General features: G+C 45.7%; 2 protein-coding genes across 3 annotated transcripts; both read left to right on the forward strand.

Moving 5' to 3' along the window:
• The first annotated feature begins 5,313 nt into the window (after positions 1-5,313).
• Positions 5,314-37,398, forward strand: LOC120037448 (histone acetyltransferase KAT6A-like). 2 transcript variants are annotated; one of them, XM_038983522.1, is made up of 17 exons: positions 5,314-5,426; positions 7,423-8,795; positions 22,143-22,251; positions 22,576-22,691; positions 22,917-22,998; positions 23,355-23,469; positions 23,956-24,290; positions 24,703-24,845; positions 25,878-25,993; positions 26,130-26,271; positions 27,109-27,270; positions 29,178-29,271; positions 29,773-30,004; positions 30,237-30,420; positions 30,535-31,242; positions 31,414-31,669; positions 31,819-37,398. In XM_038983522.1, the coding sequence occupies exons 2-17, from the start codon at positions 8,124-8,126 to the stop codon at positions 35,058-35,060; spliced, it is 6,708 nt and encodes a 2,235-aa protein (XP_038839450.1). In that variant the 5' UTR covers positions 5,314-5,426; positions 7,423-8,123; the 3' UTR covers positions 35,061-37,398. The 2 variants fall into 2 exon arrangements, with proteins under 2 accessions (XP_038839450.1, XP_038839509.1); XM_038983581.1 differs by having other exon boundaries at positions 24,733-24,845.
• Positions 37,399-41,299: 3,901 nt separating this feature from the next.
• On the forward strand, positions 41,300-52,731 carry LOC120038950 (AP-3 complex subunit mu-2-like). Its single transcript, XM_038984516.1, has 9 exons — positions 41,300-41,390; positions 41,886-42,163; positions 43,549-43,720; positions 44,002-44,139; positions 44,278-44,363; positions 47,646-47,779; positions 49,862-50,069; positions 50,294-50,438; positions 51,195-52,731. Exons 2-9 carry the CDS (start codon positions 41,891-41,893, stop codon positions 51,293-51,295), a joined length of 1,257 nt encoding a protein of 418 aa, XP_038840444.1. The 5' UTR covers positions 41,300-41,390; positions 41,886-41,890; the 3' UTR covers positions 51,296-52,731.
• Positions 52,732-71,738: the final 19,007 nt, after the last annotated feature.

Raw genomic sequence — 71,738 nt, forward strand, 5'->3', positions numbered from 1 at the left:
GGAAGCGGCGCAGGTCCTAATCCAGGCACTTGTCATCTCCCGTCTGGATTACTGCAACTCGCTGTTGGCTGGGCTCCCTGCCTGTGCCATTAAACCCCTACAACTCATCCAGAACGCCGCAGCCCGTCTGGTGTTCAACTTTCCCAAGTTCTCTCACGTCACCCCGCTCCTCCGCTCTCTCCACTGGCTTCCAGTTGAAGCTCGCATCCGCTACAAGACCATGGTGCTTGCCTACGGAGCTGTGAGGGGAACGGCACCTCCGTACCTTCAGGCTCTGATCAGGCCCTACACCCAAACAAGGGCACTGCGTTCATCCACCTCTGGCCTGCTCGCCTCCCTACCTCTGAGGAAGTACAGTTCCCGCTCAGCCCAGTCAAAACTGTTCGCTGCTCTGGCACCCCAATGGTGGAACAAACTCCCTCACGACGCCAGGTCAGCGGAGTCAATCACCACCTTCCGGAGACACCTGAAACCCCACCTCTTTAAGGAATACCTAGGATAGGATAAAGTAATCCTTCTAACCCCCCCCCCCCCCTTAAAAGAGTTAGATGCACTATTGTAAAGTGGTTGTTCCACTGGATATCATAAGGTGAATGCACCAATTTGTAAGTCGCTCTGGATAAGAGCGTCTGCTAAATGACTTAAATGTAAATGTAATGAAAACTTAGGACACTAAAGAGGCCTGTCTACTGACTCTCAAAAACACTGAAAGAAAGATGCCCAGGGTCCCTGCTCATCTGCGTGAACGTGCCTTAGGCATGCTGCAAGGAGGCATGAGGACTGCAGATGTCGCCAGGGCAATAAATTGCAATGTCTGTACTGTGAGATGCTTAAGACAGTGCTACAGGGAGACAGGACGGACAGCTTGCAGTGGCAGACTGTGTGTAACAACACCTCCACAGGGTCGGCACATCCGAACATCACACCTGCGGGACAGGTAAAGAATGGCAACAACAACTGCCCGAGTTACACCAGGAACGCACAATCCCTCCATCAGCGCTCAGACTGTCCGCAATAGGCTGAGAGAGGCTGGACTGAGGGCTTGTAGGCCTGTTGTAAGGCAGGTCCTCACCAGACATCACAGGCAACAACGTCGCCGATGGAAACAACCCTACCACTGCTGAACACAGTGTCTGTGTTCTTTTGCCAATCTTAATCTTTTATTTTTATTGGCCAGTCTGAGATATGGCTTTTTCTTTGCAACTCTGCCTAGAAGGCCAGCATCTGGGAGTCGCCTCTTCACTGTTGACATTGAGACTGGTGTTTTGCGGGTACTATTTAATGAAGCTGCCAGTTGAAGACTTGTGAAGCATCTCTTTCTCAAACTAGACACTCTAATGTACTTGTCTTCTTGCTCAGTTGTGCACCGGGGCCTCCCACCCCTCTTTCTATTCTGGTTAGAGCCAATTTGCGCTGTTCTGTGAAGGGAGTAGTACACAGCGTTGTACGAGATGTCACATGGAATAGCCTTCATTTCTCAGAACCAGAATAGACTGACGAGTTTCAGAAGAAAGTTCTTTGGTTCTGGCCATTTTGAGCCTGTAATCGAACCCACAAATGCTGATGCTCCAGATACTCAACTAGTCTAAAGAATTACATTTTTATTGCTTCTTTAATCAGCTCAACAGTTTTCAGCTGTGCTAACATAATTGCAAAAGGGTTTTCTCAATTAGCCTTGTAAAAAAAATAAACTTGCATTAGCTAACACAATGTGCCATTGGAACACAGGAGTGATGGTTGCTAATAATGGGCCTCTGTACGCCTATGTAGATGTTTCCAGCTAAAATAGTCATTTACAACATCAACAATGTCTACACTGTAGACTGATCCATTTTATGTTCTTTTAATGGACAAAAAAATGTGCTTTTCTTTAAAAAATAAGGACATTTCTAAGTGACCCAAAACTTTTGAACGGTAGTGTATGTGGTTTTTTGTGGGTTTTTTTGCAAAACAGGTGGGGCTCTACCCCACATGCCCTGAATAACGGTTCGCTACTGCTTATGCACATACACTTAGCAAAAATAAAAACACAACATGCAACAATTTCTATGATTTTATTGAGGTCCAGTAAGGAAGTGGAAATCAGTCAATTGAAATAAATAAATTAGGCCCTAATCTACGGATTTCACATGATTGGGAATGCAGATATGCATCTGTTGGTCACAGATACCTTCGCATAGAGTTTGATTAGGCTGTTAATTGTGGCCTGTAGAATGTTGTCCCACTCCTTGTCAATAGCTGTGTGAATTTGCTGGATATTGGCGGGAACTTGAACATGCAGTCGTACACGTCGATCCATGCTCAATGGGTGAAATGCCTGGTGACTATGCAGGGCATGGAAAAACTGGAACATTTTCAGCTTCCAGTAATTGTGTACAGATCCTTGCGACATGGGGCAGTGCTTTATCATGCTGAAACATGAGGTGATGGCAGCAAGCTCCCTAGTGGCACAGCGGTCTAAGACAATGCATCTCAGTGCTAGAGGCGTCACTACAGACCCTGGTTCGATTCCAGGCTGTATCACATCCGGCCGTGATTGGGAGTCCCATAGGGCGGCGCACAATTGGCCCAGCATCGACAGGGTTAGGGTTTGGCCGGGGTGGGTAGTCATTGTAAATAAGAATTTGTTCTTAACTGACTTGCCTAGTTAAATAAAGGTTACATTTAAAAATTAAATCAAATGTTATTTGTCACATGCGCCGAATACGTAGAACCTTATAGTGAAATGCTTACTTAAAGCCCTTAACCAACAATGCAGTTAAGATTTTTTTTTTTAAAAGGTAAGAAATAAAAGTAAGAAATAATTAAATAGCAGAAGTAAAATAACAATAGTGAGGCTATATACAGGAAGTACCGGTACAGAGTCAATGTGCGGGGGCACCAGTTAGTTGAGGTAATTGAGGTAATATGTACATGTAGGTAGAGTTATTAAAATGACTATGCATAAATAATAACAGAGAGTTGCACGACTGTCTTGGTGTGCTTGGACCATGTTAGTTTATTGGTGATGTGGACACCAAGGAACTTGAAGCTCTCAACCTGCTCCACATCAGCCCCATCGATGAGAATGGGGGTGTGCTCGGTCCTCCTTTTCCTGTAGTCCACAATCATCAAATTGGTATTGACAAAATGCAGATGTGTTCGTTGTCTGTAGCTTATGCCTGCCCATATCATAACCCCACTGCCACCATGGGGCAGTCTGTTCACAACGTTGACATCAGCAAACCACTCACCCACACAACGCCATATATACTGTCTGCCATCTGCCCGGTACAGTTGAAACCGGGATTCACCAGCATGCTTCTCCAGACTGCCAGTGGCCATCGAAGGTGAGCATTTGCCCACTGAAGTCAGTTACAATACAGAACTGTAGTCTGGTCAAGATCCTCGTGAGGAAGATGAGCATGCAGATGAGCTTCCCTGAGACGATTTCTGACAGTTTGTGCATACATTCTTAGATTGAAAGTGTGGGTATGCACATCAGCTGTCCGAGTGGCTCATCTCAGACCCCCCTGCAGGTGAAGAAGCCCGATGTGGAGGTCCTAGGCTGGTAGATACACATGGTCTGCGGTTGTGAGGCCGGTTGGCCATATTGCCAAATTCTCTAAAATGACATTGGAGGCGGCTTATGGTAGATAAATTAACATTAAATTATCTGGCAACAGCTCTGGTGGACATTCATTTAGTCAGCATGCCAAGTGCACGCTCCCTCAAAACTTGAGACATCTGTGGCATTGTTGTGTGACAAAACTGCACATTTTAGTGGGCTTTTATTGTCCCCAACACAAGGTGCACTGTGTAATGATCATGCTGTTTAATCAGCTTCTTGATATGCCTAAATGACTTACCTTTCAGAATAATATGCAAATAAAAAATATATTGTTTCAAGCAGGGTTGAAAGCAGCCCCCTTTCTGAAATGCAGAACATTCATAGGTGGTGTTGATATGGTACCGAGATGAAATTAGTTTTATATTGGATATTCGGGTTTCTCTCGTCAACAGCTTTTGAACCACGCATGTGATGACTATGAAGAAGGTATATTCTGAATCGGGTGGATGGAGAATAATCCACACCTAGAAAAATGTTTTTATAATAGATTTTGGATTTCAATCTTCAATAGCTCTTATACAAAGCATTTCATGAATCTGATAATGATATATTCTGAATCAGGGGAGGATGGACAAGAATCCACAGCTTTTTTTGGGGGGGGGGAATAAAATAAAAAAATATCTTCTGGCTTTCAATCTTGAATAACTGTTACACATAGCTTGCCATGACCATGAAAATTATATATTCTGTGTCAGGGGAGGATGGACAAAAACCCACTAGAGAAAATAAAATATATTAAAAAGCTTGCCATTTGTGTAAGAACTTTATGTAAGAAATATTAAAGATTGAAAGCCTGAAGAAAAACATGTATAATATTTATATTTTTGTCCATCCTCCCCTGACTCAGAATATATAATTTCATAGTCATGGCACGTTTGTGTAAGAGCTATTGATGATTGAAAAAAAAAAATTAAAGAAGAAAAAAATGAAATTCCAACAAAAAAAATCGGTGTATTTTTGTCCACCCTACCCTGATTCAGAATATATAATTGCCATAGTCATGGCAAGCTTTGTGTAAGAGCTATTGAAGGTTGAAATCCGAAATCGTATTATTATGGTGTGGTTTACTGTTGCTTGGCATTGCGGGCAATTTACATAATCGTTTTTTGTGGGAGGATAATAGCTGCCCACGTATCATAATCTGACTGGCGGGGAATAAGCGCTCAACATAAACAGATAGGCTTTGTCAAGTGATAGCCTACTAGCATGATCGGATACATAGTAACAAGCCCTCAACATTTAGGCCTATTTCGAGCACTGTATAAATTGCTGGTTTATTCTCCTGCTCTAATAAATAACAGAGCTGCTACAATAGATTGTAGAACCTATCTGGCTGTGTGGAGGGCTCTTGTTTGATCTTTAAATACCCTCTAACATTAAAACCACACTCAGTTGCTTTGATTTCTCTTACGAGCCAGCTGTAAGGCATAAATTCAGACGTTCCCCTAAACGCCAATATCCGTGTGCGCGCGCCCCAGTGGAGAAAGCAAGAACACCTATCCCTTCACCATCTGTCCCTTTCTTCCATTTCATGTGTTCAACCAATATCCACCCCTCACAGCTACAACGCCGTTGTCCCCCCTCTCCCCTTGCAGTGTATTTTCCTGTCCGGTCCACTCGGGTTTGCGTTTGAACGATGCAGACGGTCCCTTGCCCCGACTGTTCCCCCCTCCCCCACTAGCTGAGCTCCTGTTCCACTCAAAGATGGCGTCAGCTTTGGAGCCTCTGGTCTCTGGCTGCATTTTTGGGCTTGTTGTTGTCTCTGATTCGAATGATTTTTGGCACATTCTACTCGGCAACTCGACACGAAATTACGGTGAGTAGCGGCTAGTGGGAAGAGGATATTACAAGTTCTCCGAGCTTCCCTTTAAAACCCGAACTGGATCCGTCCTAGCTTTCTGGGAACCGCGAGAGGTAGAGGGAAAGGGGTACGGGAGATGGAAGATCGCGGGGGGGGGCCGTGGTTGGTTGGTTGGTTGGTTGGTTGGAAGGAAGGAGGGGGCGAGTGAGTGAGCGAGCGAGCGAGCCGAGGCCTACTTCGCTCCAACGGCCTTGTCTTCACCGCAGGCACTAGGTGGGCGGGTGGGTGATGGAGGAAGGAAGTAGGGAGAGGTGAGGGTTATCTAGCGGTGTGTAGGGACGCGTCTTGCGGGGAAATATTTTCACCCAGAGCCGAGGCGGAGGAGGAGGCCGAGCGGCCATAGAACATGTCATGTTAATGGAACATTCTTCAGCACTTTGAGATCTTCATTTTTGCACTTGCCCGATAGCGGTTATTGCCGTTTGTAATTTACATTGTGCCTTGGCTTTGTAGGCCGTGATCTCACCGTGAATATCATACATGACATTCTAAATGGGATTATTCCCTGTGATGGCTGCGTGTTATTGTTTGAAGCCTCGGGCGTTGTAGGAATCTGTCATTGTTGATTGTGTCAAAACACAGTTTTCCTTCACCGAGACTACATGTTGTTACTATTTTGAGCTATTTCGTCACTACTCCCAAGCAAATAACTACAGTTCGCGGGAAGGTTTGTAACAACATAATTGCCTGACAATTCATATCAGTACTAGAGTGACGTAAAGAGCCAGAGCAGTAAATGTTGAGAAAGTTAGGCACTTGGGGCTGTTTCTTGGATCGCTAACGTTACTGTAACTAGCTATGCTAACGGTAACGTTAACCACCAATCTGTTTTGACCGACATGGCTAACGTTAGCTAACTATAGACACATGCTCAATGTTAGCCAGATAACGAACACAGCTACTAGGTCACGGCATAGTTTTTAAACGATTTATCTTCATCAGTTACTGACTGCCATACATATGTAATCAATGATCATGTTTATGTTGAGCATGGAATTGAAAGCTAGCTAGCTAACGTTTGCATGCTTGCTGATATATGGCACTGAACACAACTAACGTTAACTAGCTAGCCAAAGAATATGAAGTGGCTTGCTGGTGTTCTGTGTTTTTTTTTGCTATTTCAGTTGATTTGTTCTGCTATGCAAAGTGACAACCATGTTGCTTGGCAAAGTCATAATAACAAGTGTTCCTCACATGTGGCTAGTTTTCCCATAATCTGGGAAGTTGTGTTATTACCTGCGATCAATCTCTGTTCTGACCCAATTCATGATGTTGTGAAAAGTATATGAAGATACTATACTAGTTATATAGCATGTAAATGTGGTGTGGCCTTCTCCACTAGTGTTTATGTTACTATCATCACAGTTATGAAAGTTGCTGTGGTTTTGGGGATTAGACAAAAACATAGTGAACCAGACTTTGTAAAGTTACCTCCATTATCACAGTTGGTGATGTTTACCTACTCACAGACACTAGTCTGGGACTGTCCTGAGCTACTGGTGAAGGAAGACAATGTTTAGATCTTGGTTTATGCCCTCTTTGCTCAGGGGTTTCTCTTCCCCACCTAAATGTGTTTTGTATCTCGAATCTTTAACCTTTATCTTTTAGCTTTTAACTTTGCACATGTCCTGTAATGTTGATCTAGACTTCAGGCAGTATCCATCACATACAACGCATGTGGGTTAACTGTGTTGTGTTGTTTACGTGCTGCTGTTGTTTTGAGGAGTGTGTTTGTACATGTGTTCTGAGGGGTTGCATTCAGTAAGCACTAAAGGAAGCAAATGTTTTGAAACAGCAGTATTACCTGAACTCCAATATAAAACTAATTTTAAGACACTTTTTTTTTTTTTTTTTCAATTTTTTGTCTACCGATTGTGACCCAGTCTTGCTGCTGTCCCTCTTGCACATTGTTTCTCTGACCCTGCCATATGTGTGTCCTTTTTTTCTGCAGAGTGCGTTTCCTGTTGAAGCACAATTGGCATGAAGGTGATTAGCCCTCGCTGCTCCATGGGGTGTGATATCTGTTCCCTTCCAGACCTTAGAACAGGTGGATACCGCTAGAGAGAGAGGAAAGAGAACAACTGGAGCCGCGTGGCTGAAAGACTTTTAAGTCCTCCTGGACTTCCCAAACACTACAACTGATCTTCAACTCAAGATGACGGTCACAGTTTCAACATCACATTGAGAGCCTGTTATTTACATTGATTGGAGACTGAATCAACAGGTTTCTATCTGTTTGTCCCTCTGTCCTTTTGCAACAGGCAGTAGTTGGAGATACCTAATTGTTATTGTGAAAGCCCCCGTAGTGTGCGAGTCAGTCCTCCACAGCTCCAGAGTTAGTCTAGTATCTGGTGCTCCACGACACTGCTCTCCCTCAGGCTAACTGACCCTACCGGGCGAGGGTAGTGGGTGGCCAGGTTTTATTTTTTTGGGGGGGGTGGGTGGGGTGGGCTATGCTATGGTGAGCTGCTCCCTGCCGTGCTGCTCGTGCTCAGGCTCTGAGGGACTCTGTGCAGCCCCGGGACAAAGGATAGTCCTTGGGCAGAGGGGCGAGGAGGAGGAGGAGGCGGCGGCTTAGGCCGCAGGACTCTTACCTTTTGCCCGCCACGGGTGTTAGCGTGTGTGTCGTCATCGTGACCTCCAGCCACAGCCATGGTGAAGCTGGCCAACCCGATGTACACCACCTGGATCCTGGAGGCCATCAAGAAGGTGAAGAAGCAGAAGCAGCGGCCGTCGGAGGAAAGGATATGCAACGCTGTGTCCATGTGCCACGGGCTGGACCGCAAGACTGTACTGGAACAGCTGGAGCTCAGCGTCAAGGATGGAACTATCCTCAAAGTGTCTAACAAGGGGCTCAACTCCTACAAGGACCCAGAGAACCCCGGCCGCTTGGCCTTCCCCAAGCCCTGCATGGGCAGCGGTGAAGGGGAAGGAGGCGGAGAGGATGGTCATCATGAGGATGGGGGTCATGGGGGGAGCCACCATCACTCTGGGAAGAAACCAGGACTGGACTGGAACAAGCTGATCAAGCGTTCCCTAGAGGGGCTTCATGAGCCAGGGGGCTCCACCCTAAAGAGTGTTGAGCGCTTCCTCAAGTGCCAGGGTGACGTGGCGGCCTACTTGTCCGGCAGCGGCTCCATGGGGCCCGGCCTGTTCCACCAGCAGCTGAGGGTTGCGCTGAAGCGGGCGTGTGCCCACGGTAGAGTGGCCAAGAATGGGCTGCTGTTCCGCCTCATCAGCCGCAGCTCCCAGTCAGATGGGACGGGTACTGTGGTGCTGGACTCCCTGCCGCCCGTCCGCCTCCTGCCACACGAGAAGGACAAGGTAAGCCACACACCGTCCCATACATCTACATTCTCTTCCTCAAATATGAACACAATGTAATGTCTCTATGTAAACATGCAGTGTAAGTGTAAGAGGTTAACTGTTAAAAGAGCAATTGGTAATTTATTTGTCCTTTGTGGGAAGAAGTAAACAATCAAGGCTGAAGGCAGAACACCCACCACACGATCAATCTTAGCAGAGCTCAACCTTTATTCTGAATAGTAGATCCCATGTTGTGGTAAGGCTGCCAGGGAATACGTAACGCCTAAAATGTTACTTTATCACGGGCAATTAGTAGCCAGGTCAGGCAGCCAGGCAGTAGATTTTGGCAACCCACAATGCCGAGCCTGGAACGTAGTTTCATTTTTACCCAGTCAGTACACTGTACTCTCACAAAATCCCTTGCTCTTTTTTAGGGCAATAACTTACAGATTGCATGATCAATATGTTTCCACGTTGTGGGTTGACTGATAATGTCGTTGCTGGAGTGAGTGGTCACTGGTGTCAAATGGTCGAATCATTATCGTAGATAGGAGTGTGAATATAGGCAAGGGAAGAGACGAGATGTGTTGCATGTCTCTGTGTTGCATGTCTCTGTGTTGCATATCTATGTGTGATTAACATGACCCTAAAGCCACACACTGTTGCTAAATTGACTCCCGATTTTGAGACGCTTGACCCGGAAGACGGTCGGAGAGCTGTGAAAGAGAGACCTTAGACAGCAGTCTGTTTTAATCCCTATGTGAGCGTACAAGAGGTCGGTCCACATGTAGCTCCATGGGGGGGGGGACGACAAGCGTATCATCGCTGTGGCAGTCAGTGGGTTGATTCGACCTGTGTGTATTCGGAGCCCTGGCTTGGGCACAGAGTACCAGGGCTTTCAGTGTCTCTTTCAGTGGGCCAGCCCTGGGTTTGGGCGTAGTGGTGGCGTGTCGCGTGCTCCAGGAGGCAGCAGGAGTGAGTGGAGTGGAGTGCCATGCGAGGCGGATGAGCTTAGTGCTCTGTGGTCGGCTGCCAGGGGTAAGGGCTGCTCTCCAACCTTCTGTCTCAGGCATGCAGCAAGAGGAGAAAGAGAGGGGAGGAGGAGGTTAGGGAAGATTCACGTGGCGCCATAGCGAGCGTCCTGCTGGGGCGAGAGTGACTGGCGACCAGCTGCAGGGCTGCTCCCTGTCAGGAGCTGTCAGGAGATGAGAGGAAGAGTGTGTGTGTGGGAGAGAGAGAAAAAAAAACAGGAAGAGCGGAGGAAGAGGCCTGGCTGACGCATGCTCTGGGCCACCTTACCCAGTCACGAAGAGGGAGAGAGAGGGAGGGAGGGAGAGAGAAAAGAGACTGAGACAGTGGCAGAGGAGCAGACACGCAGGCCAGGACGGTGCCAAAAGACACACCCACAGGGTAACCTGACAGACCGCAGCCGGATGGGCACTAACCTCTCCTACTACCCAGGGGCCGGACCGCACATAGCTAACATGCATAACACCCATTGCATGCGTTCATGCACACATATAAACGTATGGCATGTGCTGTGAACAAACACAAGTGCGTGCAAGCTGACATACTGTACACACACTTGCACCCCTACACAAACACATACAGTACACACACTTATCAGCCATCAGTTGGAATTGTGGGAGGGTGGAAATGTAACTTTTTGTCCAGCTGCTGCAGTGGGTGATAGCAGACCAAATGTTACCAGCCACTCACATTTTTTTTTTCTCCTGCAGGTGAATAAATCACTGAAAACGCACGTGTTTTGTAACGTTAAAACAACAGTTAATGAATGGTTTTTAAATGGATTGAAAGTGATTTCAAAGGAAAACCCAGAACATGACAGACAGAAGTGGATATCAGTGTGTGTTATTGACCCATTTCAGTGGGTGAGATCGCCACCTTTCTCTCTCTATTGTTTGAACCAAATATTGAACCTATGCTGCAGCTGTACCCCACCCCGCTTTCACCACTGTACCATTTGAGATTCTCTCATCCAGAACTGACACACACACTTTTTTTTTTTTAACACGTGGGCTTTGCATAATAAGAAAATGATAAAATATCTGCGCCCAACTGCTCTGTGTGACCACCTGTCAGTGTGGCTGGGAGGAATAGACATTCTACCAGGGTAATGTCCCACCCAGGATGTAGTGTATAGTGATTTGAAAGGTCCTGGCCTTGCCCCTCCAGACAGACTTTGTTGTGACTGGGGGTGTTGTAAATCTCTGCTCTACTCTGCCGTTCTGCAGGGTTGGGTCCCGATGGCACCCTATCCCCTACACAGTGCACTGCTTTTGATCAGAGGCCTATGGGCCCCGGGTCAAAGTAGTACCCAATAAAGGGAATAGGGTGCCATTTGGGGACGCACCATGGGATTAGAGTGGTGGGAGCAGCCAGGAGTCATATGCCTGGCTCACTGATCGGCTGGCTTGCTGGCTCGAGGGCTGTGTAGGCTAACGCACTACCGACCCTCTGGCCCAGATGGGCCTTCGCTGACAACTGTGATCCCTCTTTGACTTAACTCACTATGAACGTCATTGAACTAACGGGCTCTTTCGTTGTGGTGTTCATGTGTTGCTTGGAGGCGTTGCATGGTGAACCATGGGTGTACTGCTACTACAACAGCTGCCAGTCTGGCTGGGAGTGATTTGAATGTTTCTCTTTGGCATTCACACAACCTCCACTCCAGACAGCTCTGTTCCTCTTATGCTGCTATTTGCAGTATTCAAGTAGCCGTCTCTCCATATCTCAGCTATAGAGCCTCTCTCTCCGCCTCCTGTCCTCTAGCTAGCCCCACTTTTGTGTTTGTGTGTGGTTGGTGGGGTGTGACGCGATGCTCACTCTTCTCACTCTCTCTCACTCTCACTCAGGCGAAGTCTCATCAGTGCCATATTGCCTGCATGATTGCTATGGGTTGTGATTTAGAAAGGGAAGGGGTGGGTGAGGGGAGAGGAGGAAAGGAGGGGAAATTAAGCAAAACAAATGAATAAGCCCCGGCTTTGACCCCATTGCAGGGGAGATTTGTGTACTCGACAGCCGAATGACTGTGTCGCCCAGCTCCATTCAAACAGGATCGCAGACCCACTCACTCTCCCTCTCCCCCTATTAGGAGGTCACTGGCGGGCCAGATTGGGGGAGGCGAGGGGTGTGTGGAGTCATCCAAGGGTCACGGATATATACATGGGAAACCTCTGCTTTTCCTGAGATGAGCCACCCGTAGCTGGCCATAGTTATGAGCCTAGTGGGCCATTAGGAGGCTAGTGGATGGGGACGGGGATATGATGGGGATGGGCCTGAGTCTGTTGTCGGGAAGAGCGGTGAGGTGAAGAGCGATCATGGCCCTGTGCTTGCCCTTTTCACAGCAGCTGGACCCAGGAGAAGCAGAGTTCTCCTCACTGACGTTGCCGTGTCGCGGGAGGGACGACAACTGAAACGACACTGACCGGGGTGATGGTGTTCTGTGACCTTGTGGGCTTTGTTCTGTCAGCTAGCATGGTGGCTGTCTACCTATGAATGAGCTGTACTGTAGTTAGGCCTAATTGGAGCCTAATTTTATCTTTATCCCAGTCTCTTTCAAAATGTAATGTCATACACATGTACTGCTCGCCCTGTGTAGGTTAGGCTAATTACTGAAACCTCTCGCATAGATGTTAGCTGTCCTTCGCCTTTTTAGCGAACATTACAACCATCTAGTGTTTTCTTTCTGCTCAAGGTGAAGGAAGAGCGCTACACAGGACATGAATACAAAATACCAGTAAACATTGATTATGTGCCCTGGGTCAGTGCAGTCTCCCCACTACTACGTCATTGTGTGTGTGTGTGTGTGTGTGTGTGTGTGTGTGTGTGTGTGTGTGTGTGTGTGTGTGTGTGTGTGTGTGTGTGTGTGTGTGTGTGTGTGTGTGTGTGGCCGTAGAGAGGCGCCGGCCAGGTCAGAGAGGTGGCCGGGCAGAGTATTTTATTCAACCTTTTATTTAACAAGGCAATTCAGTTAAGAACAAAGCCATTTCTCTTAGTAGTGGACACCACTGGGGTCAAGAGAGAGGGCCATCTTTCAGGGCCATGATGGCAATGTCTTTGATGCCTTTTGGTTGACAATAGAGCAGCTATATTAGTAGACTACTAAACCAATGAGGAAAGCATTCACAGCCTATACAGGGCTGATATTTGGTAGTGGACGAAACCGTCTTATAGGGAGGGGTATGGAGTCTAGGGAAGTTTAGGTTGATTTACTTTGGAGGCAGCCATTGTTTACCTTTTCAACCAACGCATCACCTGGTGTCCTTAGATAGGAGACATAACTTTTTTTTATTTTTTACAATATTTTATTTTAGCAGGAAAGATATCAATCCCAGTAAATAAATAAAAATATCCCCTGTTGGAAAGGTTTGAATTTGTATGTGTGTGTCTAACAAACACACACATACATCTACACACATACCTGCTTATATACACAGCAACAGCACAGCCTCCGTATAATTCATTTCAGAATATTAATGTAGAGCTCTCTTTACTTGCTCACAATATTGCTTGGTCGCCCCGCCTTGAGCCGTAATTTGAATATGCTTCTACTCTGTGCTCAGTCCACGTCCATTGACCTCTACTTCACTCGGGCAATGATATTTCCTTATGGACGTATTCAGCCTATGCTTGGCCTTTTAAGTAGGGGTTTAATATTATGAACAGGTTATTAGTGATGGTGTGTCACTAATATAATCTAACAGAGCTCATGTTTCACTGCCTAGTTTTTCCCACTTTCCACATTCACACCAGAGGTGCTGAAATCAACACCCAGACACACATCATCGGGACAGTAGTCTGGTGAAGTGCCATTATCCGGCTGACTGAAGATAAAGTGGCTAGGAAGGGCGAGAGTGATGAGAATGTTTGTTGCTGTGAGAATGACTGGAACTGTAATCCAGCAAATGGGGTCAATGTGTCCTCCATCTGGAAAGTGTTTTGCTGCCACACACACACCCACACATGGCCAACCTGTACCTTTTTGATACAGGGATTTACCCTTGTTACCTCGTTAATCTCACTACTGTACGGTGCCCCACTGCTTCCAACAGCTAGACTGGCAGGAAGCATGTCTATTTCAACTGAAACGCCAACATGTGTAATAATATGGTCATGTAGTTCATTCTAATGGATTTAGTCAGTATTACAGCTGTTCAGAATGTGGTCCACTGGTCCGTGCAGAAGTCAAACCCACTACTCGGGTGTTCCTAACAGCATTCTCCACTCAACCAACTGAGCCCATCGAACCATGTTTTATTACTCCACCGTCAGTTGAAGTCGGAAGCTTACATACACTTAGGTTGGACTCATTAAAACTTGTTTTTCAACCACTCCGCAAATTTCTTGTTAACAAACTATACTTTTGGCAAGTCGGTTAGGGCATCTACTTTGTGCATGACACAAGTAATTTTTCCAACAATTTTTTTACAGACAGATTATTTCACTTATAATCCACTTTGTCACAATTCCAGTGGGTCAGAAGTTTACATACACTATGTTGACTGTGCCTTTTTAAACAGCTTGGGAAATTCCAGAAAATGTCATGGCTTTAGAAGCTTCTGATAGGCTAATTGACATCATTTGAGTCAATTGGAGGTGTGCCTGTGGATGTATTTCAAGACCTACCTTCAAACTCAGTGCCTCTTTGCTTGACATCATGGGAAAATCAAACGAAATCAGCCAAGTCCTCAAAAAAAATGTTGGACCTCCAAGTCTGGTTCATCCTTGGGAGCAATTTTCAAACGCCTGAAGGTACCACGTTTATCTGTACAAACAATAGTACGCAAGTATAAACACCATAGGACCACGCAGCTGTCATACCGCTCAGGAAGGAGACACGTTCTGTCTCCTAGAGATGAACGTACTTTGGTGCGAAAAGTGCAAATCAATACCAGAACAACAGCAAAGGACCATGTGAAGATGCTGGAGGAAGCCAGTACAAAAGTGTATATATTTCCACAGTAAAACAAGTCCTATATCAACATAACCTGAAAGGCCGCTCAGCAAGGAAGAAGCCACTGCTCCAAACCGCCATAAAAAAGCCAGACTACGGTTTGCAACTGCACATGGGGACAAAGATCGTACTTTTTGGAGAAATGTTCTCTGGTCTGATGAAAAAAAAAAAATAGAACTGTTTGGCCATAATGACCATTGTTATGTTTGGAGGAAAAAGGGGGAGGCTTGCAAGCCGAAGTACATCATCCCAACTGTGAAGCACAGGGGTGGCAGCATCATGTTGTGGGGGTGCTTTGCTGCAGGAGGGACTGGTGCGCCTCACAAAATAGATGGAATCATGAGGGAGGAAAATGATGTGGATATATTGAAGCAACATCTCAAGACATCAGTCAGGAAGTTAAAGCTTGGTCGCAAATGGGTCTTCCAAACAGACAATGACCCCAAGCATACCTCCAAAGTTGTGGCAGAATGGTTTAAGGACAAGAAAGTCAAGGTATTGGAGTGGCCATCATCACAAAGCCCTGAGCTCAATCCTATTGAATATTTGTGGGCAGAACTGAAAAAGCGTGTTCGAGGAAGGAGGCCTAGAAACCTGACTTTGTTACACCAGCTCTGTCAGGAGGAATGGGCCAAAATTCACCCAACTTATTGTGGGAAGCTTGTGGAAGGCTACCTGAAATGTTTGACCCAAGTTAAACAATTTAAAGGCAATGCTACCAAATACTAATTGAGTGTATGTTAACTTCTGACCCACTGGGAATGTGATGAAAGGAACAAAAGCTGAAAAATCATTCTCTCTGCTATTATTCTGACATTTCACATTCTTAAAATAAAGTGGTGATCCTAAGACAGGACATTTGTTACTGGGATGAAATGTCAGGAATTGTGTAACTGAGTTTAAATGTATTTGGCTAAGGTGTATGTAAACTTCTGACTTCAACTGTATGTTAAGTAGTCCTCCTACATTCCATATTCCTGCTATGGCCAAGTGGGCTTGTGTTTCTCGTGTGTGTGTTTCTCGTGTGTGTGTGAGGGTGTGTGGGTGTGTGTGCGCGTGTGTGCGCGCGAGCGAGCGAGCGAGCGGTGTGTAACAGTGATCAATGAGTTTGTGGTAAGAGGTCTGGGTCTGTATTGGGGAGGGGGCTGCTCGGCACCACCTGGTTGGACATTGAGATGGGTTTCACATGTTAATGAGAACCTTGACTTCAGAGGAGACAAGGACAACAGGACAGCTTTTCCCATTCGTTCTCCCCCCCTCTCTCTGTTGCACACTCGCATCCTATCCCCCCCCCCCTTCATCCTTATCCTCCCGTCCTCTCTTCATTGCTCTCTCTTTCATTATCTCCCTCCACCTCTATTACACCCAGTACCACTGCAAATGGACAAGGAGAAACCAGGCCACTCTCACAGTACATCTCTCAGCTAGTGTATTGTACACCCCGCACATCTGCCTCCGTAGCATGGGCCAGTGTATCTTTCACATCTAATCTGTGGAAAATGTAGTCCTACACCACAAACCTTTCTATCAGATAGGCTCTGTTTTTGCTCAAGTGTAGGCCCTTAGTGATACAGAGGGTTAGACGTGTCAGGATAGAGACGGAGACTCTTCCTGCCCATCTCAGTATAAAGGACCTGAGCCCTCACTCTAACCTGAAGGGCGTGTTTTGGCCTCTGTCTGTAGTTGTTGTTCAAGTCGAGCGGGTAGATTACTCTGTTGGCATGGTGAGACGTTATAGGCGTGTCTGTGTTGTGACTAACTGGTGTTTCCTGTTGAAATCATCTCTCTTAGCTAGTGTGCATAGTAGCTTAGAGGTCAAAAACACACACACACACACAGGTTAAAAAATATGCCCAGCAGTAGTCCGGTGCTAGTAAAGTAAAAAAGGAGGGCAACCTAAGACTAACGTGACAATAAATGTTGGCTTTTGAAATAAAGAAAGCAAGAGGATTTTAAAGGAAATGTTGGCCTATTCCATTTCTCCCACACATATCTTGAAAACGATTAGCTCTTTTGTGTCTTTGGGATTATTTTAGTCACAGTCGGACAGTAATTGAGTCATGTCACAAATGAAACCCTGCACTGTAATGTTTGTATGAAACACGATGCCTGGACTCGGCCTGTGCTAGTTACTTGTGGAGAAAGCAAACGTGTGTGTGTGTGTGAGAGCACACACAGACACAGGTCAACCCCTTCCCTCCCGCTGAACTGGCAGGAATGATTGGGAGGCTGCACAAAGGGGTGCTGCCATATTTTCTCTCTTCCTCTCGCTCTCTTTCTCTCTCTCTGTGTCTCTCAGTGTGTCTGTGGTGTGATGAGAGGTGTCCCTGTATGGAAAGCGGGAGCCTGAGTCCGAGGGAAATGAACTCAATAAATCAAGCTCTTCAGCCCGTCTCTCCTCACTCCCTGCCTGGACTTGCTCCTTCCCTCTTCCCTCCCTGTGTTGAGCTATGTGCAGCCAGCCAGGAATATCTTTGCACCTGCCCCAGCCCACCGAGCCCCTCCCACCCTACCCCACAGCCCCAACCCCATAACATAGCGCCAGCCCTATAGCCTAACCCCAGCCCCAGTCCAGGCCCCCTACCTCCCAGCCCCCTTTAGTCATCAGCAGGGCTCGAATTTCTCAGCGGCAATGGCCATCGATGCCGCCTTGTGTGGCCGTAATGCCCCCCCCCCCCCCCCCCCCCCCCAAAAAAAAAGAATTTGCGGCAAAGTGGCCGTTGTTCCCTTGGACTGGATATTATATTCATAATTCCCTTCTCCTGGCTGCCAATCGCCGTAGCCTACTCCGAAGCACCTCTCACTCGCATGGCTCTCTCAGATATCTCCATTTTTATTAGCCAATACCCATCACGTGATCGGGTCCTTCTCACAGGCATTGCAGCTCCGAAGTAGGCTACAAGTGAAGCCAGACACATTGGATGGAACGGTGCACGTCCTTATTGAATTTCGAGGCGCATGTTGAAGAAGTTAGAACTGTCCACTTTTACTTTTCTTCAGCCAATAACATGCGTAGGTCTAACAAACAGTAAAAACACTAGCCTATGTCAATCTACTATCCCACACAGTACAAAAGTTGACCTATTCTATTGGTCAGCTTGTCCTTCTGTGCGAGAAATAAATATTCCAAACATACACTGGGACAATTGTGGGATGCGATAGATCCCAAATTAATACAACCACTGTACATAAAAAAATAAAACAATTTAAAAGCAACAGATCAGAACGTTTAGCTTAAAATGTTGCTAAACTATTAAGCTATTTGTTCACATTTATAAACGTAGCAATGCGCACATGGCAGTAGGCTATAAGCGTGAATGTTCCCAAATGCAATTAGCGGGAAAATACGGTTCTCAAAAGTACACCGCAAATGCAAGCGGTTTGATATGACCAAGATGAAATTATCAAAAAGAAATGTAGAAAGAGGGAGACGCAACCACAAGCATGGCTTGTTAATATGACTAGGATTGTGTTTTTGGCTGCTGGACAACGAAAGAAAGTTGAGAACATGAGAGAATTTCTGGTTTCAATGGCATATGAGAAAGTGTTTATAAAATAATACTTTTAACGTTCCTATGGCCGGAACATGGTAAGACATGCCTCATAAAATGACAAAACGTTGAGGTTTTAAGTAATTACGTTTATGGTTTAATAGTTTCAAAATGTTGACTGCCTCCGCTCCGATTGCAAGGTGGGGGATGTTGCAATGCATAACAGGCACTGGCCTTTCTATCCTATCGGAACGAACAGTGTCTCAAGTATATCACAGAATCGAGCCTTTACATATTAATAATTATCCTACATTATTTTTGTAAAACATGACTGGTGTTTAGCCTATAAAAATATAAACGCAACATGCTTCAAATTCAAAGATTTACTGAGTTACAGTTCATATGAGGAAATCAGTCAATTGAAATACATTTAATTAAGTCCTAATCTATGAATTTCACATAACTGGGAATACAGATATGCAAAAAACTATTTGCCTCACAAATTGAGATGGTTTGGGATGAGTCGGACCGCAGAGTGAAGGAAAAGCAGCCAACAAGTGATCAGCATATGTGGGAACTCCTTCAAGACTGTTGGAAAAGCATTCCAGGTGAAGCTGGTTGAGAGAATGCCAAGCTTGTGCAAAGCTGTCATCAAGGCAAAGGGTGGCTATTTGAAGAATCTCAAATGTAAAATATATTTTGATTTGTTTAACACTTTTTTGGTTAGCACATGATTCCATATGTGTTGTTTCATAGTTTTGATGTCTTCATTATTATTCTACAATGTAGAAAATAGTAAAAATAAAAACCCTTGAATGAGTAGGTGTTCTAAAACTTTTGACTGTGTGTGTCAAATCAAGTTTTATTGGTCACATACATATGGTTAGCAGATGTTAATGCGAGAGTAGAGAAATGCTTGTGCTTCTAGTTCCGACAGTGCAGTAATATCTAACAAGTACTCTAACAAATTCACAACGACTACTTTATGCACAAATGTAAGGGATGAATATGTACATGTAAATATATGGATAAGCGATGGCCGTGTGGCATAGGCAAGATACAGTAGATGATATAGAATGCAGTATATACATATGAGATGAGTAATGTAGGATATGTAGACATTATTAAAGTATACACGGCTGTGACTATAATTGAAGAGAATTCTCTTGGTAGAGAATGCAGTTGGCATTTGATTGTAAGGAATTCTAGGTCAGGTGAACAAAAGGACTTGAGTTTCTGTATGCTGTCATGATCACACCATAAGGCATACACCCCCGCCCTTCTTCTTACCAGAGAGTTGTTGCGCGAAGAAACCGGGTGGCTGTACCGACGCTGACAACATATCCCGAGTGAGCCATGTTTCCGTGAAACAGAGAATGTTACAATCTCTGTCTCTCTGAAATGTAACTCGTGCCATAATTTTGTCCACCTTATTGTCTAGAGAGTGGATATTGGTGAGTAATATGCTCGGAAGTGGTGTATGACGTGCTCACCTTCTGAGTCTGAGCAGTAGGCCGCTCCGTCTGCCTATCCTGCGGCGACCGCGTTGTTTTTGGATCGGCCTCTGGGATCAGATCCCATGTCCAGGGTGGAGGTCCGAACAGAGGATCATGCGTGCGTATGTATATGTAATGACAAAGTATGTGGACACCTGTTCATCGAACATCTCATTCCAAAATCATGGACATTAATACGGAGTTGGTACACCTTTTCTGCTAGAACAGCCTCCACTCTTCTGGGAAGGCTTTCCACTAGATGTTGGAACATTGCTGTGGGGACTTCCATTCAGCCACGAGCATTAGTGAGGTTGGGCAATTAGGCCTGCCTCGCAGTTGGCGGTCCAATTCACCCCAAAGGTGTTCGGTGGGGTTGAGGTCAGGGTTCTGTGCAGGCCAGTCAAGTTCTTCTACACCGATCTCGACAAACCATTTCTGTATGGACCTCGCTTTGTGCACGGGGGCATTGTCATGCTGAAAGAGGAAAGGGCCTTCCCCATGCTGTTGGAAGTACAGTACTGTATTTTGTAGCATTAAGGGGCATAGCCCGAGCCATGAAAAACAGCGCCCAGACTATTATTCTTCCTCCACCAAACTTTACAGTTGGCACTATGCATTCGGGCAGGTAGCGTTCTCCTGGCATCCACCTAACCCAGATTTGTCTGTCGGACTGCCAGATGACGAAGTGTGATTCATCACTCCAGAGAATGCGTTTCCACTGCTCAAGAGTCCAATGGCGGCCATCTTTACACCGCTCCAACCGACACTTGGCATTGCGCATGGTGATCTTAGGCTTGTGTGCGGCTGCTCGGCCATGGAAACCCGTTTCATAAAGCTCCCGATGAACAGTTCTTGTGCTGACGTTGCTTCCAGAGGCAGTTTGGAACTTGGTAGTGAGTGTTGCAACCGAGGACAGAAGATTTTTACATGCTAAGCGCTTCAGCACTCGGCGGTCCTGTTCTTTGACCCTGTGTGGCCTACCACTTTGCAGCAGAGCCGTTGTTTCCACTTCACAACAGCAGCCCTTACAGTTTACCGGGGCAGCTCTAGCAGGGAAGAAATTTGACGAACTGAGGTGGTGTCCTATGACGGTGCCACGTTGAAAGTCACTGAGCTCTTCAGTAAGCAACAGGTGTCAGCAACAGGTGTACCTGAAATTGCCGACTCTACTAATTTGAAGCCACATTTGTCCACATACACACACACACACACACACAGACACATTCTATACAAAAGTATGTGTAATTAAGTGTCATTATTGCTAAAATATACCATAAGGTAAGGCTTAGCTCTTGCAGATAATTTTTTTTCAAGAATGGGTTATTTTAACATTTTTCAGGCGCCTCCCTCATGTCCGCATAGGTCTGTACATGACAGACTGTAGCCAAAGGCTATCACCTACACTTCGACATTTACGCTCGTTCTTTATGTACATTTACATACACTTGTGTTTTTCTTAACAGAATAGCTACTGTTTCGGGGTTTTCAAATCAATTTAATTGGCTATTTTGGTTAGTGGCCTTGGTGCCCTAGCAGATTGGGCCTAAAAACGGCCTAAAATCACAAAATTCCAGGCCTGGTCATCAGCCTCCCTCCACCACTGGCTATCCCCCTGGGCTCTGTGTAGCTGCCCTGCGAGAGGGAGAGTTTGTGTGTATCTGTCTATGTATGTTTGTGTGTGTCTCAGAAACAGGTTCATGGGTGGCTCTCCTCTCCTCCTGCTCCATGCTAAAAGATTTATGGTGCCCCAGAAGTGAATGTCAAGATGGCGTGCTACAGAATAAGCATCGGAACACAACAGGGCCTTTAGTGGTGCTCACGCCGCAGAGCTGATCTGGAAATGATATGGGAATCCAGTTGAGTGGAACAAAGACCTCTGGGTAGTGTAGTAACTATCACCTCTGGGCTCGTATCAAGCGTCTCAGTTGGCGTGCTGATCTAGGATCAGGTCCCCGTGATCAGGTCCCCGTCCCCGTTCCAATCTAAAAGGCAAAACTGTTCCTAGATCATCAGTTATAACCTGAGAGTATAGGCAGGTTTTCATCATCATCATAGCCTTTAATGGTCATCTGTTAGGTCACAACGTCATCACCAGGGAATAGTCTGCTGCCTCTGCCATTCACTTAATCTGACGGACAAATTCTGTATTCATTTTCTGTCTGAGTGAACTGTAACTGCTGTTTCTGTGGCACATTGACAGTTATCTGAATGTGGACACGCAGCGATTACTGCCCCCCCCCCCCCTCCCCCTCATGTCTGGTACAATGGAGCTGTTTTGTGATTGTCTCTTTCTGTGTCCCTCTCCTTCCTCTCTCCAACCCCCCCCTTCCTCTCCTGCCCCACCCCCCCGTCTGACTCCCGTTTATCTATATATCTCACTCTGTCCGTCTCTCTCTCTCAGCCTGTGGCAGAGCCCATCCCTATCTGCAGCTTCTGCCTGGGGACCAAGGAGTCGAACCGCGACAAGAAGCCAGAGGAGCTCATCTCCTGTGCAGACTGTGGCAACAGCGGTGAGTAGCACTGTGGCAGCACGGTTTATATATGCTGGGACGTCAATGAAGCGCTGCCTGCTACTTCCCCCCCCCCCCCCCCCCCCCCTGCCTGCACCTTGGATTTATGTCTCGGGTTTCATTTGAATACTATGTCAGATGTAGTTTTTGATTCGTCGAACTAGGCTAAACGTGTGTTTCGACAGGCTGTTCTGTTAGATGTTTGAGTCTTTCAGTTTGTCGTCATGGTTGCGCTGGATCTATACGGCTTTCGGAGTGGTGTTTTGATCTTGTGTAGCTGTCAGGCTTGTGAGTGTTTCCACGTTGTTGATCTGTGTCCCCTAGGCCACCCGTCCTGTCTGAAGTTCTCACCGGAGCTCACGGTACGAGTCAAAGCTCTGTGGTGGCAGTGCATCGAATGCAAGACCTGCAGCAACTGTCAGGATCAAGGCAAAAACGCGGTGAGTGCTTGTTGTGCTTCGGCTCAGTACGTCGGTACTCGGATCGTTTTTTGTGTTTTTCAACTGACTGAGAACTAATTTAGACGGCTGCTACAGATGGTTCTCTCTCTTCTGAACGTCCAAGTACACTACAGGACTGGTTGAAGGCAAATGGTGGAAATGTAAGTTCAGCGTAAACATGATGTGCAGGGAGTGACCATATATTTACTGTGTGTGTGTGGGTAGGAGAACATGTTGTTCTGTGACTCCTGTGACCGGGGCTTCCACATGGAGTGCTGTGACCCCCCACTGATGCGGATGCCAAAAGGTAAACCCCGTCCTCTCTCCCACCCCTGACCCGTCTAACGTACCCAATAAAACCCACTTAAACATACACAGTCCCTGGAAAGACCTGCGCCTCTCTGCAGTAAATGGATCCACTGTACATCTGAACGACTATGGCCACGAGGTAATTGGTAACGAATGACAGAGCTCAGAAGGACCACAAACCCATTTTCCGGCAGTGTAATGAAACATATCCATTTTTTTTTCTTCTGTTCTCATGCTGCTGGTACTGTGTGGCCGGTGCATGTCATAGAATAGTAGTAGTAGTACCGAAGAGGTTTAATGCCAGCTAATCTAATACACAATGTTCTGATCGGTTCTGCTCTGCTCTCCCACCAGGCATGTGGATCTGTCAGATGTGTCAGCCCAGGAAAAAGGGCAGAAAGCTCTTACATGAAAAGGCGGCACAAATCAAACGGCGCTACAACGCACCACTGGGACGACCCAAGAACAGGTTGGTAACGTGACGGAGAGGGCGGCTGCACTGTCCGGGAGCCAGCAGCTCGGGCACGGCGTGTCGCTGGACCCGTGAAACACAGCAGGCCACTTCAGATCGGCTCCGCTACAGTTTCACTGGCCGGAGCAGACCATTTCCCATGACCACAAACTGTTTTTAATGACAGGGTCTAATAGCTACAAAAAAAAAGTTGGCTGTGTTTCATGCTGGAAATGAAGCTTTGTCGGAGCATAAGAATCTAAATATGAAACTCACCGATTGACGTTTTAATGTCGGGAGTGAAGGACCGAGCCTTACTCATTTGTAGACACTATTCGATCATTGGAAACATGAATGCCAATCTGTACAAGTGATCATTAGTTTAGTTGTTACGTTTTGGCTGTGTTCAGTGGCTCTTGTCGCTTCCAAATGACCAGGCCTTAGTTTGTATAGTGTGTTGCTTTTTCCTGCTGCGTCTCTGACCAATCCTATCTCCCGTTGCAGACCATGCCGGCCATTCAAGAAGCTGCGTGGGCCAGGTGGGCGTGGCCGGCGGAAGGGGGACCGTCGCTCGCAGTGCTCCTCCCCGCGCTCGTCGTCCAGCTCGTCCTGCGAGGGTTACCCTGGCGACGATCGGCTGCTGTTCTCCCTGCGAGAGGACTCGTCGGAGCAGGGCGGCCTGCGCTTCAACAGGAAGACCAAGGGACTGATTGATGCCCTCACCAAGTTCTTCACGCCCTCGCCAGACGGACGCAAGGCCCGGCACGAGGTGGACTACTCCCAGCAGTACCGCATCCGTAAGAAGGCAATACGTAAGGGAGAGGGCGACGACAGGACAGGTGAGGAGGGTAGGCTGGAATAATGCGTTGAATACTGAGGGTGAAGGAGAGGCTGTCGTGGCTTTATTTGTGTCAGTCAAACGCCGAACTTGCTTACTCTCCAGACGTTTGTCCACACACCTCACGGCCCAACGCCTCTCCCCCTGTTTGACCTCGATAGTTTGTGTGTGTACTGATATATGTAGGCTACGCGTGGCATTTTTTAAAATTGACATAGTTCTGTCCTTGAGCTGTTCTTGTCTATTAATGTTCTGTATTATGTCGTGTTTGGTGTGGACCCTAGAAAGAGTAGCTGCTGCTTTCGCAACAGCTAATGGGGATCCTAATAAAATCCCAAATAGCATTTACAAGTTCCAGCACTTTGTGTCTGTCAGAACCTTAAAACATGACTGTTCTGTTCCCTTTCTGTAAGTGTCCCGCCGACTGTTTCTTCCCTCCACAGACAATCAGGACAGTAGTGACTGGCGCGAGGATGAGGACAAGCTGCCAGGACATGAGAACCTGACCGAGAAAGACGTGGAACTCTTCAGACGCATCCAGGAGCTGGCACTACAGGTAACCACAGACGGAGAAGGAAAGAAAGTGTGTCTGTGTGTGTCTCTCTCTCTCCGTCTCTTTCTTTGTGTGTGTGTCTGTCTCTGTGTCTCTGTCTCTGTCTCTCTCTCTCTCTGTTTCTGTCTCTGTCTCTGTGTGTGTGTCTCTCGCTCTCTGTGTGTGTGAGAGTGAGAGATCAGCTGCCCTCCATATCTCTCTATCAGTGTCTATTCCGTTGCGATTCCTCACTGGCACAGACGCCGCAGAGCTTCAGAGCGTTGCTGTACATCACAGGAGAAACTCTCAATGCCAACGTTGTTTTATTCCTCTCCTGACTTTCCTCTAGTCTTGGTCGGTAGGAGAATAGGAGAGGCAGGTGAAAGGTAGAGGTGCACGCTCAGCGATTAAAATTTCCACTTTTTTATTTTATAATTGATGGCTTCCCTTTTTGTGTTGTGGTTTGTTTACAAATAGTGTAGACTAGACGCATTCTGGTACTGCTCGCTTTTGTCTTAGAGTGGATCCTCTCTCCCCTGTCATGGCAGTCAGTGAAAAAGACCTGACACTGTAGGCATGGGTGAGGGGCCTCTCTGTGTGTGTGGAAGCGTGTGGTTACCAGAGTGTCAACAGAACCCAGTGGCAGATGCCTAGAGAGTTTCCACTCAAGACAGACCAGAGAGCTAATAATAATCCTATGAGCAGCACAGGAGACCAGTTTGTTTCTATTTTACTGTGCCTGTGTGCCTTCTTTTTAGCATGTGTGTATGCGTCTTTCTGTCACTAAGTGTGTGTGTATGCTTGTGTTTGAGTGCCAGTGCGTGTCAGGCAAACACAACCACACGCTGTGCTGGGTTAGGCAGGGGGCAGTCAGAAAGCCCAGTAATCCCTGGTGTGTAATCTTTGTCTGCTCCATGCTCTTCTTAATCCCCTGTTGGAAAACCTGGCCTTCGCTTGATGCTGTAGCTCCAAAACTAAACCCTCCTCTCTCTCTCTCTCACTCTGTGTGTGTCTGTCTCTTTTTTTCTTTGGTCTGTATTTTTTTGCCTTTTGCAGAAAGTTGGGGTGACCGGCCCTCCAGATCCCCAAATGCGTTGCCCGTCTGTCATCGAGTTCGGCAAGTTTGAGATCCAGACTTGGTACTCTTCTCCGTACCCGCAAGAGTACAGCAGGTAACGAACGACACGACCCACGCTGCTTTTCCCCACACACGCTCCACTCTGAGTCAGTCCACTGTTAGTTGGCGCTCATGTAACGGGATGTCTCACCCTTTCCCCCTCAATCTTCTCCCTCCTCTGCCTGGCCCAGGCTGCCTAAGCTCTACCTGTGTGAGTTCTGCCTGCGTTACGTCAAGAGTCGCAGCATCCTCTTCCAGCACATGAGGAAGTGCGCCTGGTTCCACCCTCCAGCCGACGAGATCTACAGGAAGGACGACGTCTCCGTGTTCGAGGTGAGACAGAAAGAGGGATACAAGATGGAGGCGGGGGGGGGGGGAGACCGAGGTCACCTCCTCCGCCACAAAACCACCCTGCTCCTTCTATGTCCTCTGCCAAGAGTGGCAGTGTCACACAGGCGTTTGTCAAAGACTCTCGTTCCCCCACTGAGGCGTCAACTGTTCCCAAAACCACCTTGTTATAATATTGACCCACAACACAGTGCACCTATGTGAAGCTACCGTACCTAGATTGTTGTTTAGTACAACTACTACTAGTCGTTTTGTTGTACCTGGAGCCGGGACTGCTTGTGCTAAAACTATCACTTCGGAACCAACTACCGTGGTGTCAGCTAATCCGTCTGAGTTACTGATCAGCGACATCCAAGGTGCAGAATGTTAAGAACCGCTGTACCAGTACATACTGCAGGCCTCTAATTGAGGGCCAGTCAGTCTATGGCCGTCCGTCGGTCTTGTAGGATAGCGTCTGCAGTTTCGCTACCTCTCCAGCCTGCCTCGTCCACTCCTGTCCTCACTCAGCAGCAGAGTAGAATAGCTGGGACGTCTGGCTGCCTGCCAGGGAGCCCCTCGCTCGCCCAGCCTGGGACACCAGAGATGCCATGGCTCACATCGTTGCCATCATTGTCTGAGGCTATAAAAGCAATCGACTCCCCTCCCGTATCCCATGAGTGTCTGTCTCATAGTTACTGACGTTGCGGTTCGGAAAGGGGCTGAATGGTGCGGTCAAGACTGGTGGGGTCAAGACTGGTGGTTGCTGTCTGTGCTCATGATGTGCAAATCAAATTCCCTTCGGGGCAATATAGGTTTTCATTCATGTTGTGTGTGTGATCTCAGGTGGATGGGAACTTGAGCACAATCTACTGTCAGAACCTGTGTCTGTTGGCCAAGCTGTTCCTGGACCACAAGACGCTGTACTACGACGTGGAGCCCTTCCTCTTTTACGTTCTCACACAGAACGACAGCAAGGGCTGCCACCTGGTGGGCTATTTCTCCAAGGTATGTCTAACCACCAAATAAATGCATATATATACGTTCCGTCAATTCTTTTGTGGCACTGAGCAAATTTTAGGTCTTGTGAGCGGAAACTTTTTTGTGCAACTTTCCGGCGCGCGTTTACAGTGAACACTGAGGCTGTACCCTTACAGTTTTAGACAGTAGCCAATAGGCTACAGTGGCTATTTGAGCGTAATGTAGGCCTATCAGAGTGGCCTACCAATAAAACCAAAGGAGCAAATCCCATAACATTTTCACAGGGAAATACTGTAGTTATTGATTTCTCCATGTAGCCTATATGTGGTGTTCAATGCAGGCCTACATTGCATGAGACTTAAAAAATATATATATATTATGAAGGGCTTGACATTGAGGTATGATTGTTTTCTTGGTCTGCAACACCATGGGTCAAATAAGTGACTGTAAATTGCATTTTATTGAATGACGCAAGAAACTGTAATTGTTACCATACAGAGAATTAGACAATGTAATCTACCCTTTGCCTATTGGCTTAATTGCATATTCAAGCCTGTCTCAAAATACAACACTGCCCCTTTAATTAAGACAAGCTTTTTTTGTTGTTGGCCTGACTGGCTTTTCATTAGACGGCTTGACATGTGGCTTACACGTTTTGTGCTCTTGTAGGAAGCAGTAACTCCCCATTGCTGACCTATACTTATCTATAACTGGGCTTTATAACGCGCTGACTTGCAAAGAATATCAACAATTGTGCACGCGCGCTGCTCTGATCTGAAAAGCGTATTCGCATGTGGGTGCTTGAAAGACCTCTCGTGGGCTAGCCCCCGTCAATAGAATTCTACTCCGTGCGCTCTGGCTCTGCCTAAAATAAAATCCGACTTCATTTTGCAAAGTTAGGTTTGGTTTTGTTGCATTGAAAAGGGGCTGATATATAATGTTGATTCGATCACAGAAAAATTTATGATTTATGTAGCGCAAACTAATGGGGCGAACTCAATCTCCTGCGTCTCTGCGCGGCAGTCCTGGAGGAAGTGCACGTCCGTGTACGCAGCTCAGAGGGAACGATGTACATTAGGAAACACAACAAGGTGAACCCAAAAGTTGCCTTAAGTACAGCTCTAGGACTAGCTTACCATCCCAAAATCCTAACCTTAACCGTTCCGAGTGGAAAAGTCAAAACTGTCTGTAGATCACTGTCTAGGTACACCTTCGTTTTACTCTGGTGAATCCCTCAGTGTGCAGAGCAACGACCACGGCTGCTTTGACGCTTTCTCTGTCTCCCCCATGTCTGTATGGATGTTAATGCTTATTAACATAGACTGCCTGCCAAAACACAGCAATTATCTTACTGCACACACACACACACAGACACTATTGCGCTGCTCCCAGGACATCACCGCAGCGCTGCACCACCTCATACTGGAGCAGAGAGGGGAGCGGTGAGATACGCACACAGTCAAAATTAGGATGCCGTCACAAATTCAACGACAATGTGTCTTCAGGTCGGTGTCTACACCAGGGCTCTCCAACCCTGTTCCCGGAGAGCCACCCTCCTGTAGGTTTTTTGCTCCAACCCAATGTAACTGACCTGATTTTTCAGTTTATCAACCAGCTAATTATTAGAATCAGCTGTGCTAGATTAGTGATAACCAATTGGACGGTAGCTCTCCGGGGAACGGGGTTGGAGAGCCCTGGTCTAGACGCACCTTCCTTCTACTCCGGTGAATCCCTCTGTATGCAGAGAAACCACCGCTGCTTTGATGCTGTCTCACCCCTGTCTGTCTGTACGGATGCAGGTGCTCCTGGAATCGGCCAAAACACAGCAATTATCTTACCACACTCTCACACACAAGACTCCTACTGTATGTACTAGCACAGGCTTGCTCAGAGTGTGTTTCCATGCCTACTCTCTACCTCTCTCTCTCCTCCAGGAGAAACACTGTCAACAGAAGTACAACGTGTCCTGCATCATGATTCTTCCCCAGTACCAGCGCAAGGGCTACGGCCGCTTCCTCATCGACTTCAGTAAGGAGCTCCGCTCAGGCTCTCAGCTAGGCTTTTACCTCCGCTCCCCAGACCTCTCTGATGCCGAACCAGTGGTTCTAAGCTGCTGTAGAGTTCTTGGTCAATGCCATCGGAATAGCAGTCAATCCCATTCAATTGAACTAGCAACATGTTGGAATCTGACTCAAAGTGCCTGTAATGAATAACGTCCGGTCCAATTCCTTGTTGAGCTGAATAATCGAAACCGCATTGGCCCCTTCCTACTCTGCTTAGCTGGTTGAATTGGACGGTTTAAAAGGTGGTGGTTGTTCTGAGGAAAAGCTGGACCACTATCATGTAGTAACAGGGCAAGTAGTGGTAGAAAGGGTAGCATGAATTTATTTTACACGGTCGGACTGAATCGTACACACCAATAGTCATAGACTGAAATATCCGTCAAATGTAAATGCACCTCGTGACGCCGACTGGTTTTTAAAATGAACTTTGTTCTCCGCCCGCTCCCGTCTCTCCTCTCCCCTCCAGGCTACCTGCTGTCCAAGCGGGAGGGCCAGCCCGGCTCCCCAGAGAAGCCCCTGTCAGACCTGGGACGGCTGTCCTACACGGCCTACTGGCGCAGCGTGGTGCTGGAGTGTCTCCATGAGGTCCGCGACCGCCAGCTCACCATCCGACGCCTCAGCAAGATCACGGGCATCTGCCCCCAGGACATCACCGCCACGCTGCACCACCTCAACATGCTGGAGCAGAGAGGGGAGAGGTGAGACATGCGCGCGCACCATCAGAGGCGTAACCACGATGCCGTCACAAATTCAACGACTCGCTGACTACCAAGGCCATTTGAAAGCTGACGAGACTATTCTACTGCATGGAACACGTGTCTGTTTGGGAGTTGTTATTTGTTTCGAGTGGTTCTCCCCTCCTTGTGGGGTTTTACCCATCTGTCTGAACAACACCTTGACCTCCCCTGTCTCTGTCCCCCTGTCCTGTAGGCTAGTCCTGGTGCGTAAGGAGAAGCTGGTGTCCACCCACATGGTTCGTCTCACCGCCAGGCCCCGGCTGCTAGAGGTGGACCCTGACTCTCTCCGCTGGACCCCCGTCATCGTCACCAACACTGTGGTATCAGAGGAGGAGGAGGAGGAGGAGGAAGAGAGGGAGGAGGACACCTGCAAGGAGGTGAGGATAATGATGCTTCAGGTTCTAAAAAATGTTTTGATGGAAGACATTACAACAATGACTTGTGTGTATTAGGGTGGTAAATTATGGAGTTAATTTGATATTTTGAAACAGATCAAGCCTAGCCACAAGGTGTCTCCGTTCTCCTGGCTCATCCGAGGAGGAGAGGAAGAAGAGGAGAGGAAGTGCTTCCCGGGGTTCCCCGCTAGCCAAAGCTCTCCGGCCTCCTCCCCAGTCCGCTGCCCTTTGCCCATCCCCGACCACCGCCCCCCTCCCCCCGCCAACGGAGAGCGCCGGGGCAGGGGCCGCCCTCCCAAGAACTGGCCCTGGGGCAAGGTGAAGGATGGGCCGCGGGCCGAGAGGCGGCCGGGCCCGGGACGACCCCCAAAGATCCGGGTGGAAGTGCAGGATGATGAGGAGGAGGAGAAGGAGGAGGAAGACGACGACAGGACTGAGGGCACTAAAGCCAGCACCACCTTCGGCAGCAGCCCACCTTCCCTCTTCTCCTCAGACAGGCAGCAGGCGGATTCTACAGGCACCATCAGGTCCCTAGAGATGCTTGGCAGGCAATCTGTTGTCCCACCCCCACGCAGCAGAGGGCGACCTCCCAGGAAGACGAGGGGCCCCGAGCGCAGGCTGAGTGAGGGGCCCGGGGAGGCCTTTCCCCAGTTGCCCCTGTCACCCAGGCTCAGCGACCCGTCGCCGGTCAGACGGAGCTGCTTCAGTGAAAGCAGCGAGGAAGAGGATGGCGACGATGACGTGGAGACGGGGGATCACTCCCCACCCATCCTCACAAAGCCCACCCTGGGGCTCAAATGCAAGGTGAATGGAAATTACTGGATCTGCTGAACTGCTTGATATAGGTCACTCCAAATGATAAGAACGTTGTAACCTCGAAAGAAACATTAGTGACGACCTCTTCCAAAATAAGAGATTCACACTTTCTGCTTGCAACGTTTTACTGTTTTCAAAAGCTTTTCCATGTCTCCCCAGAAACCGTTGAGGAAGAGGCGCATGCGTCAGCGCAGCCACAGCCACGCCCACAGCAGCGTGGTGACCGAGACCATCTCCGAGACCACCGAGGTGCTAGATGAGCCCTTCGTGGACTCTGACTCTGAGAGGCCAATGCCCCGGCTGGAGGAGGAGACCCCCCTGAGGCGCTACCCCCCGGGCCGCTCCGCCCTCCGACACACGGACCCTACGGCCAAGCGGGGCCGACGAGCCAACCTCACAGAGTCTGAGGAGGACGGTGAGTCCACAGGATCCACAGGGCTAACAGAGCAGTTATTTATGTCGCAAGGTATAGGTGTACAGTAGCTAGGCATTGATATAGAGTACTTGCTTGAGTAGATCTGTATGTGTAACAATGGATCTCTCTCCCCCTCTGTTCTCGTATAGAACCCACTCCTGTTCTGAAGTCAGTTGCCTCCCTACGGAACCCAGAGCCCACGGGCTCCGCAGACACCTCGGCGGCCAACCCAGAGTCCCCCGTCAAGAAGAAAAAAGGCTGGCCCAAGGGCAAGCCCCGCAAGCCCCTGCACTTGAGGAAATGGCCGGGCGGACCACCTGGCAGCGGGGCCAACCAGAACGCGGGGGACCCTCTGCCCCCCAAGATCAAGATGAAGCCGGGCCGCAAGCCCCAGAGCTGGTACCTACAGCGGGCCCAGGAGGAGGCCAAGAGGCAGGAGGCAGAGAGACCGAGGCTGGGTCTGGGAGGGGGGCAGCAGCTAGACAAGCCCCACCAGCAGCTAGAGGACCGTGCCTGCAAGAGGTCCTCCAGAGCTGCAGCTACCGACAACGACAAATGCAAAGACTCTGATGAAGAGGACGACTATCCCCCCAAGCCCGTGGAGCAGAAGATCCCCAAGAGGCGGGGGCGACCGCCCAAAAACCCATCCCCGCTACAACAACCCATCCCTAAGCCGCTCCCTGTCTCGGAGCCAGAGGAGGAGGAGGAGGAGACAGAGAGGGGCTGGGTAGAGGACAAACCGAGCCATCCACCGCCCCGCTCCCTGCTGTCTTCTACCGGAGGCCCCAGTGCCCCCCAGCCCAGTAGGCCAGACAAGAACAGAGACATGGCTGACAGGGAGGATGAGGAAGACGAGGAGAGGGAGGATGAGGAGTGTGCGAGCCTGGGCAGCAGCAGTAGGAGGACCGTGGCAATGCCAGGCTCGGGGAGCAGACGCAGCGACGACCATGATGCAGACGACGAAGGAGACGGACACCTGGAGGACAAGAGCAAGAAGAGGAAGGCCCAGGACTCTGAGGAGGAGGAAGAGCCTACCTCCCCCGCCTGCTCTCCGCCCGTCAAAGAGGAACCCCAGGGCGGGGAAGGTTTTTTAGACATGCAGGGAAGCGTGCAGGCCAGAGACTCCTATGTCAGCAAGCAAGAGGAGGAGGACGAAGAGGAGGACGACGAAGAGGCGGAGGAGGAGGTGAAGTGCCGGCCGCTGGACGCAGCACAGGACGAGAGGAGGCGGCGGCGAGAGGCGGAGGAGTCAGCAGCGGCAGCTGCGGCGGTGGAGACCGTGACAGCCATCTCAGTCCCCTCCGAGCCACTAGAGCTGCAGCCGCTGCACCCCGAGGACAAGGCTGTCACGGTGCTGATGGAGCCCCAGCACCCACACCCCCACCAGCACCCCGACTCCTTCAAGGAGGAGCTGACCCACCACCACGGGTCCCATCACGGCCAGCACCACCACAACAACGAGCTGGACCTGGAGACGGTGCAGGCGGTCCAGTCTCTGACCCAGGGAGAGGCCCAGGACGAGGAGCCAGAGAGCCACGGGGTATCCCACGGAGCCTACCAGGACTGTGAAGAGACGCTGGCCGCCTGCCGCACCCTGCAGAGCTACAGCCACGCCGGGGAGGCCGAGGAGGAGGCTACCCACCTGGCCCTGGTGGAGGAGTGTGGAGCCTCCCAACACAGCAGCCCCCTGCCCCATACCATAACCCCCTTACCCAGCCAGTCAGTCCGCTCCGTCAACAGCCCAGCAGGCGTGACCCCAGGAGGGGTGATGGAGTCTGGGCTGGGGCAGCAGAGAGAGGGCACGCCAGGCCCTACTGGGGGAACAGGGGGAGGGGTGTACACCCAGATCACCCCTGAGCACCCCAGCTCTCTGTCAGCCCCGTCCCAGCAGAACATGGAGACCAGTCCCTTGATGGACGTGCCGTCGGTGTCGGACCACTCCCAGCAGGTGGTGGACAGTGGATTCAGTGACCTGGGCAGCATCGAGAGCACCACAGAGAACTATGACAATCCCAGCAGCTACGATTCCACCATGGGCAGCGGGGGAGGGAACAACAGCGGTAACCATGCGGTCGCCTCTTCCTCGTCGTCGGCGGGCTCTTCCTCTAACTCGGCCACGCCCTCCTCACAGGGAAACAGCTGCTCCTTTGTCCCGGCGCCCGGCCTCACGTCTCCCAGCGGCGCCGTGACATCACAGCTCGCCATGGGCAGCTGCAGCCTCATCCAACAGACCGGGCCAGGGCCCAATAATGGTCCGGGAGCCAACATGGGTGGCAACAACAGTGTGTCCCAGCCTCCGCTGCCACCCCGTCCGCCGTCTGCCAACACCCACCAAGGCATCAAGTCTCCTCAGAGCTTTGTGAACGAGAGGCCGCCCAGCGCCAGCCAGCAGTCCCAGAAAAAAGTGCAGCAGCCCCCTCAGCAGCAGCAGGGTCCCAACCCCCAACCCTCGGCCCCTCCAAACCCCCACCCGCCACAGCAGCAGCAGCCCCTGTCCCAGTGCAGTATGGGGAACGGCTTTGGCTCCACGCCAATGATCATGGAGATCCCTGAGAGTGCCTCCCAGGGTGGGGGCCGCAGCCTGTACGAGCGGATGGGCCAGGACTTTGGTGCAGGGGGTTACCCCCAGCCCTCGGCCACGTTCAGCCTGGCTAAGCTGCAGCAGCTTACCAACACCATCATGGACCCCCACGCCATGCCCTACTCGCACTCGGCCTCCGTCACGTCATACGCCACCAGTGTTTCTCTGTCTAACCCCGGTCTGGCCCAGCTCTCCCCCTCCCCACACCCTCCCTTAACCCAGGGCCAGGCCACCATGAGCCCCCCTCCACAAATGAGCTCTGGCTCCATGAACCTGGGCTCCCTGCAGCTGCAGTGCAACATGCCCACCGGCAACATCGGCCTGCCTCCCCCGCCCCACACCCAGAGGCTGCAGGGCCAGATGGCCACAGTGAAGGGCCACATCGCCATCCGCTCCAAGGCCCAGCTGGCCCCTGCTCCCTCCCCGCACCAGCAGCAGCTGTACGGCCGCAGCTCTGGGTCCGTGGCCATGCAGGGCTCGCCCCGTACCCTGGCCGTGCAGCGCAGTATGATGCCCAACCTCATGCCCACGCCGGCCGGTTACAACACCATGAACATGAACCAGCTGAACGCCATGTCGGCCGGCTACCGCATGCCACAGCCTATGATGAACAGCGGTTACCACGGGAACCCCCCTTACATGAACCAGCCCGCCCAGTATCCCATGCAAATGCAGATGGGCATGATGGGGGGGCAGGGGTACCCGCAGCAGCCTATGCAGCCCAATCACCACGGCAACATGATGTACACGGGCCCCACCCACCACAGCTACGCCGGCGTCCCCAAACAGTCGCCTTACATGAGCAGATGAGTAGAGAACCCCACAGCAGCGCCGCAGCTCTCAAGAGATGGGGGGGGGGGACACTCTCCGACCTGGCACTCTGATGTAGGGAGGGACTCTGCTGTCGCCTCTCTTTACTGTATTACTTGGTGTTGAATCCACCCTCTCCAAAGCCAGAGTGAGCATAAAGGGAGAGCGAGGGGAGACTATTTTCAATGTTTTGTATGTGTAATTTTGTTCTATTCAGTTGGATTCATCCCCCACCCCCAAGCTGGCTGTGTAGTGAGTATGCTGGCTGTGTAGGGAGTATGCTGGCTGTGTAGGGAGTATGCTGGCACGATACATAACGTGTAACTGAACCTCTGGTACTGTCTGGCAGACTGCACTAGTCTAGTCAGACCTACACGACACGCTCCTCTCTGGCACAGTTTCTACGCTAACGGAAGGCTCCCCTCCACTGTTTACTGGGAGGAGAGTGGAGGAGGAGGAGGAAGAAGATGGGCTGAAACATGGACTTTGGAGGACCTTACATTGTCAAAACTGAGAGGTTAACTAAATATATTAAACCATGCACACAATATTGTAATTGACATAGGAAGCCTTAACTTGGAAAAAAGAGACTGATTATAATTGTAGATGGACTTTTCTTTCAATATATTTGAATACTTTCATTGTTTTTATTTTGACAACCGTTGAAAACAACTCGCGTGCAGTTCAACCTCTCTATGCTTTGGTCTTGAAGTATGGCATACTGAAATGGTGGTACTCCATCTAGCTCCGACACACACACACACACACACACACTCTCTCGCACAGACACACACACGCGCGCACAACCCTTGCCACTTGGTGAGCCGGGGCACTTCAGTCTCACAGTTGAGATTCATGGGTCCTCAGTGTCACAACAGTGTCAGGAGTCTGTCTTCCTGGTAGGAGGGTGTGTATCAGGAGAGGGATCACTGTCCAGAAATAGGTAAACCAGTAGTCTTCTTGGGCACCACCCAGGATGCTGTAGCTGTGTGTTCTGGAATGTTTAGATGTAAATATTCTGCTACTTCCTGTCGATTCACAGTCCAGCATTGTCAGTCAGCGAGCCAGCTAGTCTCCCCTCAGTGGCAGGCAGAAGACATTGCAGCACTTACATTTTTTGGGGGGTCACACTCTACAGAAGGCTATTATTAGGCCTTTTTACCCAGTTGATGGTGTATGTCTGTCGTCCCCATGCAGTTTACCTTCCAGGGAAAGAGATATGAAGTCTGCCAGGTGGAGTAACTCACTGCTTTAAGGAAAACCAGCTGTTGGAAATTAGCTGAGCCACTTCATTAAGTGTTAGTAACCCACAAGCAGAGGTCAAGGCATCCTCTCTGAACACTGTTTTCTGTTAAAACGAGTTCATCTGTGCAAGTCTGCAGTGCACTTCCAATGACTAGTAGAGATGTCTGCGCTCTATGGACCATCGGCATACGGAGAGGTGGCCAATGCCAAATACTGTGCATTGTGTACACCTTGCCCCCCCCACACACATAGACATCTGGATGGTCACTGTGTTAGGATGGGACGGGTGGTGGAGGAATTGACCCAGTTGTCTCAATGTTTCAGTATTCAAAGTCAAAATGAGGATACTTTTCTTAGACCTGACGTTTTCATATATTATTTGTGTTTTTTTATTTTCTCTGAATTTTATCAGACTGGGCAGCTTTCTTTTATGACACAAGCTGACTCTTTTTGACTTTAGAAAACCTATTGTAGAGAATGTTTTTTCTATAATATAAAAAAGAAAAATTCTGACATTGGTACTGTCATTTTTTTCACTTCTGTTTCAGGAAAAAACTACATTTTTTAGCTCGACTCTTGAGGTAATATTATTAAGAAATTCAAGACAAAAAAAATTAACACTCACTTTTAGTGAATTTAAGATGCCTTTTAACCTCTCCATTCCATCTCATCTCTAGAGTTTTCTATCTTTGTGTAGTATATTAATGCTATTTTAAAACAAAAGGAAAAAACATATCTGAAGGCCACTTAGCCGTTCTTTTGTTTTTCGATTTTTTTTGTGTGTGTGTGTGTGTATAGGACGACTTCCTTGCGTTTTAAGAGGCATGTAAAAATGAGCTCAGTATATTTGTCTGTTTATATCGCTTCCCTTTTTGTATCCTTTGTAATTGTACATGGTGCATTGTGAGCTAAGAGAGTACAAGATAGAGGTGGAGCTGGCTGGGTGCATAGCGATGGTTGATAGCGCCCTGCTGCCTCTGTCTCTCTACTTTGTCCCTGTATGTATTTCCATTTGTTTGTTTTTCTTAGCAAGTACTTTCAAAGAACTCTGTACATTTTAACATAAAACAAAAATAAATTATGTTGAGCCATGTATGTTGTCATGTTATTTTATCTATTGTTCGGACTTTTAATAATTGCTGCTCCTTGGCAGTGATTTTCTCACTTTAACCAGAAATTCTTATTTGTGCTTCTTTGCTAATAGAAACATTGCTATGTGAAGCTGGCTCATATATACTGAACAAAAATATAAACGCAACATACAACAATTTCAATGATTTTACTGAGTTACAGTTCATATAAGGATATCAGTCAATTGAAAAATTCATTAGGCCCTAATCTATGAATGACTGGGCCAATCAGAATTAGTTTTATTACAGACAGAAATACTCCAAATGTCCAGTTGGCTGGTCTCAGACAATCCTGCAGGTGAAGAAGCCGGATGTGGAAGTCCTGGGCTGGCGTGGTTATGTGTGGTCGGACGTACTTCCAAATTCTCTAAAATGACGTTGGAGGTGGTTTAATGTCAGGGTTGAGAAGTAACGGATTACAAAAAAACGGTAACTGATCCGTTACTTTACCAGCAAGTCAGGATGTGGCCCAGAAGTTAATTGACAGCATGCCAGGGCGGATTGCAGAGGTCTTGAAAAAGAAGGATCAACACTGCAAATATGGACTCTTTGCATCAACTTCATGTAATTGTCAATAAATGCCTTTGACACTTATGAAATGCTTGTAATTATACTTCAGTATTCCATAGTAACATCTGACAAAAATATCTAAAGACACTGAAGCAGCAAACTTTGGAAATTAATATTTGTGTCATTCTCAAAACTTTTGGCCACGACTGTAGTCTACGGCGATACAGATATCACTTATTATTTATATCTACATAGCGCATTGATGTGAATCACACTGCTGCTCTCATTAAGCTATTTGCGCCTTACGGATTGTGGTTGTGCATGGCTGTTCACAAATCTAAATGTGTATTTGAACCCAATAATGGTTGAATTCAAGAAGTTTAAGCTGCCTATCAATCATTGTTTTTTAAACCAGTGGACATTCAGTGAAAAATGCGCTCTTCCAACAGCTGTACAGTGCGGATCCCAGCCTATGGAATAAAAGTGGGGCTTTTATTGCTCAATCTAATTCATGCTGATTTAAAAAAAATATATATCAATAGGCCTAATAAACACATGCTCAAACTCGCACACTTTAAGATAGACTTAAAGGGGAAATCTGTAGTTGCTACATCCATTTTTGGAATTATAAATGATATATTAATGTAAAGATATAATTTAATCATATTATATGTAGTAGAAATTGATGGGTTAGAAGAAGCCTACATAACCAACCCATAAAGTAAAATTTAACATTAATATGTCCAGCTATGTAAACTTTAACACTGATTTATCCTGCAATAGATGATGTTCAATTGGTAACATACATTTTTGTCTTCTTCTAATGCCTCTTAAGGGGAAAGTCATCTAAAAGTAACTGAATGTAATCAGATTACGTTACTGAGTTTGGGTAATCAAAAAGTTGAGTTACTGATTACAATTTTGGACAGATAACTAACGGATTACATTTAGAAAGTAACCTACCCAACTCTGTTTATGGTAGAGAAATTAACATTAAATTCTCTGGCAACAGCTCTGGTGGACATTCCTGCAGTCAGCATGCCTATTGCACGCTCCTTCAAAACTTGACATCTGTGGCATTGTGTTGTGTGAAAAAACTGCACATTTTAGAGTGGCCTTTTATTGTCCCCAGCACAATGTGCAGCTGTGTAATGATCATGCTGTTTAATCATCTTCCTGATATGCCACACCTGTCTTGGAGAGACTACAGAAAGATAGGGACGGTGTTGATCCATCTGGTTTGTTTAAGAGACATCTGGATACTGTGTATCAGGATTTTGTGGCCATTTACACAGATGGTTCAAAAGATCCAAGGACAGGAAGTACTGGGTCAGCATTTGTAGTGCAGGAATGTGGGGTGGAAGTCAGGACATGTATTATAGATCATCTGGCTGTATATACAGTGGAGCTGATGGCCACACTGTTGGCCTTGCAGTGGGTGGAGGAAGTCCAGCCAGTAGTTATTTGCTCTGATTCATGTGCAGTGTTAATGAGTCTCCAGTCCTTTCGGTCACGTAGCAGACAAGACCTGCTTTGTGAGGTGCTACAAGCCCATGGCAGGATTAGACAGATGGGTATACAGATCAGATTTACTTGGGTTCCAGCCCATGGGGGGATGGAGAGGAACGAGGCAGTTGATGTACTGGCTAAACAAGCACTTAGAAGTGGCGATGTTGATGTTGTAGTTTCAATGAGCAAGGCAGAGGCAAAAAGCCTGATATGGACAGTGATGTTGCAGAGATGGCAGGAGCAGTGGAATAGAGATGCTAATGCAGGCATTTATTTCAAGTACAGAGGCAAGTTGGGGAGGCTATTTTTACAAGATTAAGGGTGGGACACAGCCAGTTGAATAAGTCCTTAAATGTGATAGGAAATCATCCAACAGGAAAGTGAGTATTGCCAGGAAACCGAGACCTTGGAGCATGTATTACTACAGTGTGGGCAGTAATAGAGAGAAAGAGAGAGGCTGAGATCTAGTATGAGGGAGAAGGAGATACAGGAAATTAGTATAAAGAGTATATTGAGTAGAACGTCATTAGACATAGTCTCAAATATTTTTGTATCTGGGGCTGGCAGGTAGGATTTTGTGGCACAGTGGTCTAAGGCACTGCATCTCAGTGCTAGAGGCGTCACTACAGACATCCTGGTTCAAATCCAGGCTGTATCATAACTGGCCGTGGTTGGGAGTCCCATAGGGTGGCGATAAACACCACTGAAGAAGAACCCACACCTGTCAGGTGGATGTATTATCTTGGCAAAGGAGAAATGCTCACTAACAGGGATGTAAATAAATTTGTGCACAACATTTGAGAGAAATAAGCTTTTTTGTGTATATGAAACATTTCTGGGATCTTTTATTTCAGCTCATGTAACATGGGACCAACACTTTACATATTAGGCTCCCGAGTGGTGCAGTGATCTAAGACACTGCATCTCAGTGCAAGAGGCATCATTGCAGTACCTGCTTTGAATCCAGGCTGCATCACATCCGGGCGTGACTGGGAGTCCCATAGGGCGGCGCACAATTGGCCCAGCGTCGTCCGGGTTTGGCGGGGGTAGGCCGTCATTGTAAATAAGAATTTGTTCTTAACTGACTTGCCTATTTAAATAAAAAAAGTTGCGTTTATATTTTTGTTCAGTATAAGAGTGGATCAGATGCTAGTCCGTGACTGCAAAAGGTGAGACTGATTGCAAATACATATTTGGCTTCCATTTAAGGGATCCATTTGAAGAAAATTGCCAATCACCCCCATAAACAGCTATCTACTTGATAAGACATCTTCAATATGAGTGAGTCCATTATCCAATTTATCATATTTACAGACTCACATATGGAAAACACTATCAAAGGGACCAATTATATTCTGATTTAACAGTATCTACATTTCACATACAGTATGTACGTGCCAATTATGTAAATTATATAAACATGTATATTCAAATAGCCTACACTTTAAAAATATATATATTTTACCCCTCCCAGGGGCTATGGGTTTGATAGATTTGATACATGGTGGTTTCAATGTAACCAAGTAAATTATTTTCCATTACATTCTATTCATTGGAAATATATCTATTTTGTATCCACAAAATGTATCCACAAAATGAAATCTGATATGATCCGTGGACGATGTCTTGACACAAAATGTCAGACACGACGGTGCCGTTTAGCCAATCAAGGTGCATGTTCAGCCTATGTTTACTGGGCGTTGTCCAATTACAATTGAGTTCCGAGTGGTACTGACAGGCACGAACCTCCGCACTATGGACCAATCACTATTTGGGAGAGGAGGGCATAATTGCTTTTTTTCGTCTCCGATTGGTCCTGTCTGGTGTCAGATTTCTCGTCATTCATGCCAGCTAACTGAGAACAAGCGACGGCCTTCTCTAATCTTTCATTGAAAAAAGGCGAAAGCGAGACGAAAATACCAATAGATTGACACCGGTAAGTAATTACACGCTATAAATATAAGGAATAGCACTAAAATATTGAGCGCAAGCCATGAATAATTCCGTTTTCACCATCGCTGTATGACGGCGCTCGCCTGCTGTCACAAGACAACTGTGAGGAGGGAATGTTGTAAGAATACAGAGGCAGGCCTATCTTCCAGTAAAATACCATATATTATCATCATCTGTAGTCATCTTCTTTAACAGGTTCGTGTGCATGCCTACTGATATTACGGCCGCCCACGGCGGAACCTGATAACACAGCCGAATATTTAATGAAATGGTGTCGCCTGTGACCTGTCCTATCCCTTTCTCCACTTCACAAGTTAACGTTACATTGTCACTCATCATAGATGTATGTCTATATTGAGAGTACCACAGGTTCTGTGTAACTCAAATTATATTGTATTCCAACTGCATGGATGGTATCGCTAGAATCGTTTTAGAGTCGCTAGCTAAATATTTGTTATTTTTCTGTCTCACCCTCCAGCCAAAATGATCCACAGCCTGTTCCTCGTGAACTCCTCGGGGGACATTTTCCTGGAGAAGCACTGGAAGAGCGTTGTGAGCCGCTCCGTGTGCGACTACTTTTTCGAGGCGCAAGAGCGCGCCAGCGAGCCGGAGAACGTGCCCCCAGTCATCCCGACCCCCCACCACTACCTAATCAGTGTGCTAAGGCACCGCATTTACTTTGTGGCAGTTATCCAGAGCGAGGTGCCGCCGCTCTTTGTCATTGAGTTCTTACACAGGGTGGTGGATACATTCCAGGTTTGTACTTGGTATACTTACTTTTCGTCCATTCACTTTCACATGTTCAGGTTGTTAATCACCGTGGTGCGTTCTTAAATTCACTCTGGAGTACCAAGTGCGCTCCATGTGCTCATGGCGTTTGTAAATTCGGAGTTGTCAGTTTGTAAATTCAGAGCCTTTTGCTCTCAACACTTTTTTCAATTTTCACCTAAAATGACATTCCCAAATCTGCCTGTAGCTCAGTACCTGAAGCAAGGATATGCATATTCTTGATGCCATTTGAAAGGAAACACTTGTGGAAGGAAACACTTGTGGAAATGTGAAATTAATGTAGTAGAATATAACACATTAGATCTGGTAAAAGATAATACAAACCAAAAAAAACATTTCTATTTTTTTTGTTTTTGTTCAATCATCTTTGAAATGCAAGAGAAAGGCCATACATTGGGATATAATTCTAGGTGTAATTTAGATGTTGTCCACAAGATGGCAGCAATGTGTGCGAAAAGTTTTTGGTGGGTGGGGGGGTCAAACTGTAGAACCCAGTTACTACATTTAAATATAAAAATCTATTTTATCAAGCAAAACTGTTTCATTTTATCTCTGGGACCCTCAGGATGACAAATCAGAGCAAGAATGTAAGTACATTATTTAACTTCAGAGGTGAATGTATCAAACCAGTTGTCGTGATAAAAGTGTTTTGTTGTTGTGCACTATCCTCAAACAATAGCATTGTATTTATTTTGCTCTAATAGCTACTGTAAATTGGATACTGCAGTTAGATTAACAAGAATTTAATCTTTCTGCCCATATTAAACATGTCTATGTCCTGGAATTAGCTGTTTACATCGTCATTCTAGTCACATTATCGCAAATTGAGCAACAACTGGCCCGGGTTAGGGACACCGATCCCGTAGTTAACTGACTAAAGTTAGCTAGCTACTTCCAGACATAAATGAGAGAACACCTCACTCTGACCAATTCTCTCACCCGAGCAGAGCTGGTTAGGCTGTTTTCATGTTATCCAGAGCTTTGGTGACTAACTGTGCTGCTGGCAAAAATTTAATTACGCTTTTTGCCGATGTTTACTGATACCGGCCATATATTCAACAGGTGTTGAGCGTTCGTAAATGCATCAGTTATTCTGCGCTCTGGCACACTCAAACGAGAGTGCTTTGAAATCGGAGTAGATGGCCAGAGGGAATTTACAAATGCACCCTAAGTCTACCTTGCAATGTAATCTATCTGTTTCTGTGAGTTACTGATTGTCTTATTGTTAAGTTACCAAGTGTTACTTTTTAAAATGTTGTAAGTCATTTTGTTAAAAAGCTCTTCTCACTCTCCATTCCCTCAACTGATCCCTCCCTCCCCTGGCCTCTCACTCCCTCCCTCCCTGTTGTCAGGACTACTTTGGGGTGTGCACGGAGGCAGCGATCAAGGACAATGTGGTGGTAGTATATGAGCTACTAGAGGAGATGCTGGACAATGGTTTCCCCCTGGCCACAGAGTCCAATATCCTCAAAGAGCTCATCAAGCCGCCCACCATCCTGCGCACAGTGGTCAACACCATCACAGGTACCTGAAGATGAACAAGTTTGCCTCTGCACAGTTACTATGTCATCACTTTTTCCTGACCATAACAACATCAACACCCTAGTATTACACAACGCAACTTGACCAGGAAAAACTGACATGTGTTCATCAATAGTTCTATTTATTTACAGATTATTGGCAGTGGGCGTTGGCTATGAATTGTTTTTAAACTTTGCATCTAGACCCATGTCACTGTACACAACTATCTGAATGTGTACATCCTGTTTGTGTGTCATTATATTTGACTGTTCTGTTGTTTGTAGGCAGTACCAATGTAGGGGAGCAGCTCCCTACTGGCCAGTTGTCTGTGGTGCCATGGCGACGCACTGGAGTGAAGTACACCAACAACGAGGCCTACTTTGATGTAGTGGAGGAGATTGATGCCATAATCGATAAATCAGGTATGGTAGGCATACTGCCCCATCATGCTCTCCTGTAAATCTATCCTGACCCATTAAAAATAACAAACACAGAATTTGACTTTCTGATTGAGTCGTTCTCTTTCTCCATCTCTCTCTGTTTCTCTCACACACTGTTAGGATCCACTATCACAGCAGAGATCCAAGGGGTGATTGATGCCTGTGTGAAACTGACAGGCATGCCTGACCTCACTCTCTCATTCATGGTGAGTCCTCTCTTTCTCTGTCTCTCTAGCCCAGGGGTGGGCAATCATTTTGTCTCGAGGGCAACATCGTGATTTCAAAATTCAGTTTCGTCAAATGCATTACCGGCCAGAAAAATTGCAGTTATTTTAAAATATAGGTCCATTATAATTTTTGCATGCTTTCTATCTGTACTGAGCAAAAATATAGAAAATGCACCATGTAAAGTGTTGGTCCATGGTTTCATGAGCTGAAATAAAAAAGGCCACTCTAAAATGTGCAGTTCTGTCACCAAACACAATGCCACAGATGTCTCAAGTTTTGAGGGAACGTGCAATTGGCATGCTGCCTGCAGGAATGACCACCAGAGCTGTTCCCAGATAATTTAATGGTCATTTCTCTACCATAAGCCGCCTCCAACATAATTTTAGAGAATTTGGCAGTACGTCCAACCGACCTCACAACCGCAGACCACATGTAACCAAGCCAGCCCAGGACCTCCACATCCGGCTTCTTCACCTGCGCGATTGTCTGAGACCAGCCACCCGGACAGCTGATGAAACTGAGGAGTATTTCTGTCCGTAAGATATCCCTTCTTGTGGGTAAAAGCTCATTCTAATTAGCTGGGCCTGGCTCCCAAGTGAGTGGGCCTATGCCCTCCCAGTCCTACCCATGGCAGCACCCCTGCCCAGTCATGTGAAATCCATAGAGGAGGGCCTAATGAATTGATTTCAGTTGACTGATTTCCTTATATGAACTGTAACTCAGTAAAATCGTTGTAATTGTTGCGTTTTTGTTCAGTATAATTTAAGACGTTCAAGAGTTTATTTTTTTTACCACAAATAATATTTAAATTTGTCTCTACACGCCATAATTTTGTATTTCAGATCAAATGATTTATGAGGCGACAGTACAGAATGTCACCTTTTTTTATAGGGTTATTTTCATACCTGTTTTACCATTTTAGAAAGGAATGCACTTTGTATCTAGTCCCCATTTTGAAGATGTCATCAGTATTTGGACAAATTCACTTATTTTTTAGGATGTGTTGTGCCCAATAGAAATGAATGGTAAATGATATTGTCATTTTGTAGTCACTTTTATTGTAAATACGAATAGAATATCTTGGGCCTCCTGAGTGGAGCAGTGGTCTATTGGTGAGGAGTCACTGCAGACCCGGGTTCGATCCCGGGCTGTGTCGAGGCCGGCCACGACCAGGAGACCCATGATGGGGCGCACAATTGGCCCAGCATCGTCCGGGTTAGGGGAGGATTCGGCGCATGCACGCTGACACGGTTGCCAGTTGTACTGTGTTTTCTCTGACACATTGGTGCGGCTGGCTTCTGGGTTAAGCGAGCAGTGTGTCAAGAAGCAGTGCGGCTTGGCAGGGTCGTGTTTTGGAGGACGCATGGCTCTCGATCTTCGCCTCTCCTTAGTCCGTACGGGAGTTGCAGCGATGGGACAAGACTGTAACTACCAATTTGGATGTCATATAAAACTAAAAAAATACAAATTTGATTAGAATATATTTCTGGATACTTTACATTATGCTACCATGATTACGGATAATTCTGAATGAATCATGTTTAATGATCAGTGGAAAGTACAGATGCACAAATATACTACATGACAAAATGCTTGCTGAACATTTCATTCCAAAATAATGGACATTAATATGGAGTTGCCCCCCCCCCCTTTTGCTGCTATGGGGAGACCTACTCATTCAAGGGTTTTTCTTTATTTTGACTATTTTCTACATTGTAGAATAATAGTGAAGACATCAAAACTATGAAATAACACATGGAATAATGTAGTAACCAAAAAAGTGTTAAACAAATCAAAATAGATTTGAGATTCCTCTTCTGGGAAGGCTTTCCACTAAATGCGGGGACTTGCTTCCATTCAGCCACAAAAGCATTAGTGAGGTCGGGCACTGATGTTGAGCGCTTAGGCCAGGCTCGCAGTCTGATTCGTCTGTCAGACTGCCAGATGGTGAAGCGTGATTCATCACTCCAGAGAACACGTTTACACTGCTTCAGAGTCCAATGGAGGCGAGCTTTACACCCCTCCAGCCGATGCTTGGCATTGCGCATGGTGATCTTCGGCTTGTGTGTGGCTGCTCGGAATTGGAAGCCAATTTCATGAAGCTCCCGACGAACAGTTCTTGTGCTGACGTTGCTTCCAGAGGCAGTTTGGAACCAAGTAGTTAGTGTTGCAACCGAGGACAAACAATTTTTATGCGCTTCAGCACTCTGCGGTCCTGTTCTGTGAGCTCGTGTGGCCTGCCACTTCGCAGTTGAGCCGTTGTTGCTCCTAGACTTTCACACTTCACAATAACAGCACACACAGTTGACTGTGGCAGCTCTAACAGGGCAGTAATTTTAAGAACTGACTTGTGGGAAAGGTGACGTCCCATGACGGTGCCACATTGAATGTCGTTGAGCTCTCCAGTAAGGCAATTCTACTACCAATGTTTGTCTATGGAGATTGCATGGCTGTGTGCTTGATTTTATACTTTGTATATATAGTGTATCATGTCCTTAACCTCCTACCATTACCAGCCAATAACAGCAGAGGTTAGCATTTTGTTTGGGGGGGCGGGTTATTTATGCCTCTAACTTTCTCACTCGTAGTTATTCAGGATTTGTTCATGAATATCCGTAGTCATGGTAGCATCCATATTAATGTAGAAGTCAAAATAAATACGCAGAGGAGTGTGAATGTATGTACAGTACCAGTCAAAAGTTTGGGGAGACCTACTCATTCAAGGGTTTTTCTTTATTTTGACTATTTTCTACATTGTAGAATAATAGTGAAGACATCAAAACTATGAAATAACACATGGAATAATGTAGTAACCAAAAAAAGTGTTAAACAAATCAAAATAGATTTGAGATTCTTCAAAGTCGCCACCCTTTGCCTTGATGACAGCTTTGCACACTCTTGGCATTCTCAACCAGCTTCATGAGAAATGCTTTTCCAACAGTCTTGAAGGAGTTCCCACATATGCTGAGCAATGAGTAGGTGTGTCCAAACTTTTGACTGGTACTATATATTTATTTGAATTTTTTGTATTATACTTTTTTTTTACTCAAACCTCCCGCTGGACAGATTGAATGGGCTGGTGAAACGGATCCGCTCTAGCCAATCGTTTATCTCCAATCCTGTCCCCTGCAAATAGCCGTTCACTCTCTGCCTCTCCGTATGACATACTGAAGTTAACGGTGTCAAAATGGTCCTATCTGTTTCTGTCACTCCCACTCTCTTTCTCTCTGTCTTGATACCCCTGTTTGATCCTGTCACAGAACCCTCGTCTGCTGGATGATGTGAGCTTCCACCCGTGTGTGAGGTTCAAGCGCTGGGAAGCGGAGAGGATCCTCTCCTTCATCCCCCCAGATGGAAACTTCCGGCTGCTCTCCTACCACGTCAGCTCCCAGAAGTCAGTAGCTCTGTTCTCCTCTAGTCTTCTGCTCTGTTTTCTCAGGCTTTACGCTGGCTTTACAGTATTATACCACATACAGTGCCTTGACAAAGTATTTGTCCGGTTTCTGATTTTCTCTATTTATGCATATCTTTTTATACTGGATGTTATCAGATCTTCAACCAAAACCTAATATTAGGTAAATGGAACCTAAGTTTACAAATAACAAAACAAAGATACTTATTTAATTAACAAAGTTATGCAAAATCCAATTCCCTTGTGTGAAAAAGTAATTGCGCCTTACACTCAATAACTGGTTGTGCCACCTTTAGCTGCAATGACTGCAACCAAATGCCTCCTGTAGTAGTTGATCAGTCTCACATTGCTGTGGAGGACTTTTTGCCCACTCTTGTCGCTGAGTTAACTTCTTTAACTCATTGACATTTGTGGGTTTTCAAGCATGAACTGCTCGTTTCAAGTCCTGCCACATCATCTCAATTGGATTATGTCTGGACTTTGACTAGGCCATTCCAAAACTTCAAATTTGTTGCTTCTGAACCATTTTCATGTTGACTTGATTGTGTGTCTTGGATCATTGTCTTGCTGCATGACCCAGTTGTTCTTCCACACCGATCTCAACAAACCATTTCTGTATGGACCTCGCTTCCTGCACTTGGGCAAGTAATGCTGTTGCAACAAAGTTGGAGGCACAATATCGTCTAGAATGTCATTGTATGCAGTAGCGCTAAGATTTCACTTCACTGGAACTAAGGGGCCTAACCCGAACCATGAAAAACGGCCCCAGACCATTTTTCCTCCTCCACCAAACTTTTGTTGGCACTATGCATTCGAACAGGTAGCGTTCTCCTGGCATCCACCAAACCCAGATTCGTCCATCGGACTGCCAGATGGTGAAGCGTTTCCACTGCTCCAGAGTCCAATGTCGGTGAGCTTTACACCACTCCAACCAACGCTTGGCATTGCGCATGGTGATCTTATGCTTATGTGCGGCTGCACGGCCATGGAAATCCATTTCATGAAGCTCCTGATGAACAGTTATTGTGCTGATGTTGCTTCCAGAGGCAATTTGGATCTCGGTAGTGAGTGTTGCAACTGAGGATAGATGATTTTTATGCATTTCAGTACTCGGTGGTCTCATTCTGTGAGCTTGTGTGCCCTACCACTTCGCAGCTGAGCCGTTGTTGCTCCTAGACGTTTCCGCTACACAATAACAGCACTTACAGTTGACCAGGGCAGCTCTAGCAGGGCAGAAATTTGTCAAACTGACTTGTTGGAAAGTTGGCATCCTATGATGGTGCCACATTGAAAGTTTCTGAGCTCTTCAGTACGGGCCATTCTACTGCCAATGTTTGTCAATGGAGGTTGCATTGCTGTGTGCTCAATTTTATACACCTGTCAGCATCTGTTGTGGCTGAAATAGCCAAATCCACTAATTTGAAGGGGTGTCCACATACTCTTGGCCATGTCGTGCATGTGCTTAAGGCATAACACACACGTCTGCTTGCTTCCCAGTTTCTGAATGTTTACTTTTTCTTGTCATTGTCTTAATTTTAGTCTCCACCCATTAAGGTCAGCAAGGTATTTCAAAGTAAATTGACATTGTAGTTGTGACTCGACCCAAAACTAGAGTTGTTTTAAAGTGTTAGCTAGATGAAGACCTGTGTTTGGTTGAATGTTTACATTAATTATTAAATGGATGTTTTTATTCTCAAAACATCCATTTGACAAAGCATTAGATTTAAGTAGTATAGTTTTAGGAATGTAGTGCAGTACTGTACGTGTCTTGGTATAGATTGGATCATTATCCCTTCTGGTTTTGCTCGGGAAAACCCAGGCACAATATTTGGCACCAACGCCAGTATGACCCTGACATTTTACATTTGTATTCCCACATTTTTAGTAAGAAGTTTCACATTTTTAAAAGTTGTAATAACAAACTGACATCCGAGCAGCAAATGATTCACTTGTTTTATTTAGTACTAGTCACTCGCACACTTTGTGTTCAGTGTGCTCTGGCATGTTTTTGTCTCGGTGTCTGTCCTACCTGTGTCCTTCTGACATTCTGTGTCTGCCCCTCAGTCTGGTGGCCATCCCGGTGTACGTCAAGCACAACATCACGTTCAGGGAGGGTAGTTCTCAGGGCCACTTTGAGCTGACCCTGGGCCCCAAGCAGACCATGGGGAAGGGAGTAGAGGCTGTTCTGGTCAGCAGCCAGCTGCCCCGCGGAGTTCTCAACACCAACCTCAACCCCACCCAGGGGACATACACCTTCGACCCTGTCACTAAGGTAAGGCGGTGGGGAAGGGAGTGCATGTATGTGTGCGTGTGTGCAGATATGGATTTACCCGACCAGTTGGTGGTGTATGCTGTAAACTTACATAAGGGTATGTAGTCATACATCCCATGGAATGGTTGATTTCTCCCCCCACCCACCTCTGTGTATTCATAATTATACCCTTCTCCCTATGTGTGGTAATAACAGTGTGAGGATACTGTGTTGTCCCTATGCAGCTCCTGTCGTGGGACGTGGGTAAGATCAACCCTCAGAAGCTGCCTAGTCTAAAGGGCTCTATGAGCCTGCAGGCAGGGGCCACCAAGCCAGACGAGAACCCCACTATCAACATCCAGTTCAAGATCCAACAGTCGGCCCTCTCTGGTAAAACAAACACACACACACACACACACAGGTAGCTTCGAGGTTAGTGTTGGGCCAGTAACCCGAAAGGTTGCTGGTTCGAATACTGGAGCTGACAAGGTAAAAAATAATTTGCTGTGCCCTTGAGCAAGGCACTTAATCCTAATTGCTCCAGGGGGGCTGTACAATGGTGACCCTGGCCGTGACCCCGCTCCCCGCAGGTGTCTCAGTGGAAGTTGGTATATGCAACAAAAAAATATACATTACACAATTGTGTTTAACAGACGAATATAAGCACCCCCCCCCCCCCCCCCCCCCCCCCCCCCAAATGATTAGTATTATACACACACCTTTATCATAATCGGTTATTACACTCTAGAGTAGAAGTTGCCACTTAGCAGCTGATTTAGTATCAGTTTACTTGACCCATAATCATTTCAGGGAGTAAATAAATATTTAACCCTAGACCAGATCTTATTAATCTACTAACTCCATATTACGAAGCATGCTCGGCAGACAATCACATGACATCCACACAGCTCATTCAGTGACACCTTTTCCCATTAGATGGAAACAAGATACTCAATCTCTACTCAATCTCTATTTAATCTATCTGATCCTCAGAGAGGTTTGTATCTGTTTCCAAAAGGGGTTTACATGTATCTTATGACCCTTGCAGTGACCAAATCAACGTTTTATGTGACTTTCTGTAGAAATCCATTTTGAATAGCAATGTGACACCTTTTCTCCTTTTTTAATTTCCTTGTTCTTCTCTAGGACTGAAGGTGAATCGGTTGGATATGTACGGGGAGAAGTACAAACCATTCAAAGGCATCAAGTACATGACCAAAGCTGGCAAATTCCAGGTCCGGACATAGAGGCTTGGCTCGCCACTCTCTGGCCTCTGCACCACTACTGTACAACAGATAGGAGGTGGTTTCAGAATGGGGGGGGGGGGTATGATACATTCCCTGTGTAAATGCATTTCAGGATTTGTCCTCACAAACTAGGGGCTCTGCTGTCTAACTGAACTACTACAGAATGTGTGACATGACACACAAAATCCTGTTTTTAATGGAGTTGTTTGCACAGTCATGTGTTAGTTGAGAGGTTACCAGTCTCAACGTAGCTACGGCTTTTGTAGCAGGCCTAAAATGGTTGTGTCATTTATGGTTCTCTTTCCAAGCTCTTTGCTATCCTTTGAGTTCGTCTTATGAGTGAGAATGGCAGGCAAAACGGTTTATGTGCTTCCCTCAGATGTGTAACTACTGTCTACTGCTAGTACCCCTTTTCTCGTGCTTCAATCCAATCCTTATAATCAACATTGCCCAGAGTTTTTTCTTGTCAGGTCACATGGCCAGGAAACACTCCTGGTGCTACTTCTATTACATTCCTATGTTATTCCTCGGTCCCCTTGGTATTTTCTACCCTCACTTATTCCAAAACTCCCCGTTTCCTGAATTTTTCTTCTCAGTCCTCCGAACCATATTTATGTATTTGCCTGTCTGTCATCAACGCTGAAGTCAACACATTAGAGTTTGAGAATGTGACATGAAATCCCTTCCCCTGAATTATGCACAACCATATGCATTGTTCTATCATCAGTTAATACTGTATGTATAACTATGTCCTTCCATATCAAATCTAACGGTTGTATTATGCGGGTGATATGTTACTGCTTTTCTCTCCTTTATATCATGTAAGGTGTCATGTTGAGCACTTTGCTGTGGTCTACCTGAAGTTTTGTCCACCTTAATCCCTCTTGATTACCTTTTTTTAATTCTTATTTATTGACCAATGATTGATCAGGGACTGAATCCTGATCCAAGCACAATCCTATACTGTATAGCCCTATTATATAATACAGCACAGATTTATCTTTATTACTCTATAGTGAATTCTCTTTGTAGGTATGTTCTCTATACTGACTGACATACTACAGTTTGATGATAACGATGGGTTTCCCTATCAAGAATGTTAAAGGTTTGTGTTTACAGCTTTTGTTTGTGTGTCTGTCAAATTAATTCAAGTTGAGTTTTACAATGGTATGATATTAAAGATTTCAGAATTGATATGATATACCCTGAATTATCGGGTTAATTTTGGTCCTCTCAGTTAGTGGATACTTTGAAACTACTACAATGTAGTCGGTGTAGATCTGGCTGTTACCAACTTAAAGAGCCACATGTTTCTACATGTCTGTAACTTCAAACACATTTCTGTCATGATATCTTGAGTATTATGAGAGGCCATTAATGAAGATGTATGGGAGGTTTTAATGTTTTTGGTTTGATGAACTAAATGGTAAACAAATGTTGTGGATTGTGCTTCTTTTCTACCCCACATCATGGGTAGGCTACAATGAACATTCCTCTCAAATTATTCGATCTTTGAATTCCACAGATATTCCAAACTTAACAGTTTGACAAATAGCCCACACCAGTTACTATTATGTGGAAAATGACATCAATGCAAATACCAATTTTCATAATTTTGATTAGGAGGACATAGCCCATCTCATATTTGTTTTCTTACCGTCTAAAAAATAATCCCATGATTTGACTAATGCCATTTCATGTTTTAATTTTATTGAGGGTTTGTGTGTAAAACGTAAAAATGTGTACTGTCTGAGATGAGAATGACGTCATGGGGAGAAGCGTTAACTCTGTTGTTCCACTGTGTGTATCGAACTCCACTCCGTAATTTGCTGATCACTTTAACCGCTCCACAACGTTTTCTGCTATTATTTTCTTCGTCTTCTAACTCTAACCAGACCTCGGACCTTCAACGAGTCACTAAGTGAAAAACTGTGTAAAAGAATCGCGCATTTTCTCAAAGTTTATTGGCTACGTTTTGTTTTTATTCTGGGAGTTGAGTTGCTTTTTATGTTACTGTTCCACTGCAATTTCTTGCATTTTTCTCATTATTATAATTCACATTCGAACAACTTTTCAATAATAATATCTAGACTTTTGCTTTGCCTTTGAAGGGGGAGTTTATGCTGTTTTATTTTTATAAACTTTATCTAAGGTAAAAAAAATCGAGGGATTTAAAGACCCACCCGTCAAACGTGGTATGTATCCTATCTCTTGAGATATTTCTCTATTTCCTTTCTATGGCCATCAGCCTTTCCAAATAGCCTAACAGCTTGTTGTCGAAATAAATCTGGATGTGTATTCCACCAAATGAAAGTGAGTAGTATCTCATCAGTAAAGCAATTAGTCAAATACACATTGGGCCCACTGATAAACTCCAGTATTGAATGTGGGTGACTTCACACATGCCTTAACAGATTTATGTATCTGTTTGACAGATAATGAGGTTTATGTAAATGTGATCATACCATCTAATTGTGTATTGTTTTATCTGATGTTTTTCTCACTTTTTATCCTTTGATCATTGTCCTTGTCTATTTGCTCCCCGGGGTGATGTTTTAAAAGTCTGTATTTGATGTTTTTTCCCCTCCAACCCCTTTAACTGACACTTCAATAAACTATTGAAAAAGTGTTTAATACACGAGTTAAAACATTGTTGGTTATAATAATGGGACTGTGTAACAGTCTTGTACAGCGCTGGAGTTTGCCTCCAGTTAAAGCACCCGGTATAAATTGCTGAATAAGCCATGTGCTTATTTTGGAAGTAGGGTAGTGGAGCGCGTGTTGCATTGTGGCAACGTGCCATTGCATCTGATTCTGCACAAGACTTTCACAGGAAAGTAGCCTAATTAATACCCGTTGCCAAATACTATCTAATTGTGTGGCTAGGCCTATATTAGCGAGCATGTCAGGTGGCATTGGATAGCCTATATTTAGGCTTTTTCATAACGATTTTTCCATTCCAGCATAATTATTTTTTGTTGCATATTGGTTTTTGCACACAACCAAACAATACAAAAATGAACTATAATATTTCACAATTCACCCTGTATTTACGCTCAGTATGCATGATCACACCTGTCCATAAGCACTTCATTGGGTATCGATATATTTGCGTTGATGATGCATAGGCTTCCTAAAAAGGTTGTAGATTTTTTTTGGACAACAATAGGGATTGAAATAGCCTAGGCTTGGATGTAGAAGATTGACACCCAATATGCAGATGTTTAGGTCTCTATCGTGCCGAATGAATGAAGTCAAACTTCATGCGATTGGTTTGTATCAGAGAGCTTGGGACGATAAGGTTAATTTTGCAAAACGATGATTCTGATATAATTGGCTTTACATTGCCGAACCCTCATTAGTTTGAATGGTATCAGCAATTTTTTATCTTGTATTCTTTTGAACTTAACATGAATTGGGTTATTTAAAGTACTATATAAGTTGAGAACATTGAATAAAACAAGGCTATGCCAATAACACTTTTTTAAATAAAAATGCAGATAGAACCTTAGTCCCAAGTTCTCGTAATGGCACACTGCTCCGTCGGAATAGTGGTTGTGACTAATGTTGCAATAATAACGACTTTGAAACAATGTTTGGGACGACTGACAATATTGCTATACTAAAGTAAGAAAGTAACTAGTGTGTTCCCTATCGCGAAAATAAAGACTTAACCTCATCTGCGGATTTGCACAACTGAAAAGCATCTTCTTCATGTCATTCGAATTCCAGACACGTTGACAATATTAGTGGGCCTAATAATACGTCGTCAAAGCACATTCAATTAGAAAAGCTAATGATACATTTCTGAGTGTATCCTATCTTTGTATATGCAAAATATGAAACAAAATGCTACCGCAGTGATTCAACATGAGCGTGATTCAACGTCGGCGTAGGCCTGCTGCCGTGGAGAAACAATTTGGCTACACCGGGTTTGTCGACACAGTTAAAACATTTCAGTTTAATGAGTCTGACTGCGGAACAAAGAGCTCCGTCGCGGGCATCAACGAAACTCCCTTTCTCATTCATATAGGACAAACAAAGCCCCCTCGTGGGGATGGATCGCCATTATAGAACTCGGCATCTTTTCTCAATTTGCATGTAGGCCCATATCGACCTATGTGCATTTCATCTGCCTGTGTAAGAATCCCAGACAATATTAAAATAGACTGGCATCCCCAGACCCAGCCATTTCTAATGACAGGTCTAGACTACTAATACCTATCCTGATGTGAGATTTATGTATTTCCCTGTAAAGCAGTAATTTATTTGATACATTTGTGTGGGGGGGAAATGACAGGTGAATTTGTATTCTCATATTTTCTCTGTTTATTGGCCTACATGGAACACACATATTGCTATTGTCCATTGTAAGTAACTGTTCTCTCTTCCATATTTCTCTCCATGCTGTCTATTCCCACTTTCAGATAGCAACCAGGTAGGCTACTGCTGGATTGGCAAGACCAGACCATGTCTCCTCTCACACCTCCTCCCCTGCTGTGGTTATGGCTGACCCCTATCTGTCCCTCTGGGTAGCTGGGAAAGATGCCCTATCCCCAACGACCAATCTCATCCAGCAGGCCAACCAGGAGACTGAGAGGACAGGATGGACTAGACTAGCATCTAGAAGTTGCGTACGTCTCAGCCCTTCTCAGCTCTTACAACAACTACCTTCCAAACTCTCGAACTCTCCCATTAGACTACACTACTCTGTGTTGCTGCTGTTCTGTTTTTATCCCTCACATTGCTACCAGGACTGTGCAGCTAGGCTTTAGGCTGGACTGTCTGTTAGAATGCACAGGTCCAAGGGAGGGCCTGGCCCCCCACCCTTCCAGGACATCTATGAATTCTCCACGGACGGTGACGAGACCGGGACCCAGATCTTTCTGCGGGGCCCGAGGATAGCCATGGAGGGCCCAGGGGTGCCCCTGTCCCCTCACTCCGAATATATCCAGACTGAGCACCAGCAAGGCGGTCTCTTCTCTCTCGGGCCCCCCGCCCATGGAGTGCCCCACGCTGCCCCCCAGGGTAAGAAGAGGAGGCGGTGCGGCGTGTGTGCACCCTGTATACAGAAGGAGAATTGTGGCACCTGCAGCAACTGTATGAACCGTAAGATTGGGAAGCAGATATGTAAGCTGCGTAAATGTGACCAGCTGAAGAAGAAGGGACAGAAGGACTGTGAGGTGAGTGGAAATGACTGACCAAACTTCTAACTAACGCACATTTTCATGATATAGTCCCAGTGGCTATTTCTCCTAGTTCAGTGTGAGACTGTTTAGAGCTGATTGAGGGAAATTGAAGTTGAAAATGTTTACTAGAAAATGTCTCTATATGGCCCTAAAATGTAAATGTCATGACCCATATAAGTTTAACAGTTTAAACATGAAAGGGTTTATAGGTTTAGTTTTGTATACAGATAACGACCAAATGTGTACATACCACAGCAGAGGAGGATTGTATTTGGGTTCGATAACTGATGAATCACATTCATTTAAAAACAGCTAACTTTTAAAGTGCATGCAGCTGGCTGTCTTAGAAGGTTTTCATCAGACCACCTAAGTCAATGCAAGCTGACGTTAAAGCCCCTGTCTGCATCCCCTTGAACATCCTTTAGTTGTCAAATCTGGACATGCATCACCCCAAGGCCTGGTTAAATGAACAGTCCACCCAAATTACACATACAGTGTACCTAATCTTGCCTATACCTTAAAGTTTACCTAGGAACAGCTTACCATTGTCATTGTTTTGTGCAAAACAATGGTGGAGATAGGGACCCCTGAAGGCATTCGCATGCTTCCCATCCGTAACAGTTTGGAACAGTTTGTGCATGTATTAACAGTTTGTGACGTTTTTGTTTGTTTTGGTCTTTGGCAAGGGTTTAATCGGCTGTTCGTGCACACAACATTTTTTCTCGTGGCAAGCCGAAGTTGGGAGCCGAAGCGTACGCCCCTTCATCGGTCATTGGTCAACAGTAGGGATTCTTCAATTAAGTGTTTGTTGTCATTCAACGATAGCCGACTCGTTCTCATGCACATTTTTAAACTTAAGAAGTACTGTACCAAACATATTAGTTAGATGTAAAATTGCGCGACTAAGATCAACAAAAACATCAAAATGAATGACAGATTTCTTGAGTTATCTTCGATTAATTCGGACTATTTTGGCTACGGCGTCTCAAGATGGACAAACAGTACTATTGCTGCTTTTTTCTCGTTTTTCAAGCATAGGTCTTTTAAGGGAGTATGGGAGCACACTCGTTTGGTTCGCCTAGCTGATTACGGCTAAGCACCAGCCGAACCGAAGCATGCGGAAGCCTTTAGTGTGCTCCAAATAGCATGTCTGAATGGACTCAGACTAAATTGTTGAGCAACTAGAAGACCAGTCCTTGTCCCAAACAGACATTGTAAATCAGTTGGAGGAATTATTACTCAGCAGATTTCCAGCCTGTTTAAAAGTAATGGAAACAGGTGAGATATCCACTGAAGTGTGGGTATGTGTTCATGTGCGCAATGTCAATGTGTGGGTATAAAAAACTTGATATACATGTATTACAGAAGATTTGACTTCTAGAAAGCTTAATACATTCTATTTTGGTTTGACTGAGGTTTTATGCCAACGCCAGAACTGTCTCCATTAGCTCTATTTGTGGAATAATTGAGATGAGGGTCGTGTTTGGTTTCTCCTTCCAGTCAACAAACAGCAGCAGTGTAGAATTCCTTCCAGCGCCCTCTGCATTTTCTCCCCTGACCCCTGAGGCCCTGCACTGACACTCAGGGTGGGGGTTGACCTTAGGGCCAGGGCCGAGGAGGGGAGGGAGGGTGGGGGTTGACCTAAGGTCCAGGGCCACGGAGGGAGGTGGGGAGGCAGGGAGACGGGGACAGTGTGTGCGGTGCGTACACAGGATGGGGATGGGGCTGAAAGGCAGGAGGACAGGAAGAATGTAAATAAATAGTCAGCAGTGAGGAGGAAGGGAGGAGGGCTCAGGCACAACTCTGAACTGGCTAGAGAAGGCCTTTTTCCCTCTGTGTGTGTGTGTTTTAGGATGGGAGGGTGACTCTGTAGACAGGGACATGGATGACAGTTAGGACATGGTGGCCTGTAGTCTTGGGGACAGAGGGAAAGGTCTGAGGAGGAGGGAACAGGTTCAGTCAATTACAGGAAATCTTGGCTTCCTTCCTGGACTGCTCTCCCCTGCTCTGTCACTCTGTCCGCTTTGTTTTCAGACACTCGCTGTCCCAATCTGCGATTGGTTACCTAGACCTCACACGTGGTCATAGTTGAAGATGAGGTTCTTGGAGAGGAGTTGTAACCCAGACATTTCAGTAGTCCTGAGTGGGAATAACTTACGTTTCTGGATTTATCCTAATTTATTGTCTTTTAGTAACTGCATATTCAGGGACTATACCATTTTTATAGCCTAACATTGTAGAAACGTCCAGCTATATCTAACATGATACTCATGATGACATCTTCTATCTGTCTCAGAGAGGAATACAGAAGCAGCCCAGCTAGTGTTTATGGATTGGATATATGACCTTCCAGAGGTTCTCACTCAGTCCCATTGTTGTTAGAAGTAGAATGTTTATGGCCACCATAGATTATACCAGTGAACTCTAGGGGAACTCTTCCTCTATTCAACCTGCTGTTCAGTAGCTAGGGTCTGAACCATAGTAATAGTAACACTGGTAGCTGTCTTTCTGTCTCTTACTGTAGCTGCCTAAACTCAGCAAAAAAAGAAACCTCCTCTCACTGTCAACTGCATTTATTTTCAGCAAACTTAACTTGTGTAAATATTTGTATGAACATAACAAGATTCAACAACTGAGACATAAACTGAACAAGTTCCACAGACATGTGACTAACAGAAATGGAATAATGTGTCCCTGAACAAAGGGGGGGTCAAAATCAAAAGTAACAGGCAGTATCTGGTGTGGCCACCAGCTGCATTAAGTACTGCAGTGCATCTCCTCCTCATGGACTGCACCAGATTTGCCAGTTCTTGCTGTGATATGTTACCCCACTCTTCCATCAAGGCACCTGCAAGTTCTCAGACATTTCTGGGGGGAATGGCCCTAGCCCTCACCCTCTGATCCAACAGGTCCCAGACGTGCTCAATGGGATTGAGATCCGGGCTCTTCGTTGCCCATGGCAGAACACTGACATTCCTGTCTTGCAGGAAATCATGCACAGAACGAGCAGTATGGCTGGTGGCATTGTCATGCTGGAGGGTCATGTCAGGATGAGCCTGCAGGAAGGGTACCACATGAGGGAGGAGAATGTCTTCCCTGTAACGCACAGCGTTGAGATTGCCTGCAATGACAACAAGCTCAGTCCGTTGATGCTGTGACACATCGCCCCAGACCATGACGGACCCTCCACTTGCAAATCGATCCCACTCCAGAGTACAGGCCTCGGTGTAACGCTCATTCCTTCGACGATAAACGCGAATCCAACCATCACCCCTGGTGAGACAAAACTGCGACTCGTTAGTGAAGAGCACTTCTTGCCAGTCCTGTCTGGTCCAGAGACAGTGGGTTTGTGCCCATAGGCGACGTTGTTGCCTGTGATGTCTGGTGAGGACCTGCCTTACAACAGGCCTAGAAGCCCTCAGTCCAACCTCTCTCAGCCTATTGCGGACAGTCTGAGCGCTGATGGAGGGATTGTGCGTTCCTGGTGTAATTGGGGCATTTGTTGTTGCCATCCTGTACCTGTCCCGCAGGTGTGATGTTCAGACGTACCGATCCTGTGCAGGTGTTGTTACATGTGGTCTGCCACTGCGAGAACGATCAGCTGTCCATCCTGTCTCCCTGCAGCGCTGTCTTAGGCGTCTCACAGTACAGACATTGCAATTTATTGCCCTGGCCACATCTGCAGTCCTCATGCCTCCTTGGAGCATGCCTAAGGCACGTTCACGCAGATGAGCAGGGACCCTGGGCATCTTTCATTGGTGTTTTTCCAGAGTCAGTAGAAAGGCCTCTTTAGTGTCCTAAGTTTTCATAACTGTGACCTTAATTGCCTACCGTCTGTAAGCTGTTAGTGTCTTAATTAGAGGTCGACCGATTAATCGGAATGGCTGATTAATTAGGGCCGATTTCAAGTTTTCATTTTTTTTTTTTTTATGTTACACCTTTATTTAACTAGGCAAGTCAGTTAAGAACACATTCTTATTTTCAATGACGGCCTAGGAACGGTGGGTTAACTGCCTTGTTCAGGGGCAGAACGACAGATTTTTACCTTGTCAGCTCAGGGATTCAATCTTGCAACCTTACGGTTAACTAGTCCAACGCTTTAACCACCTGCCTCACGAGGAGCCCGCCTGTTACGCGAATGCAGTTAGAAGCCAAGGTAAGTTGCTAGCTAGCATTAAACTTATCTTATAAAAAACAATCAATCAATCAATCATAATCACTAGTTATAACTACACATGGTTGATGATATTACTAGTTTATATGCAACGCAGGACACGCTAGATAATCGATGCAGTGCGCATTCGCGAAAAAGGACTGTCGTTGCTCCAACGTGTACCTAACCATATACATCAATGCCTTTCTTAAAATCAATACACAGAAGTATATATTTTTAAACATGCATATTTAGCTAAAAGAAATCCAGGTTAGCAGGCAATATTAACCAGGTGAAATTGTGTCACTTCTCTTGCGTTCATTGCACGCAGAGTCAGAGTATATGTAACAGTTTGGGCCGCCTGGCTCATTGCGAACTAATTTGCCAGAATTTTACGTAATTATGACATAACATTGAAGGTTCTGCAATGTAACAGGAATATTTAGACTTATGGATGCCACCCGTTAGATAACGGTATTTCACTGAAAGAATAAACGTTTTGTTTTCGAGATGATAGTTTCCGGATTCGACCATATTAATGACCTAAGGCTCGTATTTCTGTGTGTTTTATGTTATAATTAAGTCTGATTTGATAGAGCAGTCTGACTGAGCGATGGTAGGCACCAGCAGGCTCGTAAGCATTCATTCAAACAGCACTTTCGTGCGTTTTGCCAGCAACTCTTCGCAATGCTTCAAGCATTGCGCTGTTTATGACTTCAAACCTATCAACTCCCAAGATTAGGCTGGTGTAACCGATGTGAAATGGCTAGCTAGTTAGCGGGGTGCGCGCTAATAGCGTTTCAAACGTCACTCGCTCTGAGACTTGGAGTAGTTGTTCCCCTTGCTCTGCATGGGTAACGCTGCTTCGAGGGTGGCTGTTGTCGATGTGTTCCTGTTTCGAGCCCAGGTAGGAGCGAGGAGAGGGATGGAAGCTATACTGTTACACTGGCAATACTAAAGTGCCTATAAGAACATCCAATAGTCAAAGGTATATGAAATATAAATCGTATAGAGAGAAATAGTCCTATAATTCCTATAATAACTACAACCTAAAACTTCTTACCTGGGAATATTGAAGACTCATGTTAAAAGGAACCACCAGCTTTCATATGTTCTCATGTTCTGAGCAAGGAACTTAAACGTTAGCTTTCTTACATGGCACATATTGCACTTTTACTTTCTTCTCCAACACTTTGTTTTTGCATTATTTAAACCAAATTGAACATGTTTCATTATTTATTTGAGGCTAAATTGATTTTATTGATGTATTATATTAAGTTAAAATAAGTGTTCATTCAGTATTGTTGTAATTGTCATTATTACAAATACATTTTAAAAATCGGTCAATTAATCGGTATCGGCCTTTTTTGGTCCTCCAATAATCGGTATCGGCGTTGAAAAATCATAATCGTTCGACCTCTAGTCTTAATGACCGTACCACAGGTGCATGTTCATTCATTGTTAATGGTTCATTGAACAAGCATGGGAAACAGTGTTGAAACCCTTTACAATGAAGATCTGTGAAGTTATTTGTTTTTTTACGAATTATCTTTGAAAGACAGGGTCCTGAAAAAGGGATGTTTCTTTTTTTGCTGAGTTTAGTTCTAGTTAAAAGTCAGACAAACAGTATATACAGACGTGCTCAAATTTGTTGGTACCCTTACAGCTCGTTGAAATAATGCTTATTTCTTCCTGAAAAGTGATGAAATTAAAAGCTATTTTGTCATGTATACTTGCATGCCTTTGGTATGTCATAGAATAAAGCAAAGAAGCTGTGAAAAGAGATGAATTATTGTCTATTCAACAAAGATATTCTAAAATGGCCTGGACACATTTGTTGGTACTCCTTAGAAAAGATAAGAAATAATTGGATTATAGTAATATTTCAAGCTAATTAGTTTATTTATTTAGTATCACACATGTCTCCAATCTTGTAAATCAGTCATTCAGCCTATTTAAATGGAGAAAAGTAGTCACTGTGCTGTTTGGTATCATTGTGTGCACCACACTGAATATGGACCAGAGAAAGCAAAGGAGAGATTTGTCTGAGTAGATCAGAAAGGAAATAATAGACAAGCATGGTAAAGGCTACAAGACCATCTCCAAGCAGCTTGATGTTCCTGTGACAACAGTTGCAAATATTATTAAGAAGTTTAAGGTTCATGGAACTGTAGCCAACCTCCCTGGGTGCGGCCGCAAGAGGAAAATCGACCCCAGATTGAACAGAAGGAGAGTGCGAATGGTAGAAAAAGAACCAAGGATAACTGCCAAAGAAATACAAGCTGAACTCCAAGATGAAGGTATGTCAGTTTCTGATCGTACCATCCGTCACTTTTTGAGCGAAAGTGGGCTCCATGGAAGAAGACCCAGGAGGACTCCACTTTTCTTTTTTTTTTTTCAATTTAAAGTTTTATTAAGTTTTCAATCAACCAACCAAACACATTCCACATTCACAGATGTGACTTAAAAAAATAAAATATAAAAATAATAATAATAAAAAATTGTTTTATATATATATATATATAATATATAATAATATATATATATATATATATATATATACATACATACATACCACACACACAAATAATAATTATAACAAAATTTAAATTATAGAACTTGCAGCAGCACTATCAAGGTTCTTATTAGCTATTTCCAGCCTTAGCTGAGATGACGAGCCAATAATTAGTTTTTAGATTTTACAGCACCTTACACAACACGCATCTGCTCATCTCCCTGATTCCCCCATTCACTCTGTCCAATTTGAAATATAGTTGAGTAGTGGAGACCAGAGTCTATCAAACTTGGGCTGTCTCTTGTGGAGGTCATAAGTGAGCTTTTCAAGAGGGAGAAAGTCAACAATCTGGTCAATCCACATTTTAAATGTAGGAGAAGTATTAGAGGCCCACAATAGAAGAATACATTTCTTAGCAAAGTATGTAATGGTCATGAGCAAATTTTCTCTGTCAGGATCAAGAACAAAGTCCTGCTGGGCATTAAGAAGATAGAGACACGGGGTCATATCAAACTGTACATCTAGTATTTTCTGTGCAGCAGTATGTATAGATTGCCAAAATCTGGCAATCTCTCTACAGCTCCAAAATACATGCATATAGGTTCCACTTTCAGAGGTACATCTATTACAGTTAGGAGAAATGTCTGTTTTCATTTTATGGAGTCTCAGGGGAGTGTAATAAAATTTGTACAAAAATTTGTAATTAGATTCTTTCATTTTTACATTAGTAGAGGAGCAGTATACCCTGTCGCAAACCTCCGCCCATAACTCATCACTGATAGTCAGACCAAGGTCCTTTTCCCATATTATTTTCAAAGGAGTAAAGGAGGATCCTCCTTTCTCAGAAAGGAGTCTATAGATATAGGATATTTTGCCTTTAATGGATTGTGCTGTGACAAGAAGGGTTTCAACTTCATTCAACTGAGTTCTAAACCTCCTCTTGGAAGTAAATGAGGAGATGACATGTCTAATTTGTAGATATTTTAAAAAATGGGATCTTGGCACATTGAATTCATTGCAGAGCTCTTGAAAGGATTTCAGTGTAGTGGTCTTCTGATGAAATAGGTCTGAAAAGGTCCTGATTCCTAGAGTATGCCAAAGATTAAAGTTGGCATCTCTCAGGGCTTTTGGCAAGTCTGGGTTGCCTACTATAGGCGAGTGAGAACATATTTGGGAGGAGATGCCCAGGTATTTCTTACAGTCCCTCCACGCTCGTAGGGTACTGTAAATCACAAATGTTTTGGCTATGTTGCCCACTTCACTAAAGTTATCAATGAATATAGTTGAGCTTAGTGGCAATGAACCACAAGATTGGGCTTCTATCTGGCTCCACGTTGACTCTTGTCTGTTTGTGATCCATGTTAGCATGTTGCGGATTTGGGCAGACCAGTAGTACAATTGAAGGGAGGGAAGGGCAAGACCACCCTTAGATTCAGGTTTCGATAGAGTGGAAAGCTTGATCCTAGGTTTTTTATTGCCCCATATAAATTTGGTGATGCTTTGGTTAATTGTTTTGAAAAAGGAAGCTGGGAGATAGCATGGGAGCATCTGAAATAAATAGTTCAGTCTAGGGAGGATGTTCATACGGATTACATTAATTCTTCCTACTAAGCTAATTGGGAGGGAGATCCAGGTTTGGAGGTTGTTCTTGATTTGATCCAGGAGTGGAAGATAATTCTCTTTGAAAAGCCTATTCAGATCTGGTGTTATGAATATCCCAAGGTATTGAAACCCCTGTGTCTTCCATTGGAATGGGCATAGTGTCTTCATAGAACTGGTGACTGTAATATTGAGAGGGCAGACAGTGGATTTGTTAAAATTAATCTTATAACCTGAAAACGTGCCATACTGAGCAATTGTATCTAAAATGGGAGGAAGGGATTTCTCAGGGTTGGATATGTAGAGCAAGACATCATCCGCGTAAAGCGAAATCTTGTGCTGCAGGCCGCCTGCAGGAACACCCATAATACTTGGATTGCTCCTTATCAACTCTGCCAGAGGCTCCGCCCCCAACAAGTAGAGCAGGGGGGACAGCGAGCACCCTTGTCTTGTGCCCCGTCCCAAAGGGAATCTGTCAGAGTTCAGTCCGTTAGTAGTCACCATGGCATTTGGATGAGAGTATAGTGATTTGATCCATTTAATAAAGTTTGGGCCCATGTTGAACTTCTCTAAGACTGAGAACAGAAAGCTCCACTCCATCCTGTCGAACGCCTTCTCAGCATCCAGTGAAGCCAGCAGGACAGGGGTCTTCTGTGCGTTTACTTGATCAATAATATCAAAAAGACGGCGAATGTTATCAGAAGAGTATCTGTCTCTAATAAATCCCGTCTGGTCCGCTTTTATTATTTTGGGAAGAAGAGTGTTTAGTCTTTTGGCGAGCAATTTGGTAATTATTTTGTAGTCGAAATCCAACAAGCTTATGGGCCGGAAGGAGGAGCAGGATAGGGGGTCCTTGTCTTTTTTGAGCAACACTGTAATGCGAGCTGTGTGCATTGAGTCTGGGAGAACTCCGTTTTTGCAAAAATCCTCCAGCATTGGCATGAAAATAGGGCTAAGCTGGGGCCAAAAAGCTTTGTAGAACTCTCTGGGGAATCCATCTGGGCCTGGGGACTTGTTAGGTGGCATGGAGGTAATTGCCTCCAGGATCTCCTCAGGAGTGAAGGGGGAGTTGAGATCTTCTTGGTCGGTCTCTGATAGTTTAGGTAGCGAGATTCCCTCTAGGAAGGAGTGGAGTTCTGCCTCCGTGTGTTTTCTCTCAGAGGTATATAGTTTGCAGTAAAAATCATGAAAAGTTAAATTGATCTTTTTTGGATCATATGTGACCTCATCCTCTGCTGTTCGGATAGCCATAATTGTACGCTCTGACTGCTCTTTTTTTAATTGATAAGCAAGCAATCTACTAGGCCTATTGCTATACTCATGGTATTTCTGTTTAGTAAAGAAAACTTTTTTTTTAATCTCCCGAGTATAGTCCAAATTCAGTTTGGCTTTGGCTGCTTTAAGTTGACTCCAGGAGGTGCTGTCTGGGGATTGTTTATGTACTTTTTCACAGCGTTCCAGCTCCCTCTCCAGATCTAGCCTGTGTGCTTCCATTGCTTTTTTCTTAGAGGAAGCATATGCAATTAGATGACCTCTTAGTGTGGCTTTAGCAGCGTCCCACATTGTGGCCGGAGAAACAGGAGAATCTTTGTTGTCTTGTGTGTAGTTGTCTATCCATGTAGTTACCAATGTATGGAATGCTTCGTTTGATAGCATGGAGGTGTTGAATTTCCAGCTCTTTGATCTCGGGATGTTTTTGCAGAGGTCAAAGCGGAGGTGGACAAAGGCGTGATCCGAAAGCGCTATGGGTCCGATTGTACACGTGGCTGAATTTATGAAACTCTTTGGGATAAAAATTTAATCTATACGGGAGTAGGTGTTATGGACATTAGAGTAGTATGTATAGTCCATAGCTGAGCTATTAGTCTCTCTCCAGATATCTATCAGTCCCATCTCTTTAGTAAGAGAGTTCAACATCTTTGCAGATCTAGGATTTGTGGTGGTGACTTGAGATGATTTGTCTAGGGTTGGGTTCAGGGTACAATTAAAATCTCCGGCCAACACTCCAAAGGAAACACAATGCTCATTGAACAGAGTTATCATTTTCGACATAAAAGCAGGAGTATCTGTGTTAGGGGCGTATATGTTTAAGATAGTAATTGGTTGCCCATACAGTGACCCAGTTATCAAAATAAATCTCCCCTCCGGATCAGATATGTTTTTGTCAATTATGAATGGAACATTCTTATGGATAAGTATTGCTGTACCTCTACTGTTGGATTTGAAAGATGAGAAATACACCTGTCCCACCCAAGCTCTGCGGAGTTTGGCATGTTCAGCATCACAGAGGTGTGTCTCTTGCAATAGCGCGATGTCTGCTTTTTCCTTTTTTAGAGCACATAGTATCTTTTTCCGTTTTATTGCATGGCCTAGACCGTGGCAGTTCCATGTCAATAGATTTAAGGTACTAGTCATCGTCATCGAACAGTAATCGAACTTTAGTGCAAGTCATCTCTGGGTAAAGGTGGATAGTAGTTACAGCTGCGTTCACATAAAAGGAAAATAAATGGTTTACATAAAATAACAATCTCTGAACACCCCAGCCGAGTTCCCAAACCACTCGACATATCCCGTTGGATCTATTACCTCCCCGCTCAGTCACAATTCTGTGTTCCAACAAAAAAAAAGACCGGGAACAGTTAGCAACGCACAACGTCTCCCCCTCCCCACCAAAGAAATGCCTCATCCTCTCCGCCCGCATTGAGTAACTGACAACGTAGCCCCCGTCCAGACCACATTAAAAAAGGGAGAAAATAAAATCAATAGCCCAGCCTACATACAGTAGGCCTAGGTTATAATATGGGGCCTATCCCTCTCAGCTAAAGGAACATAAATATAGATTGGACGGCTATAATGAAATTTAGCAGGGCGGTGGGTCTTTGGATATCGGCTATATGTTGTCTTACCTCCTTTAGTAATAACAGTAATCGCATTTAGTCAATGGTCCATTTCTCATTGACCGGGGTTGTCTTTCAAAAAACGTTTTGCCTCTTCGGGAGTTTTGAAGTGTCGCAGGGCTCCTTGGTGAAGAATCCTGAGCTCGTTTGGGTATTTGAATCCCCTAAAGATGCCTCGGTCAATGGAGCATTTCTTCACCTCGTCAAACTCTCGGCGCTTTCGGCGTATTCCAGCTGACAGGTCCTGGAGTAAGGTGAGTTTGGCGTTTCCCACTGTAATGGTGTTGGTTTTCGCCGCCTGTAGGACTCGTTCCTTGTCGGTGAATCTCAGGAAACGTATGGTGATTGGGCGCGGTGGTTGTCTGGCTGCTGGTGGGGGCCTCAGTGCTCGGTGAGCTCTCTCGAGTTCTATGGGCCTGTCGGTGGACAGGTGGAGCCACTCGGGAAGTTTGTCTTGCAGGTAGCGGATCAGTGGCATGTTTCCCTCTTCTTTTTCGCCCAGATTTAATAGAACACAATTATTCCTTCGCCCCCTGTTTTCCAGGTCCTCTGTTTTCTCTTCCAGCTGCTCTATTTTTTTTTTAGCATATGCTATTGTTTCCATGGCGTCTGTCAATAAGTTTTCCGTGGATAGGATTCGCCCCTCTGCCTCGTCCAGGCGCCCCGCGTTTATGGTTATCTTGTTGTTTATGTCAGGCAAAGCATTTTCCAGGATTGTCACCTTGCCCCCTATCGCACTGAGCTGAGCGTTAATGGCATCTAGTTTAGTGTTGGGTTCTGTACGTTGGGATCTCAGCTCAGAAAAGATGTCTTCGACAGAGTGCGAGGTTGGCATTCGTTGGGCCTCGGGGGGGGACGGGTCCTCTTTCTCCTGGCTAATGGCGCTAGCTTTTTCTGAAGCTAGCTGCTTCTTGGAGGCTTTTTCCGTCGCTAGTACTCGAGTCCGGGTAAAAATGTCACCTGTAGTGTTGCCTTTTGAAGCCGCCATGACTTTTTGACTAAAGCTAAATGAGTTTAAACTTGAAGTGGAGGTAAGATTAGGAATTGGAAACTACTTGTGCGGAGCTCCTAGTTCATGCGGCCATCTCGTTCCAGGACTCCACTTTTGAAAGAAAAACATAAAGCCAGACTGGAATTTGCTAAAATGCTGAGTCAAAACTGGAGCTTTTTGGCAAGTCACATCAGCTCTATGTTCACAGACGGGAAAAAAGGAAGATTTCAAAGAGAATAACACCATACCTACAGTGAAACATGGAGGCTGGGTTCTGTTTTGGGGCTGCTTTGCTGCGCCTGACACCGGGTGCCTTGAATCTGTGCAGGGCACAATGAAATCTCAAGTATATCAAGGCATTCTGGAGTGAAACGTACTGCCCAGTGTCAGAAAACTCTCTCTGTCACGTGTGCTCCCTCTCCGGCCTCTAGGTCACCAGGCTGCTCGTTATGGCGCACACCTGTCACCATCGTAACGTTCACCTGGACTCTATCACTTCCCTGATTACCTTCCCTATATATGTCACTCCCTTTGGTTCCTTCCCCAGGTGTTTCTGTTTCAGTTCCATGTCTGTGTGCTGTTAGCGTTTCTTGTTTTGTATTATGTTCCGTTAATTTTATTAAAATACTCACTCTCTGAACTTGCTTCCCGACTCTCAGCGCACAACGTTACAGAATGACGCCTCACCTAAAGGAAGCATCAGGGAGTGTTTTTTTTGTTTCGGTGGGAATGACGTCGGGTCCGGGAGCCGCTACAGGCTCTCATCCCTGAGACAGATCTCCAGGCTCCCCTGCTTCCTCCGGCTCGTCAGGCTCTCATGCCTCAGCCGGATCACCAAGTTCCCCTGCTTCCCCCGGCTCGTCAGGCTCTCATGCCTCAGCCGGATCACCAGGTTCCCCTGCTTCCCCCAGCCTGTCAGGCTCCCATGCCTCAGCCGGATCGCCAAGCTCCCCTGCCTCAGCCGGTCTGTCAGGTTCCCGCGCCCCAGCCGGCGACAGGTTCCCGCGCATCAGCAGGTGTGACCGGTCCGCTCCTGATCCCGAGATCGTCCCTTTGGTTGGCGTCCTGCGTCTCCTTCCCAATATATGTCACTCCCTTTGGTTCCTTCCCCAGGTGTTTCTGTTTCATGTCTGTGTGCTGTTAGCGTTTCATGTTTTGTATTATGTTCCGTTTATTTTATTAAAACACTCACTCCCTGAACTTGCTTCCCGACTCTTAGCGCACAACGTTACAGTCTCAGTTGCAGGTCATGGGTCCTCCAACAGGATAATGACCCAAAATACACAGCTAAAAGCACCCAAGAATGGATAGGAACAAAACATTAGACTATTCTGAAGTGGCCTTCTATGTGTCATGATCTGAATCCTATCGAACATCTATTGGAAGAGCTGAAACTTGGCACCCGTCAAACCTCAGACAGCTGGAGCGGTTTGCTCAGGAAGAGTGGGCCGAACTACCTGTTAACAGGTGCAGAAGTCTCATTGAGAGCCACAGAAAACATTTGATTGCAGTGATTGCCTCTAAAGGTTGTGCAACAAAATATTAGGTTAAGGGGCTCATAATTTTTGTCCATGCCATTTTCATTTGTTTTATTATTTACAATATTATGTTGAACAAAAAAATCAAAAGCAAAGTCTGATTTCTATTAAATATGGAATAACCAATGGTGGATGCCAATTACTTTTGTCAGTTTCAAGTTATTTCAGAGAAAATTGTGCATTCTTTGTTTTTTGTGGAGGGGTACCAACAAATTTGAGCACGTTTGTATGTAATATTGATGGTGATTTTCTCATAGAAACAGACCATTGCACCCTGGTAACTGTGTGATTAGCGGGATCAGAGTTATAGATGATATGTGACTAATAATGTCTTGTCTGTCTGAACCTGACAATCCCCTCACAGGGAAAAAGGGTGGGTGATTGTATGTGCGTACATGCATGTGTACATGTGTGTTTGTGTACATGTGTGTTTGTGTACATATGTGTGTTTTAAGCATTAGACTATAAGGCCATGACATAACACAAACTACACTGAACAAAAATATAAACGCAACAGGCAACAATTTCAAAGGTTTTACTGAGTTACAGTTCATATGAGGAAATCAGTCAATTGAAATCAATTCATTCGGCCTTAATCTGTGGATTTTCACATGACTGGGAATACAGATATGAATCTGTTGGTCACAGATACCTTTAAAAAAAACTAGGGGCGTGGATCAGAAAACCAGTCAATATCTGGTGTGACCACCATTTGCCTCATGCAGCGTGACACATCTCCTTCACATAGAGTTGATCAGGCTGTTGATTGTGGCCTGTGCAATGTCGTCCCACTCCTCTTCAATGGCTGTGCGAAGTTGCTGGATATTGACGGGAAGTGGAACACGCTGTCGAACACGTCGATCCATCCCAAACATGCTCAATAGGTGACATGTCTGGTGAGTATGCAGTCCATGGAAGAACTGGGACATTTTCAGCTTCCAGGAATTGTGTACAGATCCTTGCGACACGGGGCTGTGCGTTATCATGCTGAAACATGTGATGATGGTGGTGGATGACTGTAACGACAATGGCCTCAGGATCTCATTACGGTATCTCTGTTCATTTAAATTGCCATTGATAAAATGCAATTGTGTTCGTTGTCCGTAGCTTATACCTGCTCATACCATAACCCCACCACCACCACCACCACCACCGCCACCATGGGGCACTCTGTTCACAACGTTGACATCAGCAAACCGCTCGCCCACATGAAGCCATGAAGTCTGCCATCGGTGAAGTTGAAACCGGGATTCATCCGTAAAGAGCACACTTCTCCAGCGTGCCAGTGGCCATCGACGGTGAGCATTTGCCCACTGAAGTCAGTTTCGACACCGAACTGCAGTCAGGTCAAGATCCTGGTGAGGATGACGAGCATGCAGATGAGCTTCCCTGAAATGGTTTCTCACAGTCGGTGCAGAAATTCTTTGGTTGTGCAAACCTATAGTTTCATCAGCTGTCCGGGTGTCTGGTCTTAGACTATCCTGCACGTTAAGAAGCCGGATGTGGAGGTCCCTGTCTGGCGAGGTTACACGTGGTCTGCGGTTACACGTGGTCTGCGGTT

This window comes from Salvelinus namaycush, chromosome 1, assembly GCF_016432855.1.
Source record: "Salvelinus namaycush isolate Seneca chromosome 1, SaNama_1.0, whole genome shotgun sequence".
Taxonomy (NCBI): Eukaryota; Metazoa; Chordata; class Actinopteri; order Salmoniformes; family Salmonidae; genus Salvelinus; species Salvelinus namaycush.

What these genes read in the sequence shown, in the direction of transcription:
- LOC120037448 (XM_038983522.1), top strand. Translation starts at nt 8,124, where the DNA reads ATGGTGAAGCTGGCCAACCCGATGTACACCACCTGGATCCTGGAGGCC. An exon ending in TGCAGACTGTGGCAACAGCG is followed by an intron (nt 22,252 to 22,575) that starts GTGAGTAGCACT and finishes TGTGTCCCCTAG; the next exon opens with GCCACCCGTCCTGTCTGAAG. An exon ending in CTGGAGCAGAGAGGGGAGAG is followed by an intron (nt 30,005 to 30,236) that starts GTGAGACATGCG and finishes CCTGTCCTGTAG; the next exon opens with GCTAGTCCTGGTGCGTAAGG.
- LOC120038950 (XM_038984516.1), top strand. Translation starts at nt 41,891, where the DNA reads ATGATCCACAGCCTGTTCCTCGTGAACTCCTCGGGGGACATTTTCCTG. An exon ending in CCTTCGACCCTGTCACTAAG is followed by an intron (nt 50,070 to 50,293) that starts GTAAGGCGGTGG and finishes GTCCCTATGCAG; the next exon opens with CTCCTGTCGTGGGACGTGGG. An exon ending in CCAACAGTCGGCCCTCTCTG is followed by an intron (nt 50,439 to 51,194) that starts GTAAAACAAACA and finishes GTTCTTCTCTAG; the next exon opens with GACTGAAGGTGAATCGGTTG.